The sequence below is a fragment of the Bufo gargarizans genome, chromosome 3, assembly GCF_014858855.1.
Source record: "Bufo gargarizans isolate SCDJY-AF-19 chromosome 3, ASM1485885v1, whole genome shotgun sequence".
Lineage (NCBI taxonomy): Eukaryota > Metazoa > Chordata > Amphibia > Anura > Bufonidae > Bufo > Bufo gargarizans.
The window spans coordinates 209,529,765-209,584,576 of NC_058082.1; the positions used below are offsets into that span (position 1 = coordinate 209,529,765).

Below are 54,812 nucleotides of genomic sequence, written 5' to 3' on the forward strand. Positions count from 1 at the left end.
TTGTGCAAATAATAGAGGAATGGCACAACATAGAGCCATAAGAATAGATGCTCCAGAATTGTTAGTACGTGGGGAATACATGTAGCTATTAAAATATGCATGTCAGGAGAGGTGAAACGTCCTCTTTAAGGAATTAAGATTGCAACTTAAATCTGAAACTTGCTGACATTTAAATTTTTATTTTACTTAAGGTAACCACTTGCATATGGAAAACTATTTTCCCATGTCAAAGGTTGCCTATAACTTTTAAAGTGGTTCTCCTCTCTGGACAAATGCCTCCATGGGATCAGCAACTAAAATGTAAATAACTCCGAAGGCAAAAAGAAAGTCTTCGAGTGCCTTTGGTTTATACAAGTTCTCATAAATTTTGAAATAAGATTTTGATCTTTACCAAGTGGATGATACACATCAACATGTAGGATTTAAAAAATTGTCTGGAAAAACCCATTGGGTGAGATTTTATGGCGATCTTTGAAATCTCCAGCATTATATATTAGGAGCATCACCCGTAGGCCATGCTCCATAATGAAATCTACGACAGCTCGGAGCTGCCTTCATTTGTGACTGAAAACAGGTGCAAATGAAGATAAATGTGTCGATTGCAGAAATGCCACTTGCAAAAAAATTGTTGCAAGTGAAATCTAAAAAGTCACAAACACTAGTTTTTTTGCATGGGGAGACAATAAATCTAACCCTATATTTTTAAACTTACATGTAGTTGGTACACGGAATCAGTCATCAATTGGACTTAGCTTATTCAACACAGGAATGTTTAGAAGGGCCGAACAAAAAAAATAAAAACTACTACCTAGTCTGTAGGAAATCATAGATGAAGGTTTTTCCAACTCAGTATTCCCACTTTGAGTCAAAGGAGAAAGCCGACAAGGAATATTGGTTCCATACACATTCAATAACGGTCAGGCAAACAGTCTTTCGGCTGAAAGCTAGCTATTCCGACTCCCCCATATACACCCATGTTCTGAATGTGAATGTGCATTCAATGAGAGGGAAAAAGCCACTGCCAGACACTTCTGGGGGTGGCATATCTCCCACCAGGTGAGCCAAAGGGCAAGGTGAAAGCATTCACTTCTCCCGATCCTTCTCACCCCTGACATCATCTGTTGGGGGAGGATCAGGAGCTCCACACACACAGATGGGTGGCCTTACTACATTTCGCCTACAGCGACCACTGTTAGGACAATGTCTGGCTACCACTGGCTTCTCCAAGGAAAACCAGCCAGAGATGCTGAACCTAGGATTATAAGCTGATCTCTGCAATGGCTCCATCTCTGATGAGACAGCCCTTCTAATGCCAGTGATTCTTCAATGACCTGTACCTGTAATGAGTTGTGGACTGCACTAGTTTTCCATGAGTAGCTTTTGGGGTCCTTTAAATTCTAGAAAATACTGGTGGTATCTCATAGGCAAAACAGTAAAAAAAAAAAAATATATAAAAAGTATAAATCAACCAATGCAGAACAATTTTATTTTTAAATAACAATATAAAAGCACCAACATGAATAGTAATCTCTTTACTGTACATGACGTCACATACTAATATACAGAATTACAACGCTATAACTGACAAATATTTAGTGGGATCTTTGTGCCATCATAAGCTTATAGAAACTAAAAATATTTCTAAGTACACAGTGTTAGGGTGCATTCACACGGCTGTATTATTCAGTCTGCTAAACGCGGATCCGCAAATAAATACAGATGACGTCCATGTTGCATCCTTTTTTTTTTTGAGGACGCATTGTAACAATAATTCACGGAAAGGTGATGGTGCTAAAAGAATAAACTTTATTGATACGTAATTAAAAACGGGGGAAATGTATCACGATTACAACTAAAGCCGGGTAGGTGGAATAACCCAATAGGTCTGAGAAGCCCGGTGGCCAGTAAACAGCCTAGGGAACTGACCACAAAACCACAACCCAGCAAAATAAAGGGCTCTCCAAAGACCTAACCAACTGCCCCAGCATTACTGAAGCTCCCACATACAGCATCTAAAACAAGCTTTTTTTAGACGCTGTATGTGGGAGTTTCAGTAATGCTGGGGCAGTTGGTTAGGTCTTTGGAGAGCCCTTTATTTGCTGGGTTGGTCATTAGTATCAATTGACCCATACACCCTGCATTTTGTTTTGTGGTCAGTTCCCTAGGCTGTTTATGCTCCAGCTACTGTGAGTTTACTTGCCACCAGGCTTCTGAGACCTATTGGTTTATTCCACCTACCCAGCTTTTTTTGTACATTTGCACCAATTATCCGATCTGGACAACCACTCCCAGTTGGTATGGCAGACAATACTGCTCAGGCTACTTTGACACTGACGTTTTGGCTTTCCGATTGTGAGATCCGCCATGGGTTCTCACAAGCAGTCCAAAACGGATCAGTTTTGCCCTAATGCATTCTGAATGGAAAAGGATCCGCTCAGAATGCATCAGTTTGCCCCCGTTCCATCTCCATTCCACTCAGGAGGCGGACACCAAAACGCTGCCTGCAGCGTTTTGCTGTCCGCTTGACGAAACTGAGCCAAACGGATCCGTCCTGGCACACAATGTAAGTCAATGGGGACGGATCCGTTTTCTCGGACACAATAGCAAATGGATCAGTCCTCCGTTGACTTTCAATAGAGTTCATGACGGATCCGTCTTGGCTAGGTTACAGATCCGTTCATGATGGATGCATGCGGTTGTATTATTGTAACGGATCCGTTTTTGCAGATCCATGACGGATCTGCCCAAAACGCGAGTGTCAAAGTAGCCTTAGTTGTGTGATGATTTTAACTTAATTTGTTAGTTATAATCGTGTTTTCTTTCCCCCCGTTTTTAATTACGTATCAATAAAGTTTATTCTTTTAGTGCCATCACCTTTCCGTGAATTATCTATAATTGAGACGTATACCTGTGATAAATTTTAAGTAGCAGTGAATTCCATTGTAACAATGCCTATTTTTGTCCGCAAAATGGACAAGAATAGGACATGTTCTATTTTTTTTTTTGCGACATATCGATACAGTGCTTTTTTTTTTTACGGACCCATAGAAATGAATGAGTCCGTGTGCAATCAGCAGAAAATGTGGATGCAGACCAAAAATACAGTCGTGTGAATGGAGCCCAACTACAAGGATACATCACTCCGTAAAGAGTAAGCACACTTTACACAGTCACGAGGATATACACACTCTTCCTGCAAAAACTCCTATTCAACATCAATGGTCAATGCTGGCGGTGGGTGACAGAGATTTTGTCTTTGCGTAGCCCAAGTGGAAGAGGATGGAATTTAAGTTAATGATAAGGAAGGCGTGATCTGAGTTTGCTGTCCTTTGCAACTCTTGGATCACTTGAGGAATGCTGTAAATTTCAAAAAGCTTCTTATTACTCCTGGGAAAGAGAAAGGAAAATCTATGAAATATGCAGAAGCTACATCGGGTTGTAACAGACCAGTGAGCTTCAGGTGATCCGATGGCAGATTAATACAGTATATTGAGGGTTAGGTTCTGCTCATAAGGTCAGAAGAAGCCTTTAATCGGAAGAACACAAGAAGCCACAGGAGGCTGAAAGGGACATTCTGAGGATGACCGTAGGGATCATTTATGGAAACCAGTGCAAGAAAGAGCAGTTGACCAGAGCAAACAAATAAATAAATCAGGTTGCATTTAATTTTTCAGAGGAATATGAAGGCAGCACCCTTATTGGTTTTTATGAGTATCTCTTTTCTTATGAGACATAAACAAGTGTTCTAATCTGTAATGCCAACCAACTTTGCACTCCACGAAATGCTGCCAAATGTCGCAAAATTACACCAAAAGTTGCAAGCTACATCGTTGGCCACAAAACTGGCATAGCAGATTTGATAAATGCCCCCCTCTGCATACAGATCAGGAAGCTAAAACGCTGATCATGTGATCGCTGGGGGCTGAGTAACTGCACCAGCTGCAGGGTCTAGCCCTGTCCCTGGTGAGCGCAAGCCATACATATATCCCCCTGCATGAAAACAACAATCATATTGTAAAAATAAGTATTATGGTTGCACTTTGTGCTATTATTAAAAAAAATATGCAAATATGTAAAAAAAAATACTATTTTTTCCCTACATTTTTACCAGATATAAAAAATAAAAACAAAAAAAATGTAAACATAAGGATAAGAATCAAGCCCGATGTATAAAAATTTTATTTATTTTTTTAAAAAGGCAAAAATGATTTATACAACCCCAATCCCTGCCCCGCACCCCCCCCCCCCCAATTTTTTTTAATGCTTATACTTTTAACACATTCTGCACAAATCAATAGTACAACGGAATATAAGAAACTTTGTAATATATCTTCTTCTTAGAAAGGCCTCTTTCTTCACTTATAAGCCACTTTTCTCCCCCCCCCCCCCCCCTCACTTCACAGAGAGTTCCCTGCTGATCACAGAAGTCTATGGAGAGCAATTTTACTTTGTTCTTATTTGGTCTGAAATCTTTACATATGCATCCCAGGAGTTTAGTCGTTTCACCTAACCGGCTGCACCCGGAGCTCCCCCCTCCACCTTCTTACCTCACTTTAGAGAGCTTCTGCAAAACGATGCTTAATTTTTCCAGTATTTGGACATCAGCTTTGGGATCTTTAAGCAACGTAGCACACGTACTAAAAAAAGATTCTGTGCTACACGACTCCAGGAACGGCTGCAAAAAACCTGCAACACACAAAAACATTAATAAAAGGAAATGGTAGGCAGTGGCCCACAGGTACCAACAAGTTACAGCTAGAATATTGCCAAAGGCTGAAACTCCATGGGGGAGATTTATCATCTCTATTGCGCCTGAAAAGTAGTGTTAAAAAGTCACAAACTGTGGGACACGTTATTAAGACCAGCGTCTTAGACGGGGGCATGGCCAGTCACCCTGACAAATTTATCTTCATTTACGCCGGTTTCCTGCCATAAATGGATCTAAATTCTGGTGCAAATAGTTAATAAATATGTTGCACGACGTGGTAAAAATATGCATAAATATGGCCAATGTCACTTATATGCCATGAAAATGTGATGGTTACTAGACAGAAGCTGTCCCATCAGCTCAGCAGTTATCACACACAAACCCTCCTTGTTATTTCTTTGGAGAAGATGAGCAGCTACTGGACATTTAGAAACAGAGAAGACTGAGGGCAGAAAAAGACCCCATGGTCCTTCTAGTCTGCCCTTGTATTATCACTTCTCTTAGGGCATACATGTGTTTATCCCAGGCATGTTTAAATTCACTTACTGTCCATTTCCCAACCACATCTGCTGGTAGCTTGTTCCCCATTTCTGGTGTTCTTCTTGGGGAAAATAACAAAAGTTTTTCTAGAGAAATCCAACGCTACCTACCCTTCCCCGGGGAACAAAACACCAATGAGGTCGGTTCACAAGCACCCACAGACTTTTGCAATATCCCGATGAAAAACACAGCATAAGCAGACAAAATCAATGTCAATAAGCAACCTAAAGAGGACCTGTCACCTCTCCTGACATATCCGTTTTAGTAACTACTCGCATTCCCCTTGTAATAACAACACGGGTATAGTGACCGGCTTGAGCACAGGTGATTCATAAAATTTTTTAGAATTAGAAGCTCTGTAAACCCCAGCATTGACTGCGGCAGAAGAAGTTTTCACCAGTACCGACTGTTATAGAAGGGGTCTGGCTGTCAGTAACAGAAAACCCCTGTACCGATCGGGCGGGCAGCCTAATCAGTGCCCCGTATATGTACAGCAGAATGCAGGGTTTAATATTGAAGATTTATCCTCTGGATAGGTCATAACTGTCATATCAGCAGGGGTCCAACTCCTGGCAGTCCTCAGCTGTTTGAAGAGGCCACAGTGCTCTGATGAACACCGTGGCCTCCTCACAGCATACCAAGTGCTGTCCATTGTAAAGCAGCTATGGTTGGTACCATAGCTTGGCTCTATTCCCTTTAACGAGACTGAGCTGCGTCTACGTCTTGTGACTAATGAACGTGACATTATAGGACAAAGAAGTGGACACAGAATTCACAAGTGCACCACAGCTTCTTCAAAGAGATGATCGGCAGGGGTGCAGGTACTCCCCAATGATTAGATATTGATCCTGAAAATAGACCATCAATATGAAAATCTCAGAGAATCCCTTTAAAACAACTATCCGGTCTAGGGTTTAAAATTTGATCTATGAAAGGGAACAATATCACTAAGTTCCCTCCTGCACCCCTTCTGCCATGGATGAGCCAATTTAGGATCCCCAATGTGTTGTCACAAAATGCCCATTTCTTAGCCTATCGGTTGGGAATTTGAGACACTCCCCCTCCTGCTCCTAGACAGATGAGCGCTGATGAACTCGGGTATGTGTCCATCCTTTTTATTCCCCTGCAACATCAAGTCAGCCTTGGTTCCAGGGCTTTTTCAGACTTTGCTGCTGCAGCTTCTGATGAAGCCCTGGAATCAAAGCCAAGGATCCTGCAGGAGAATACAAAGGATGGACACAGTGCTAAGTCATCAGCACATCCAGGAGCGCCTCAGACTATCAATGGGTAGTCTAAGAAGTCGGTGGCCATAATGTGACAACACAAAGAAGATCCGTGACAGAGGTGCGCAAATGGAAACACCAAGAGAGGCACTTTAAGTCAAGAAAACAGTCTATAACTGGTCTTCTAATACCGCAAGTGAACACCAAACACTGCATGACAGTAGAAAAGACACTTCTGCCTGCAAGAGAAAAAGATTTTTTTTTCCTCAAAACAGACACATGGGTCGGATGGCACATTGTGTCATTTTGTAACAGAAAACCAAGGGACTGATTTGTCCAGATGTGTGAAGAGATCAGGAACAAATGTAGCTGTAAGACCCCCAAGAAAAATGAAGGAAATCTTTCCTGAAGATATGTTGGAAATGCCACTATAAACAGAGTAGTCATGAGGTGTTCATAGTATGAGGTGATCTTTACATAAGCTCCATTACACTTAAAGACCATACGTTTTCTATATATGCATTGTAGTTTATATTCACTGGCAGCAGATCAAATGACAGGGAAAATAACGTAAAAAAAAAAAAGAAAAGATTTTGATTAAAAACTAATGTTGTGCAATTACAAAAGTCACGCCAAGTTCAGTTTTCCGATAATCATTAGCATATCCATTAATCTTAAGGGGATGAAAGATAACAAATAAGAGAGGGGGTATGGAGCAAGCTGGCATCTCAGCAGACTCCTGCCCTACACACTTCAAAGGAATCTTGTGTTTCATCTTAAAGGAGGATGTTTTTTCTAACAAAATTAAGACTCATGAAATATGTATTTATTAGGCTTCTTGCACACGGGCGTCCCGGAATTGCTCAGGATGCGTCGCGTGTGCATTGCGGGAAACTCGAGCAATCAGTTTTGATTGCAATTGTGTTGTTCAGTTTTTATCGCGCGGGTGCAATGCGTTTTGCACGCGAGTGATACAAATCTGAATGTCGTACCCAGACCCGAACCCGGACTTCTTCGGGTTTGGGTTAGGTGTTTTGTAGATTTTATTATTTTCCCTTATAACATGCTTATAAAAGGAAAATAATTGCATTCTTAATACAGAATGCTTACTAAAATGTGGCTTGAGGGGTTAAAAAAAAAATATTAACTCAACTCATCCTCTTGTTCGTGCAGCCGGCATAGTCTTCTTTCTTCTTCTTTCAGGACCTGCAAAAGGACCTTTGATGACGTAATCGCGCTCACCACGTGGTAAGAGCGGTGAAGTCAGCGCAGGTCCTGCTGAATGAAGATTGAAGATATCTTCATTCAGCAGGACCGGCGCTCACGTCGCCGCGCTCACCATGTGGTGAGCGCGATTACGTCAAAGGTCCTTTGACAAGTTCTGAAAGAAGAAGAAAGAAGACTATGCCGGCTGCGCGAACAAGAGGATGAGGTGAGTTAATTTATAATTTTTTTATCATCAGTTTTTATTTTTGAGGACCGCAAAACACATACAGTCATGTGCATGTAGCCTTAGTCTGCACCGAAGTACCCTGTTCATGAGAGACTGTCCAGCGACAGTCTTCTGGGTCCTTTTGGCTGGATGTGACTAGAAAAGTGTCTGCCCTCCTTCCAGAAACGGCTAAGACCCATGTACTTGAGTGGCATGGCCACTCCTGGTAGAACAATCCGATCCATTTGTAGTCTTCAATGAACCCTTTAAATATCTTCTTAATTATTTACTTACTTGTCTCCATTGATAGCTGAAGTAAAATATCAAGGATGCTGGAAATAAGTCCCCTGCTTGATACATGTAAAAGATCTACAACCACGGGTACTGCTTGATACTCCAAGAACAAAGATCTTCCCTCATCACTTTTCAGGTCCATGCAAAGCGAATCCAATGCCTGAGCAAGGTAGTCCACTAGAATATGAGTCGGGAAAAGTTAGGAAAGTTTAAGGAATGATGTCATACACAAACTGATTTGCATATTTATTAAAAAGGAATTAAGAAATAAAAACGATAAATAAACACTCGCGCTGCCGTCTGGATAAATTGGGGTGGAGGTGAGCTCACACAAACAAACTTATGTGTGAGCCCCGTCGCTGCAGGTTTCTGCTATGGGGTTAATTGACAAAAAACAGCCCACAAAATAGGAGGAGACCTAGTGTTGAAAAATAGAAAAAGAAGAACCCGCGCTGACTATGTTTCTACCTATAGAAATGCTGGTAATCTCAGACTCAATATGGTATACAGTACCTTATAGTCTTCAATATCTATTATAATAGATATTGAAGACTATAAGGTACTGTATACCATATTGAGTCTGAGATTACCAGCATTTCTATAGGTAGAAACATAGTCAGCGCGGGTTCTTCTTTTTCTATTTTTCAACACTAGGAATTAAGAAATGATTTTTGAATTTGATACTGTCATATTTCAGAGGGGCTGAGGCTTACTAATGAGCTTGGTGGCCTTGTACAGCTCATATAATATAACTGTGCTGAGCATGGCTTCTCCGCTTCTCTCTTCTACAATTGGGGTCTCATTAGCAAGAAAACTAAGCCTCATCAGTAGTTAACGTCCACACCAAAATGACAAATATTGCTCAATTTATATTTCAGCCACAAAAGGGGTCATTATGAGGTAAATTGGATCCTGCTGCAGACAGGGAGAGCCATGTGCAGCAGGAATGATCAGCATATGATCAAAACTGCCTTTTGCAGATTTGTCTCAAAAACAATATGGGGCACCTCGAAGTTTACGAAGCATAACTTAAAAGGTTGTCCCATCTGGACATTTATGGCATATCCAGAGGATATGTCATAAATGTCCAATTGCGCTGCCGCGAATGAAGAGCAGGTTGCACATCTCTCTACATTTACTGCTGTGGGATTTTTTTTAAACAGTAACGAAAATTTGAGCAAACATTTTCTTAAAGGGGTTCGGTCCGGATAGATCATCAGTATCTGATCGGTGGGGGTCCGACACCCGGGACCCCCGCCGATCAGCTGTTTGAGAAGGCAGCGGCGCTGGCCTTCTCACTGTTTACCGCCGGCCCAGTGGCGTCACGACTAGTATCACTGGCCTGGGTGCGGCTAAGCTCCGTTCCCTTGAATAGAGCTTAGACCCGCCCAGTTGATACAAGTCGTGATGTCACTCAGCCAGCGGTAAACATTGAAAAGGCTGCAGAGCTCCTGGAGCGCCGCTGCCTTCTCAAATAGCTGATCGGCGGGGGTCCCAGGTGTCGGACATCCGCCGATCAGAAGCTGATGATCTATCCAGAGGATAGATCATCAGTTTAAACAAAGTGCAGAACCCACTTCAAGTCTCATAAGGGAGAGAGGGAATGAAGAGAGTCGCACATTATCATCTTGTTTCCAAATTATTGCAATGGGGTCCAGTTCTTAAGATAGGAGTGGGTCCCAGAGATGCCATAAACGTCAAGGTGAGAATACCCCATGTGTAATAAACCTTACCTTGTGTAACTGTTTTAAGTATCACGAGAGTTGATATGAATCTCAGTGGAAAATTGTTGCTTTTAAAGAAGGCTACAGATCTTGGCTTATCTTCCAACACACTTTGCTCCCCAGGATGATAAACTATTCCTTTAAATGTCTCCTCACCAAGGCGCCTTATGGTTGAGATCAAAGTAGACTGTGGTCATAAAAAATAATAATAAATCAACTGTAATTGATGTGGGCAATTATTAATGGCTCCCAGCAATATAATGACAAACCATAATTTCTAACCTGTGTTCGGTTTTCAAGTTGCCTCAACGTCCAATATGCAAACCTCATAAAGGAAGCATGCAGTTTACTATTCACCAAAGGCATCCACTGAAATTGCTCAACAATAACAGGTAAAACCTGGAAAAAAAGCAAGAAACATCTGCGCTAAAAATGAACATAAATGAGCTTTCCGGCATATAGCTAAGATGTGCCATCAATTACTGAACAGAAGAGATCCTGCTGCTGCGGCGATCTTCAAAATAAAGGAGCAGCAGTGCCCGCAGATTGCTGCTTATCCTACACAGCGATGAGAACTAGGCCTGAGAACTAGGGGTGAAACGACTACTCGATTGAATAGAGTAATTAGACACAAAAAAATCCTTGATGCAAATTTTTTGTGTCATGTGACCACGGAGCGGGAGTGAAGCGCTTGCTATTACTCACCGCTCTGTGGTCACCCTCTGGCCCGTACCATGCTGCACTTTGCTCCTGACACATCGTCAGATCAAAGAGGAGTTTTATAAAGAAAAACGTTCTTTAATCACTGGATTAATCGACAGAATACTCGATTACAAAAGAAAGTTGATAGCTGCAGCCCTAGTTAGAACACCCACTTGAATGGGGCCAAGTTGCAGTTCCCTGCATAGCGGATGTCTGGTGGCACCACTGTGCAGAGAGCCAATAGGACTGGTGACATCAGTCTCATGGTCATTGTGGGTTCTTGAAATCAGCCCACTAAGGTTCCATGCACACAAATCAAATTTTTTTTCCCTGTGTCGGTTTCATTTTTCTTTTGCAGCCCATATGCAGAACCATTTACTTCAAATCACTCCGTGTGCATTCCTGTTTCTGCAAGTCCATTCCGCAAAAAAGACAGAACATGTCCTATTATTTTCTGTTTTGTGGACAAAGATAGGCATTGTTACAATGGATCCGCAAAAAATAAAAATGGATGCAACACACGTCACATGGACGTCATCCGTATTTTTTTGCAGATCCGTGTTTTGCGGACTGCAAAATACATACGGTCGTTTGCACGAGCCCTGATATGTTATAGCATAACTCAATCATAGGCGACAACATTATTAGATGTGAAAACCCCTTTAAAACCAAAGGTCACCTACCCCCAAGCCCTCCACTCACACAGTATGGGCATTTACAAAATGTGTACGAATATTGTCGAATATTGTTGCACAAATAGCATTTTGCTAAAAACTTAGAATTTTTGATCACTTTTTTATGAAAATTGGTGTAGCTTAGTTGAACCAGCACAGCCCAACACATTGATTATAAGGGCTTAAATTATAGCTACAATCTACACCACCTCAGATTTCAGTTTCTGGCACCCAGACAGAAAAGTTGCGACAAATTTACTAAGAGCTTTAGCCTCTTAATAATTAGTCTGCATTTTACTCGGGCAGAATTTTGGTGTGTGAAATGCCTGTCTTTAGTAAATGAACCCCAGTGTTCCTCAACTCCAGGAACACTGGTTTAGGAAGCTTACTGACAGTGATGTTAGGTTTCACAGTAAAGAGCTGTTGTAGCCGTCCTTCAGCCTGCAAAAGTGATCTAAAGTGGACTTTTAACCCTTTCTACCCCAGGCCAGTTTTCACCTTCCTGCCCAGGCCATGCTTTGCAAATCTGACATGTTTCACTTTGTGTGGTAATAACTTTAAAACGCTTTTACTTATACAGGACATTCTGAGATTGTTTTCTTGTCACATGGCAGTGGTAAAAATGAGTAAAAAAAAAAATATTTTTATTTATAAAAAAAAATAAAAAATTTACCAGAAATTGGGAAAAATTAGCAAATTTCAATTTCTCTACTTTTATAATAGATAGTAATATATCAAAAAATAGTAATTACTTTACATTTCCCATATGTCTACTTCATGTTTGGATCATTTTGAAAATGACATTAATTTTTTTTAAGACGTTAGAAAATCTTAACATTTTTAAGAACATTTCCAAAACCCAATATTTTCAGGACCAGTTCAGTTATGAAGTCACTTTCTGGGGCTTACATATTAGAAACCATCCATAAATCACTCCATGTTAGAAACTACACCCCTCAAGCTATTCAAAACTGATTTTAAAAACTTTGTAACCCTTTAGGTGCCCCACGAGAATTAAAGGAAAATGGGAAGGAAATTTCTAAATTTCACTTTTTTTTTAAGCACATTTTAAATTTTAAACTATTTTTTATGCAACACATCAAGGGTTAAAGGCCAAACAGGACTCAAAATCTATGACCCTGAATCTGGTGTTTACAGAAACACCCCATATGTGCTCAAAAACTGATGTATGAACGCACAGCAGGCTTCAGAGAGGAAAGAGCTTTAGGAGAGCGGATTTAGCTGGAATAGTAATTGGGAGCTATGTCGCATATGAAGACACCCTGAGGTGGCCCTATAATGGAAACCCCAAAAGTGACCCCATTCCGCAAACTACACCCCTCAAGGAATATTTCAAGGTGTGTAGTGAGCACTTTGACCCATCGGGCGTTTAACAGAATTAGGAAACGCTTGGCTGTAAAAATGAAAATTAAATTTTTTTCCAGAAAGAGTTGCTTTACACCCACATTTTTCACTTTCACAAGGGGTAGCAGGAAAAAAAAAAAGCACCCCACATTTTGTTCCTCATTTCCCCCCGAATACGCCAACAGCTCATATGTGCTAAAAAAATTATGTATGGGCGCATGGCAGGGCTCAAGAGTCAAACAGCAAAATATGGATTTTGCTGACCTGAATTGGCAGACATGGATTTTAGGTGCCACGTTGCATTAAATAAATTCCTGAGGTCCCCAGAAATGAAAAACCCTAAGTGACCACATTTCGGAAAAAGCACCCCAGTACGAATATTTTAAGTGGTAGAAAGGGTACTTTTTAACAGGTGTCTCACAGAAGATAGAAATACTTCTGAAAGCATTTCAAATTACACATTTGTAAAAAAAAAAAAAAAAAAAAAAAATTACTAGCAGACCCCAATTTTTTCCCCACAAGCAGTTAAAGGAGAAAATGCACCCCAGGTTGTGTTCCCCATTTCCTCCCCATTCAGGAAACACCCCATATGTGCTTGTAGCCTGCTGTATGCGCGTACAGCAGGCAAACGGCAAAATATGAATTTTGATGACAGGCCTGAATTGGCAGACATGGATTTTAGGTGCCATGTTGCATTAAATAAATTTCCTGAGGTCCCCAGAAATGAAAAACCCCAAGAAGTGACCCCATTTCGGAAAAAGCACCCCCATACAAACATTTTAAGTAAAACTGGTGTCTCACAGAAGACAGAAATGCTTGTGAAAGCATTTCAAATGGCACACTTGTGAAAGTGAAAAATTGGGGTCTGCTAGTAATTTCTCATTTTTACAAGGGGTTAACGGAGAAAATGCACCCCAGTATATGTTCGCCATTTTCTCCCCTTTTTCGCAAATACCCCATATGTGCTTGTAGCCTGCTGTATGGGCGCACAGCAGGGCTATAGAGGCAAAGTGCAAAATATGGTTTTTGCAGGCCTGAATAAACAGACATAGATTTTTGCTGCCATGTTGCATTAAATAAATTTCAATCAGGTCCCCAGAAAAAAAAAAAAAAAGTGACCCCATTTCGGAAAGAGCACCCCCGTACGAACATTTTTAGGGGTGGAAAGGGCACTTTTGACCTAACAGTTGTCTCAAATAAAAGAATATGTAGTGGTTGTTGGAAAGTGGATATGCAAGCAAGGTGGACTAAATCAGAGATATAAAGTGGAAATATTACAGGGAGCATAAAGGATTAAATTAAAAATCCATGGATGAGTGGTAGGTTCGGAAACAATACTTTATGCAGAGGCCAGGTTTATCTGGGCAGGTGTCGCACTGATAAGTGGTGTCTTTTCATATTCCCCTTTTATAACAACATCTTTTTGGGGTCTTTCCCCTCTTTGCTGTTTGTGCGACTTCACCAGGAAAATGTTGTCTTGGTACAACACAGGAACCATGACCTCCTGAAGTACTTGGGCCCTCCCCTTCCTGACTTTGGAAAATTAGGGCCTTGATGACCACCTCTTGGAACTGAAGGAAAGTTCCTGTGTGGCATGCAGCTCGATGCAAAATGTACGCATTGTACAGTGCCATCTCTACAATGTATACGGCCAGCTTTTTGTACCACACCTTAGATTTATGCATGGCACTGTAGGGCTTCAGAACTTGATCAAACAGATCAACCCCTCCCATGTGCCTGTTGTAATCAAGGATGAAGTATGGCTTGTTCACAGTGGTAGTGGTACCACTCAGACAGGAGAACTGGTGTGAGTCTGAATGGTGGTTAGTACTAGGACATCCCTCTTGTCCTTAACCGCCAGGATGCTCTCATGGCAGAGAGCCTTACTGTCGGCTTTTTAGAGTAGTTGCTGTAGTATGCTGGTATAATAGTTATCCACATAGAGGTGGTAACCCTTATCCAGCAGTGGGCGCAGTAAGTTCCACACGATCTTCCCAGTAACTCCTAGGACCGGGGGGATTCAGGGGGTTGTATCCGGGAATCTTTCCCCTCGTTAACCCAGAACCTGTAGGTGTACCCGGAGGTACTCTCGCACAGCTTGTACATTTTCATTCCGTACCGTGCCCGCTTGCTGGGAAGGTACTTACGGAATTTAACCCTTCCTTTTTAGAAAAAATCTATTTATCTGAAGCCCGTGCAGTCAGTGAATCTGAATTCCAGAGTTTACCACAAACTCTGGAATTTGAGGCTCATAATCCTCAGGCGGTGTGGTCAATAGGGGATCACTGGGGGGGGGGGGGGGGGGGCTACTTCATCTCTCCTGGGACATCTCCTTGAGGGTCCCTCATCACCGGATGACGATGATGATGGAGTAGAGGAATGTGGCATCCTCTTCCCCCTCACTTGCAGACTCTGTTTCAGAGGTAAGGATGGCGTATGCTTCCTCAACTGAGTACATTCTCTGGGATGAATGGGACATTTTTATTGGTGTGTGTAAAATGAAAACTGCCAGGGGGGTGTATGTAACGATTTAACATGTGAGAGGGCTTGTAATGAATTTTAAATCAAATTTATAATAAAGAAAAAAAAAAAAAAAGAGAAAGAAAGAAAAGAGAAAAAGATAAATGAAAGAATAAGAAAAAAAATGGAGAAAAAAAAAAAAAGGCTAAAAAAATTAATAAATTAATAAATTAAAAAAAGCACTGAACCTGAGCAAATGCTGTCAGTAATTGACAATACTGACCGGAGCTCAGCAGGTGCAGGACCCACGGATAAAAAAAAAAAATTGAACCTAAACTGATGTTTTATAACCTGATGTAATCGCTCTTCTTTCTGCCCAAGGGGCGCGTTTCAGCTTCACTTCTGCCCAGCCAGCCGCGCCCCAACTGCCGTTTTGAAGCGCCGCCCAGCTCATCAATATTCACTTCGCTGGGTGGCTTCTGCTGTCCCCGACCTTCCGAGATCCCGCGCATGCCCAGTAGAAAGCTATGGGATCTCGGAACGTCGGGGACAGCAGAAGCCGCCCAGCGAAGTGAATATTGATGAGCTGAAACGCCACCCCTTGGGCAGAAAGAAGAGCGATTACATCAGGTTATAAAACAATCAGTTTGCAGTGTTCATAAGGTGGACAGGAGTTAGACGTATATGTTTTTAATACACAATAGAAGACCTGTGTATGCATATATATCGATAAGTATGCTTATTGGGCCTGTCAGTGTCCCTTTAAAGTTTTGGAATGGCCCAGCCAGAGCCCACACCTAAATCCGATTGAAAATCTGTGGGATGATCTGAAGAGGGCTGTGCACAGGAGATGCCCTCACAATCTGACAGATTTGGAGTGTTTTTGCAAAGAAGAGTGGGCAAATCTTGCCAAGTCAAAATGTGCCATGCTGATAGACTCATACCCAAAAAGACTGAGTGCTGTAATAAAATCAAAAGGTGCTTCAACAAAGCATTAATTTAAGGAAGGGTGTGCACACTTATGCAACCATATTATTTTATTTTTATATATTTTTTTCCCCTATACCTAAAAGATTTCAGTTTGTTTTTCAATTGAGTTGTACAGTTTATAGGTCACATTAAAAGGTGGAAAAAGTTCTGAAATTATTTATCTTTGTCAAATTTTTTTACAGCACAGAAACCTGACATTGTAACAGGGGTGTGTAGACTTTTTATATCCACTGTATGTATATTTATGTATCTTCACAATTTACTGACGTGTGAAAGAGGCCTAACATGTACACTACCTGGCCAAAAAAAGGTCACCACCTGGATTTAAATAAGCAAATAGGTAAGAGCTACCCATTTTGTAGGGTCTACGTTCAGCAATGTTATGTGACCAAAGAATGAGGTCAGCAGACTACCTGAATATACTGAATGACCAGGTTATTCCATCAATGGATGCGGCACGGGCATATGCCAAGATGACAATGCCAGGATTCATCAGGCTCAAATTGTGAAAGAGCGGTTCAGGAAGAAAGAGACATAATTTTCACAGATGGATTGGCCACCACAGACCTGAACCCCATTGAGAATCTTTGGGATGTGCTGGTGAAGACTGTTCAGTCGTCCAAACCTCCCAATAAAAGATCTTGGGGAAACATTAATGCAACGCTGGACAGAAATAAATGTTGTGACATTGCAGAAGCTTGTGGAAACGATTCCACAGCGAATGCGTGCCGTAATCAAAGCTAAAGGCGGTCCAACAAAATATTAGCGTGTGACCTTTTTTTTGGGCTAGGCAGTGTTTATCTCAGCTGCATATTCCCATATGATGGCAAGATAAAGCAATGTTAAAATAAGCAACATAAACGATGGAATTGCTGAGGGAAAAGTGCAAGCCTTTGAAGGTATGCAACACAATTACTTAGCTAGTGCTTTATTGAAGTTCTGAAAGAGCGCCTTACGAAATGTTGTAACACACATACCTTGGCACACTGCTCCTGAAAATAGTTTGTGGGTAATTTATCCGTGGATAATGATTTGTATCGGCCTCCATTTCCTTCTGATGCAGAAAGCCAATCCATAAGAATAGTTACGAGCTTGTATGCTTGCATATTATTAAGAACCTGTCGGACAGCCAAATTGTTATCGGTTACATCTGTGCTCTTTGCACATCAAAAGAGTAAATTAGGCAAATTTATACAGACAACGTATGTAGCTTTTGCAGACAAGGATCGGAAGAGTTGAAAATTGTTTAAGGAGGTGAATTTCAACATGAACTGTTGCCAAGAGGTGTTTGTGCTGCACAAGATGGCAAAGTACGGAATTAAATCTTAAAGAAAACTGGTAATGGAAAGGGTTAATTACTTTTACCGGTAATAGTTTTTTTCAATAGCCTCCACAACGGCACTTACAGGATGGTGTCCCCGCCCCCAGGACAGGAAACAACGCAGAAGCACATGATTTTAAAGCCCCCCCCCCTTACCTATTCAGTCAATAAGAGAGGACACGGAAGTGATGCAAGAGAAAAAATATGTATTAACATCAACAAATTACATAATTTGAAGAAGGCAAAAGGAAAAAAAAGGGAGGGAAATCCCAGTACCGTTGTGGAGGCTATTGGAAAAACGTAATTACCGGTAAGAGTAATTAACCCTTTTCCCCGGCACCACCACAACGAGACTTACAGGAGGATTAACAAAGTAATTAGTACTAGGGAGGGACCACAGCAGAAAGGATTCTGCGGCCAAAGGACAAGTCCTGGTTCGTGAGAATGTCCAATTTATAATGATTGAAAAAAGTCATAGGGCTTGCCCACGTGGCTGCCCTGCAGATATGGTGTAGAGATACTGATGTAGATTCTGCCCATGAAGATGACACTGCTCTAGTAGAATTTATTCCAGAATTGGGCTGAAGATCTCTCTGGATATAAGCAGAGGCAATAACATATCTGATCCATCTTGCTATGGATGATTTGCTGGCCGCTTGTCCTTTATTTGGACCCTGATATTGGAGGAAGAGATTATATTAGTGGTTCGGAAGACAGCACACCAGAGTCAGCAAGTAGCTTTGTATTCAATCTTTATTTTACCAGTGGTATAATCTCATAACATTTATTGCTTATAGCAACGTTTCGGGCCCAGTTCGGTGGAGGAAGAGATGATCTGACTGCCTAAATTTACTGGTGGGGTGCAGGTAGGATAGCACGCTCCTTCTCACGTCCAAGTCGTGGAATTTTTTATCTCTTTCCGTAGTTGGAGATGGACAGAAGGAAGGTAACGAAACTTCTTGCTCCCAATGAAACTTGGAGATAATTTTGGGAAGAAAGGAAGGACAATGCCTGAGAATTATGCGGTCGTCCAGGACTGTAAGATATGAAGGCTTGTGAGAGAATGCCTGGATTTCTCCAATCCTTCTAGCAGTTGTTTAGCAGTTACAAGAAAAACTGTTTTGTAGTAAGCATCTTTAAAGAAGTCTGATCAATTGGTTAAAACGGAGGTTCCGTCAGGACTGAGAGGACCAAGTTTAGGTCCCGGGGGGAATAATGGAACGATAGGTAGGTAAACTTCTTGCCCCCTTTAAACCCCTTTATAAAACGCTTGATGAGCGGTGAGTCTGCCAGTTTCTCATCCAGAAAGGCACTTAACGCTGAGACTTGTACCTTCAGCGTTGCAGGTCGGAAACCTTTATCCAATCCCGCCTGCAAGAAACTTAGAACCTGAGGAATGTCTGGAGGAAGGCAATTATTTGAAAAGGCCAAAAAAGCGTTCCAGGTTCTAAAATAAAATTCTAGACATTATAGGCTTCCGGTTCAACAACATCGTAGAAATTACAGCATCCGTCAACCCCTTTTTAAAGGCGAGGCATTCAGCAGCCAGGCCGTCAAGCTGAGTTGATTTATCCTGGGATGAAACACTGGTCCTTGGTGAAAAAGGTCCGGGGTTGATGGAAAGGTCCAGAATATTCTTGCAGATAACCTGAGCAGCAGGGGGAACGAAGATCTCCTTGGCCAAAATGGAGCAATGAATATTACCTGAGCTGCTTTCTCCTCCACCTTCATAAGAGTTCTTGGAACAAATTGAAGGGAGGAAAAGCATAAAAAAGAGCTTTCGGCCATGGCTGGTATAGCACATCTACCCATAATGGCTGGTCCTTTCGGGAGAGGGAGCAAAATTTCTTGGTCTGCCTGTTGTCCCTTGTGGCAAACAGATCTAGATCCGGGACTCCCCATTTTTTTTTTTGCAGATGTGCTGAAAAATTTAGAGATTCAGGGACCATTCTCCTTCTTTCAAAGTCCAGCGGCTGAGGAAGTCGGCTATTACATTGTTTTGTCTGCCCAATAAAAAATGTCCCGAGACACTGCCCCTAGGGAACAGCTCCTGGTCCCTCCCTGCTTGTTCAGGTAGGCAACTGCCGTGGTGTTGTCTAATAACACTTTTATGTGATTTGGAAATGGAGTGTGAAGGGAGACGATGACTCTGTAGATGGCTGAGAGTTCTTTCAGACTGGAGAAAGCATGTAACATATCTTCTGCTCCATCTGCCCTAAACTACTTTTTCTTCTGAATGACCCCCCCATCCTGAACCGCTGGCGTCGGTTGTCACGATAATCTGTTTTTCCTGACGCCAATAGACCCCTGTCCGTAGGTTCTTCTCTACTCTCCACCACATTAAGGACTTCTTTACGGAATTTGGAATGACAACAAGCTTTTCTCGGCCTGAAGGATCCTTGTGTGACTCTGAGCCCATCTGACCTGACCTGATCTGAGGGTATTGTAGCCATCAGAAGGCCCAGGATGGTCATGATGTTTCTGATGGAGGAAGCTCTTTGGCTGCAGAACAGAGTTACTTTATGAAGTAGATTGCTCCGTTTTTCTAGGGGTAAAAAGGACATTAGAAGATGAGAATCTAAGAGTACTCCCAGGAAGAGCTTTCTTCGGTCTGGAGATAGTTCTGATTTTTAGAAGTTTATTATCCACCCCAAGGTGCAGAGAGTGGGATCATAGAATTTCCTGTGAGGGTGAAGCGATCAGGAAATCGTCTAGATATGGTATATTCAGAATCCCCTTCAGGTGTAAGCATTTTGTGACCTCTGACATGAGTTTTGAAAATATTCTTAGAGCCGAAGAGAGTCCGAATGGGAGAGCTCCGAACTGGAAATGGCGTAAATGATCCCCTAGAAAGACAGCGATTCTAAAATATTTCTGATGACTTTGACATAGCTGAACATGGTAGTAAGCATCCTGGAGGTCCAAAGTCACCATAAAAGAATCCTGAGGGAGTAAGTTGATGGTGGATTTTATTGTTTCCATCTTGAATTTTTTGTAGACGATGGATCTGTTCAGAGATTTTAAATTTATTATCAAACGGAAGGCTCCGCTTGGTTTTTGTACCAAAATACCGGAGAATAGAAACCTTTCCCGTATTGATCTACTGGGACGGGATGGAGCCCTTTTTTGTTTATGAGAGAAGAGATCTCTATTTCTAGACAAGACTGTCTTTCTTTTTGAGGTAGCTTCCCGTTTATGAAAAATTGATCCGGGGGAGGGAATAAAAACTCTATTTTTAGGCCTTCTCTTAGAGTAGCTCTCACCCATGGGGATGCCCCTATTTCTTCCCAGGTTGAGGTGAAAAAAGATAGCCTGCCCCCGACATAGCTTATGGCGTCATTGAGTGGGACGGGAGGAGTTTTTAGGACTGAATAGGAATCCCCTTCCTCTGCCTCTAGAAGGCTGCCACTTCCTAGAACCTTCTTTTTTATTTTGCTCCAGTCTCGTTTTTTTCTGATTCTGAAAGCATCATCTTTAATGAAAATAAAGATTCTCAAGGGGAAATCCTTTCTTCTTATCCAAGGCCTTTTCCAGGGTATCATCTAACCCTGAGCCAAATAATCTATTTCCTTCACAGGGGATCGCGCAAAGGTGGTGTTTTGATCTAGCGTCACCTTACCATTTACGCAGCTAGATTGCTCTATAAGCCGCATTAGACAAAGCAGCTGACCTAGCGGAGAATTTAACTCTGAGTCTGCAGATCCGTCTGCCAAAAAATTTTACGCCTTTTTTTAAAATAGGTAGGGAGGCAAGAATCTCCTCCCTCGGGGTACCAGCTGCTAAGTGCTGTTCCAATGGATTTTACCAAATGGAAAGAGTTATGGCTGTGCAGGTAGAAGCAATGCTGGGACGCAGCATATCCGTATTTGTCTACCAGGCCTTTTTTTAATAAACTTTCAGATTTCATGTCCATGTTCATAGTGGCCCTTATGGTCTTTCCTGAGCTGTCGTCTGAGGAATCAGAGTCCGGATCAGATATTAGCTCCCCTTCATCTAGATCAAATGCCACATCAGAGGTAAAGGATCTAGAAAACATGGTAAAAAAAATGCAGTAAATACGGCAAAGGACTCTGCATCACAATCCCCACGATTGTGATGCAGAGTCCACAGCCATATTTACCGCATTTCCCCCTCCCCCATTATGGAAGCGCTCATTAGTATCGGAGGAAGCAGTGAAGGATCTGTACTCACTGCTTCCTGGTCCTTAGCTGTGCAGTGGCTGCGCACAGCGTGAGGGCGCTCTGTGACCTCACGCTATGTGCGCCAGTTCACAGCAAAGCCGACAGCAGGAGGAAGAGGATCGCGATGGAGGAGAGGCGTGGTGGCATCCAGCGCGATCCTCCAGCGCAGGAGAGGTAAGTGGTTTATTTATTTTGTGATCTGAGACTGGGGGCTGCTGAATAATGGCTGGGGGCTGATGATACATATGGCTGGGGGCTGATGATACATATGGCTGGGGGCTGATGATACATATGGCTGGGGGCTGATGATACATATGGCTGGGGGCTGATATGAGGCATAGGGGCTGGCTGATATGAGGTCGTATTAACATTGGGGGTCTAATTGGGGCTGTCAACTAAGGTCTGATTAACATTGGGGGTCTGACCTGAGGTGTAATGAAAATGTATTTTTTCTTACTCTAAAACCTAGGTGCGTCTTATAGGGCGAAAAATACAGTACTTCTTCCTTTATTATAGCTCTTATGGAATCAAGGAAGGAAGGTGACTCTTCTGTGACCACCTTTTCGGTGCATTTTGGACATAAGGATTTCTTTGTTGTGGAGGAAAAAGACTTCCTACAGATGGTGCACTTTTTGCATCCCGTATCTCCACCAGCCGGCTTAGGTGTCATGGTCTCTGGGCCCTAAGAATTAAATTAAAAAAGAATTGTAGGGCCAGAAAAAAAATGTTTTGGACCATCACCTACACCAGGGACAAACACCACAGTTCCCATGTAAAAAATAAGCAAAACAAGACTGTTGTGCATAAATTTAAAAGGTACCCAGGAGTGAAACTTAGTCTAGGATACACAATAAGTCCCCACTGGGGAGGAGGCTTACCGGGCTGAGGGCAGAGGTAGCGGGATCTCCAGGTTTCCTTGTTGCATCCGTGTCCACCGGGGAAAGCATGACTGCTGGCGGTGAAGGGTAGCTTCTGACTGGGAAACTCTCACCCCGTTTAAATCTCTGTGTGTGCTGCGCCACCGGAAGCACATGAGCACGAGATTCTCTTGCCAAGGAGAATCTCGCCTGGTGACATTAAAACGCCAAGATCCCACGCGATCTCCCCTTACCTGGGAGTATTATGGCACTCCAGGAATGGTTTCCACGCATCCCGAGGACAGGAAACAATGAATGAATAGGTAAGGGGAGGAAGCCTTTTAAATCATGTCCTTCTGCTTTGTTTCCTGTCCTGGGGGAGGGGACACCCTCCTGTAAGTGCCGTTGTGGAGGCGCTGGGGAAAATAAGTATAGTACACTAATGCAGTCAAATTCAAAGGGGTTATTCCATGATTATCGTAAAAACTAAAAATCATTTAGGACATTACACTCTTTAACAAAGCTGCCCTGTACCTTACATGGATCAAGAGATCTCCCCATGTATTGCTCTGCCAGATGTATTTGAAGCTAGCAACTCAGCAGGCATGTTCTTTCTGCTGCAGCTCTCTCCCTATCACAGTTCAGGGGGAGTGTCCTTTCTGCTGCAGTTATTTTCCTGTCATTGTCACAGCTTCTAAAAGTAGATAGGGCTGGTGGCAGCTAAATGATGGAACTGAGCATTTGTGACCACCTCAGCAAGGTTACTGAGGTGGACAAAGAAATAAGAAAAGTAACAAACAACAGGTGGTGCTACACATTTTACTGACTGAGGGGATATAATACATTTTAATTACATGCAATTTCAAAAGTATTCAGATCCAGGTTCTAGTTTGAAATATGTAGAATATTTTTCATGGGACAACCCTTTTAAAAATTAAACTAAAAAACAGAAAAAAGTTTTGCCAAACTTAAAAATCTTGTTAAAAAGAAATTCTCCTGACGTGTCTGTGTTATTAAAGGCTATGTACACCATTGGCGGCAATTTCTTATTTTTTTTACTACAGCATTGTATTTATTTTGAGGCAAAAAAAAATAAAAAAAAATGTAATTGGTCTTAATTAGACATTTTGAGCCCTTTTCTCTGTACAGCCTTGAGATTCTCTAGTAGCTGTTCTGTATTTTTACTGTGTTCCGTCAGGCAGCTCAGCTGATGTGCTCCTTATCTCTAACCTCCTAAACACTCATTATAGCTCAATTCTTATCTTACTAACCTTTTAGTACTTTAGAGATAAGGTTTATTAGATGATGGCACACAGTATGATTCACACAGCTATACAAACAGCTAATACTTTGTTAAGGGTTAACGGCTGAATAGGATTAATAAAGACTAATTTTTAGCCCAAAAGGAGTACAATGCAATCATAAAAAACTGCCCCCAAAAGTCTTTAAGTACTTGTGTTTCTCTATTAAAACTGCAGCACGCTGTACTTCCCAGTCCCATAGATGTGAAAAAAGCGGTGGTCCATTCTCACAGAGGGCTCCAGGACCTCCATTTTTATGTGCTGGGGAGATTAGATGCTTATCCTCGATCAATGACTATAAAGTTATATACACGCAGACCTGTCACTAAAACATTGGCCTACATCATTTTCTAGTAAGCGTACCTTGGGTTTTACAGGAGCAGGTTTCTTCTCAACATTTTGGGGTTTTGGAAACTGCACAGTTTGGGAAATATCTTTGCTTTTCTGAACTGCATGGAATGAGTGCTTTCTCTAGAAAACAACGTATGATCCACATTACCAAATTACAATTTATTTAAATCGCCAATAATAGCACCAGGAAACAAAAATAACAACTCACCTGTAGGTTTTCTAGACGAGACTGAACCTTCTTAGCTTGACTCTCCAGTTTCTTATTTTGCTCACTAACTTCGTTCAGCTGAAAGGAACAATTAGAAAAATGAGTGAACTGAAAAACTAGACAATCACTAGGTCTATGACTTGCAGCGGTTTGCTGTGTTTCCAGTATGAGACCACAATGGCATGTCAGGAGTATGCAAGTAAAATCCTCTAATGATAAGATATGTCACTTTTTGTCTTGGAAATGCCACCTCTTCTTTGTCATGAAAAATGCCTAACTAAAAAAACAAATCTTAACACCGTTATGCAGAAGACTGGGGCCTTACAGAAAGAAATCACCCAATCACAGTACTTCAAGGTCATGGATACATGTTACAGTGCTACATAGGTGTCCAATGATTTCCATGACAGGTCTCATCACAAAATTTCTGTTATTGGTATTCTGGCTGCAGTTTATGCAAAGACATGTTAAGGTAGTGTGTCATCAGTTTTATGGTGTCCTAAGTAAGGACAGAATTAACCAGTGATAGATGCCCTGTTCTGCTAAAATCTGTATTGAACAGCTCCAGGACTGGAGTTGTTCAATACAGTGCCCAAGCCGATAAGTGCTGATCTTCATGATCCCCTGTCTCCATCCTCGCTGCTGTCTGCAGAAGACCTGACCACAGGCCTGATCTCCAAGTATCTAGAGTATCAGAGGATCATTTGACTGAGCATTTTCTGCCAGGCCCAACTATAGCTGCACACTACAGCCGGCGTGCTATTGAAGCAGGAACATGCTTGACAAAGGGCTACACAAGTACACTAACTTATTCAGCTCTGAACCCGGACAACCCCTTTAAGAAGTGGCAATATGCCCCAAAATTGAGGCAGAAATTTTTGCCAGAATTCTTGATCCAAAGTAACTTTGATACAGACAGATTTATCTTCCATCAACCACTGTGATAAATCTGGCACATTTTTTGGGTGTCCAGTCTGAGTTTACCCTAAACAGTATTAGTACTTCTGCCCCACTGTCTAAGACAATCTGTTACTCTGTAATGTCGGATTTTGTGTGCATACAGTTGATTGTAGAGTGCTGTAAAATGTGCTAGGACTACATAATTAAAGATATTAATATCATTATCTGGGGAGTCTGGTCTAAGTTTGCACTGTCTAAAGGTTTAGCCAAGTGTGTATGTGTTTCAAAGGGGAGAGAGAGGAGAAGACTGCAGCCAATCTCCTCCTGTGGAGGGTTATCTCCCAGGGGAACAAAAGGATTGGGCACTGCAATTCAACATGTCTGATCCTTCTCTGCCCTGACATTAACTGGGGAAGAGACGGGCTCTCCCCATACACATTCGATTGCCAGAGTCTCCTACACGGACAAGAATCTAGCGTGTAAATCTGCCCTTTTGTGTACATTTTTCTTCACAAATCTGAATGAGCAACTTATTGTTTAGTGGCTGAAAACAGAGTAAATGTTTGCATTCAGGAAAAATTAATTTTAAATAATCACATATTCCATGATGGTAACACGGATTCTGAAATAAATCATATGTGCAAAACATAGAATTAGGAAAATCAGTCTTGCCTGCTTTTTTAAGGTGTCATTCATCTCCTTTAAGGTATCAAAAGATGACTTCAATCTTTTGTTCTCCTTGATCTTTTCTTTGAGGGCATCTGACAGCTGTTTCACCTGTACATCGTGCTGCTGCAAAGAAACAACATATTGCATCATAAGTATTGTTAGTTATAGCGAATAGTGTTGAGCGAACTTGTGGTTTCAAGTTGGACTTACAAGGTTCGGGTTACCTAAGAATTCCGTTATGGATTTCGCTGTCATGGTCCGTGGTAGTGGAATCCAAAACGGAAAAGTTCACTCAACACTAATAACGAAGTAATGTTTGCTTACTAGAAAGACCTACGTCAAGGAGCACACACTTTACTGTAATACAGCCAACAACATTTTCTTACTCTCAACAACAATCCAAAAATATTAGAATATGAAAAAAAAAAAAACGTTTGGACCGGTACCTTCATTTTCCTAAGGACATGTCAAACACTATTAGATCAATCTAGGCAATCTAGATGGTTATTATGAGCAACTGCTCCCCATTTTGCTTGTATTTATTGACATCATTTTCATGGAGAGAACTGGATGCTGGATACTATATAGTGCTTGCTCAACTGGGTGCAGCATTTTTAGTTCCTCAACTGCCCATGCTCTGTGGACTGTACACTGCTTGCAGGACTTTGTGGCGGTCTGTAGTCCGCTTACAGACCCCTGACCATTCAAACTGCAATAGAAATGACTTAGATTCTGAAGCTGTGAGGTTAGTAGATTTGCATCGCCCCGGATCATTTACAATCGTACGTATATGAGGACTTAGCTCTAAAAATACTGTTCCTATTAGTGAAGAGTGTATTTCAATAGTTTAATTGAACGGTGTCTGCCAAAAGCAGAGGGTGACAATAATCAAGGCCAAACTGAGTCGGCCCAGTCGGTGCCGTGTATTGCACAAAATAAGCAGCTAATAATACACGTAGCCCGATGGACCAATGTGGAACAGTTTAAAGATCTGTACCGCTTGATTTATTCTTGAAATGGTTTCAATATGTTAGAACTGGAGAATGACATACCTTTTATTTTGGGACATATGGTATTAGAATGCTGTTTGATGTGCCCTGTATAAGATGTGTTACTCAACTTGTTAGTCACACTACGGAAACTATGCCATGTTCAAAGAAATCTATTACAAGGTTATGAAAATCTATGAACACATAAAAAACTAAGCGAGAAGCATAAGGGTTGTAATAAGAACGCTTAGACGAGGTCCTCTGCGTGTAAGCGTGGACTGCAGGCTACTTTAATAACTATACATAGAACCATTTTATTTCACTGTATTCATTTTAAAGCCTCTAAAAACAGCAATGTACTAAGAAATAAATGGCAACGTATTTAATACAACTGCTCATCTACAGTTTACAGGCTGCTGTTAGAAGGTATTGGTTCTCCTTGTGGAGATCCACCTGGTGTAGGCGACTTCTATGCAAGATGGCAAAAAGTGTTCAAATTAGCCGTCACTCCAAAAGGAAGAAAACTCTGTAGTGCCACCTACTGGTAGCTACTCCTGAACTGCGCTGCTTTTCATATGTGCCGCCCCCCCCCCCCCCCCCCCATCTGTTACACCCTCTGTATTGCAGTCTTTACTTTTACAAGATTTTGATTAACCAGCATTACAATTTAGGCCTTATGCACACAACCGTATCCGTTTGGTGGTCTGCAAGTCATGGATCCACAAAATATGGATGCAGTTCGTGTTGAATCGGCATTTATCTTTTATTTTTTTGTGGAACCGTTGAATTCAATAGGTCCACGGTCTGCATTTTGCGGTCAAGAACAGGACATGTTCTATCAATTTGCGGAACAGACATACGAATGCAGAAAGTATGCTAATGATCCGCATGTCCATTCCGTAAACAGATGTTGGCAAAATGCGGACCTAGTACCCATTGAAAACAATGGGTGCGCAAATAAAAAACAGATGGCGCAAGGACAACATCCGTATTTTGCTGATCCGTGATTTGCGGACTGCAAGATGGCTAAGGTCATGTGCATGGGGCCTTAGGCTGAGATAGATGCCACAGTAAAGGAGAAGATACGTAAAAATATAAATCAAGCAAGACCCAGATGAAAACCATGCTGCCAGATGACTGGAGAGTGCCATCATTACTGCCTGACAGTTGTGCCAATTAGTACAAACACACAAACTTACCGAAAAGTCAGACCATTGGCTCCTAGGTGGCTCTCTGTGTAGCAGACGTTATCAGCCCTGGAGCACAGTTATGTACATACGGTACGTGGAAAGACTAACAAGCACATACCAAAGCAAACCCAGCATGTAAGAGAAAGGCGAAACCGCAAAACAAAAGCTAGAAAAGAAAATGACCTCTTTCATTATTCGAAACTTCTCATGCACAGTGTCCTCCACATCTTTTATCTTGCTCAGTGTGGCCTGGTGCTTCAGAAGCATCGCCTCCTTTTCTGCTAAACGCTGCTCTCGCCTCTTCAACTGAAGGGAGTATTCCTGCTGCGATTTTCTTTCTTGCTATACAAAGCAGAAACGCGCACGTTACAATCAGTTTGCATGCACAAACCAAACAATGTTAGTAAGGAGATTTATCCCCAGTAATAGGGGATAAACTTCTCCAAATATGTGAGTAAAATGTTCTTAAATATGTGGGATAGCCTCTTTAAGGACTATTAACGGCAGTACTACACGAGTAGGAGTCCGGATGGGTACTTTTCATTTTCATATGGCCCATCTGTTCGCCCACTGTGCAAAGCTCCCTATAATAGACTGTTCGGACTGCTGACAATCAATGTATTTTGCATTGTCCCAGATTTAGGTCATCCCTGTGTGGTAAGGGTGTTTTTAAGTACTGATTGGTTCTGTCCCCTTTAATATTCTGTGTAATGATATTCCTTAGGGATAGTTAGATCATAACCATCCTCCATTGTGCTCAGGCCAGATTCCTGAATGGTTATCTTAGAGACATGCGTGCTGCACACTGGAGAAGGGGCTGAAAGCTATAACTCTCGTTTGCACTGACAGTTGGCAGTCCACTTTAACTTCATTCTAGGTAGGATGAATTGATCTATTCCTATCTCTTCACTGGGGTGTCGTCCATGTGCTACGGCATGGCGACCGGAGTCCCACCCCATATTGTAAGTGTTGGCCAGTGATTGTTATTTACTATTGTCTATTTGATTTGTCTGTTTTACCTTATATTTAATCGAACTTAGTAAATATATTTATTCACTTAGCCTGCATAAGCTTATTCATTCTCAAATATTTTGAATTCACATTAAAACATCCCTAAAGAAGTCCTACTTGCAGTTTACATACTATTAATGGTAGTACTACATCAGTAGGAGTCTGGATTGGTACTTTTCCTTATTATACTGCCCAATGTTCTCCCATTGTGTGCTGTCAAAGTTCCCCAAAAGCAGTAGATCAGACAATTTGCTAGTTCAGGCACTTACCTAGTTTTTATTCCAACCTCAAGAAGTCCTACCTGCAGTTTTAGATGAATTTTTGACAGCTCTTCATATATATCATGAATCTCACAAGGTAAAACATTTGGGCTCTTTAATACAGAGTTTTGAGGCTTCCTCATATTCTGTTTAGAACCAGCGGCATCACTCATTAGAAAGGATGGTTCAGTAAATGAGTTCGCTGTCAATTCGGATGGCAAAGTAACATCTACAAGAAAATAAATCACAGCCTCTATGATAAGTGGCACTACAGATACAAGACACTGCTGTCAAATGTGCATTACTTGTCCTGGTTACCTGTTTCTGTATACAAATGGGTAATCGAATCCTGAAGCGGGAACACCTCATCGTCAATGTGTTCATCTGTGATCTCTAGTTGGCTGTAATCATAAAATAATCAATCCAAAATACGTCATGTAGGGTCTTCATTTTATAAGACCAATGCAAGATTAAAATTGTAAAACACTAATCCACAATTTCTGCGAAGTGATAGAATGGAAATATGAAATAATACATCCAATACAAATATCATCAACCATATGTATATCCTTTTCTACTTTGGTGCAGATAGAGACATAAGTAAGAATCCCTTACTAGGGAGGAGGAGTGAGTTGCTGAAGGGAGACAGAGGCAGAGTCATACAGAGATGTTGCTGCTGAACGACCTAGGGCTGGATTCATAGCTATACCACCCAGTACTGCTGTACTATGTTATCCATGGTGTTACAGCTTCAAGGAGTGTGCTACAAGGAGACAGGGAAGCAGGATCTACTCTTCTCTGTGTGCGCTGTGTATGGGAGACATCACAGCAGCTAGCCTCCAACCCACTTACACAGGGACAATTGGCAATTAGAGACAGAGACTGCAGAGGGGAAACTGATGATAAATTCAGAATATTGATATGTACATACAAGGTGGATACACTGTGGAATTGCAAGCAGAAAATGCACAGTGTATTACCGTACCAGAAACGTTTTACCAAATCCCATCTACATACTGCCTAAATAATATACAGCACAAATTGATCTAGCTGTGGATTTTAAATCTGCAGCATGGCAATTCACAGTAAATCACCGTTTGAGAAGCATAGGGCAATATCCAGTGCAAATCTGCAGCTAAATCTTCTATGTGTGTTAGTCATCATGCACACACGGCTGCTCATTCTGAGATATCACCTCAAACAACAGGTACGTTATAGGGCAGGGATCAGCAAACTTCGGCACTCCAGCTGTGGTGAAACTACGACTCCCAGCATGCACACGTGGTTAGATGTTTTCAGAACTCCCATAGAAGTGAACGGAGCATGCTGGGAGATGTAGTTTCACCACATCTGGAGTGCCAAAGGATGCTGACCACTGCTATAGGGTATGTTTTAAGAGAATGTAAATTGCCGCTGAAAAATCCACTGTGGATTGTGCTACAAATACGCAGCAAAACTTGCAATGATTCATCAGTAAAATTGGCATTCGTTACATGCGGACTGATTTGTGGCTGATTTTGCTGCTGATCTCCTTTAGATATCACCCTATGCATTGCAAAAAATGGAAACCAGGTTGAAAACTGTGCAAATTTGGGCTGATTGCAATGGCAAAGCGCTAACTTAGAAAATGTGACCTGCCTTCAGCGTAAACCATTTCTGTGGTTTACCTATTGTAATCACGAATCCTCCTTAGCAAGTCCCGAAGAGCTTTATTATAATGCTTCTTCTCAAGGTGGGTCACAGAAGGAGACGCTGGCTGCAAAGACATCCTGGAGTCTGCCATCGGACTGTCCAGATGAACTGTACAAAAACATCAAGAATTATAAAGGAAAATATACATTGTGCATTTCAAGCAAACCGCACAAAAAACAGCAGGTAAGAGATATCGCTGCTGCCGAGAGACCACCAGTCTGACGGCACAGTGACGTGTATTCTTCAACAAGGCCTCCCTGCTGACCCATTCCTGGTTGCCTGCTCTTGTTCACTGACACCTTTTCAAGTTAAAGGGAACCTGTCACCGGGATATTGTGTATAGAGCTGAGGACATGGGTTGCTAGATGGCCGCTAGCACATCCGCAATACCCAGTCCCCATAGCTCTCTGTGTGCTCTTATGGAGTAAAAAAAAAAACAAATTTTATATTTATATGTAAATGCACCTTAGATGAGTCCTGTCTCCTCCATGCTTCAGAGATGAGCCCAACCACGCCCACTGTGAAGGAGCCCAGCACTGCCCCGCATCCTCCGAATCTCCTCCTTGCTCCCCGAAGTCACAAAGCTAGAGTGCCGTAATCTTGTGATGCGCAAGCTAGCTCGCACATTGTGAGATTATGGCGCTCTAACTTTGTGACAGCGGGGAGCAAGGAGAAGATTCGGAGTATGCGGGGCAGTGCTGGGCTCCTTCACAGTGGGCGTGGTTGGGCTCCGGAAACGTCAGTCACAGCTCCTTGGGCTTCTTTACATATCTATAAACTCGTTTTTTACACAATAAAAGTACACAGAGCTATGGGGACTGGGTATTGCGGATGTGCTAGCGGCCATCTAGCAACCCATGTCCTCAGCTCTATACCCAAAATCCAGGTGACAGGTTCCCTTTAAATGCAACTGAAAAGCCACAGCACTTTGACCTCCAAAAAATGAAGCTTGCTGCATCCTGACGAGGAATCATAAATATTCTGGAGTCTAATACATATGCAACCCTTTCCCTGCAGTTTTTCCATTGCTTGAGAATACAATATGAAAGCCTGGTTACCGCCAAAGATCTTTCCAGCAATAAAAGCAGCGCATACATGCACACGGGTTAATATTGCTACATATGAATGCACCCTACACACATGTGTCTCAGGACTTATAACCTGGAAGAGTTAAAAGGCTTTTCTAAGATTTAAAAACTGATGAACTAGTCTCTGTGTAGGTCATCAGCATCCAATCGGTGGGGGTACGACAACAGGGACCCCCGCCGATCAGCTGTTATAGAAGGCACTGGCGGTCCTGTGAGTGTTGTTGCCTTCCTCAGCTCACCATGTACATCGCTGTGCTTGGTATCGTCCTCAGCACCATTCACTGCATATAGTCCATGAGACCAATGAACGTGTTGTTACTGGCCTAGGGAAAGCTAAGAGCAGGCCGCGACGCTCACAGGAGCGCCTTTTTACACAGCTGGACCCCCACCAATCAGTTACTGATGACCTATCCAGAGGAAAACCCCTTTAGATTTCTCCTTGTAGAGATCACCAAGTTGGCACAGGTAATGCTCCCTGCCGGGAACTAAGTAACCCAGCTCTTATCTGAGAAGACAAAAACTGGCTGGAAGGCTACCCTATGAGGAAACATCTAGTCCTTCAAACAGGCCTTAAAACAAAAATTTGGGATTATAAACCCAAACCAAACTCTTTTCCACAAGAAAAAGACATTCATCTGCAGACAGCGGTTATGTTTTTTTTTTAACCCTCGCCAGTGCAGAGCAGAGAACTGGTTTGGCTGGATTAGATACCTTTGACGTGGGACTGGGAGAATGAAGTTTCTCCTTGTGGACACTGCCAAGCTGGCATTATGGTGCCTTCACACAAAGAGGATTTTGCTGCAGGATGTTCAGTGACTGAAAATCATTTCCATTGACCTGAGTGGGGCTTGCAAAAATCCACGTGTCTCATTCAAGTGAATGGAACTGATTTTCAGTCGCGGAAAATTCTGCAACAAAATCGGCACTGTGTAAAGGCTCTTTCAGTGTTTTAAGGTCCATTTTTTACTGATCTGTTGTTCCGTTTTTTGTTTCTGTTGTACTTCCCTTTGCGTATGCCATATACAGTAATTACATAGAAAAAATTGGGCTGGGAATAACATTTTCAATAGATGGTTCCTCAAAAACGGAAGGATACATTTCCGTATGTGTTCCGTTTTTTTGCAGACCCATTGACTTGAATGGGGCCAAGCACTGATTTGCGGACAAGAATAGGACATGTTCTATCGTTTCACCATACGGAAATACTGAAACAGAATGCACATGGAGACACTTCAGTTTTTTTTTTTTGCTGAACCAGTGAAATGAATGGTTCAGTATATGTACCGCATACTGAACTAAAAAAACGGCCAGTATACTGAATGCAAAATACTGTCGTGTGCATGAGCCCTTATAGGCTAAGCAAGGCTCCCTAGGGGGAAAAAGGAAATGTACATAAGCACTAGGGCTGCACGATATTGGAATTTTGTGCGATTGCGATTAGGGCCCTAAAAATTGCGATAACGGTATGCGATGCGATATTTTAAGGGAATTGTGCTAGAGGTCTATTTGCTTGGATTTTCAAGGCAAAAGCACACACAAATTACTTATAATGCAGAAATGTAGTTATGCTTAACTCAAGAACTGAAATGCACAGTGTTTTTCAAAATAAAACATCTTTTACTAAATTAACCCCTTCCCGACCGCAATCTGTATATATACGTGAAAGCTGCACATACCCCGTGCAGCTACCACGTATATATACACATTCTGGCAGCTCTTTAATCCAAGCGCTGCAAAGCGCTTGGATTAAAGCTTCTGACCCTGCCCTGTATGCAGTAATGCCGGCAAGGGACCAATCAGAGTGGCCCCTTGCCGGCAATCGATCCGACTAACCAATCGGATCGCGGCAGTGTTAAAATGCCGGTTTCAGGCTCTGATCTGCGCTCTGCAGATCAGAGCCTGAAAGCCGATAGTGTTCCTCATGCCCACTCCCCCACCCCCGATCTGTGCCGCTCCAAGCCCTTGGTGCCCCTCTGATCTGTGCCCCTCTCCTGCGCTCATCTCCTTCCTGCCCTGATGGCATGAGATCCGCCCCCTCCCCGCCCCATGCATTAATTTTCTAGCCGCCCCTCCTGCCCCGTTGTAGTCTGTACCCCCCGACCCCGCCCCCTTCCAGCGCTGCCCCCGATTCCCCATTCTGTGTGTGATGGCGGCTCCATTCCTGAGCCGCCGCCATCAGCTGAGAGTGTCAGCTCTATGCTGACACTCTCCTGTAACCCCATAGATGCTGCGGTTGCAGCATCCATGGGGTTAACAGAGGGAGGGAGCTCCCTCTCTCCACCATCGGGGCTGCAGCGCTGTGATTGCAGCACCCGATGGTTGCCATGGCAACCGGACGCTTTCCATGGCAAAGGCGTCCAGTACTGCCACCTACAGGCAATCTGGAGGTATTATACTTTGCAATGCAAGAGCATTGCAAAGTATAGTACAACTATCAGCCCCACTGGATCTTCAAGATCCAAGAGGGAACTGATAAAAAAATGTGAAAATAATAAAAGTAAAAATAAATCAATAAATAAATAAAAAAAACGACATTGCCTTTTCCTATAAAAAAATTAAAATATAAATTAAAATACACATATTAGGTGTCACCGCGTCCGTAACGACCGTCTCTATAAATATATCACATGATGGACCCCGTCCGATAAACACCATAAAAATAAAATAAAAAAACAGTGCCAAAAAAGCTATTTTTGTCACCTTACATCACAAAAAGTGCAACAGCAAGCGATCAAAAAGGCTTATGACCCCCAAAATAGTACCAATTAAACCGTCACCTCGTCCCGCAAAAAATGATACCCTATTTAAGACAATCGTCTAAAAAATAAAAAAGCTATGGCTCTCAGACTGTAGAGACACTAAAGGATCATTTTTTTGGTTTCAGAAATGCTATTATTGTGTAAAACTTAAATAAATAAGAAAAAGTATACATATTAGGTATTGCCACGTTCGTAACGATCTCAATAAAACTATCACATGACCTAACTCCTCAGATGAACGCTGTAAAAATAAATAAATGAAAACTGTTCCAAAACAGCCAATTTTTGGGTCACCTTGCCCCATAAAGTGTAATAATGAATGATCAAAAAATCCTATGTACCAATAAATACCTCAACACTTTCTGCAAAAAACGAGCCCCTGCACAAGACGATCGGCAGAAAAATAAAAAAACATATGGCGTTCAGAAAACCAATCCAGCACAATCTACCTTCCAAAAACCGTATGGCATTCCTTTCCTTCTGCGCCCTGCCGTGTGCCCGTACAGCAGTTTACGACCACATGTGGGGTGTTTCTGTAAACCGCGGAATCAGGGTAATAAATATTGAGTTTTGTTTGGCCGTTAACCCTCAATGTGTTAAAGAAAAAAATATATATAAAATGGAAAATCTGCCAAAAAAGTGAAATTTTTAAATTTCATCTCCATTTTCCTTTAATTCTTGTGGAACGCCTAAAGGGTTAACAAAGTTTGTAAAATCAGTTTTGAGTAACTTGAGGGGTGTAGTTTCTACAATGGGGTCATTTATGGGGGTTTCCACTATGTAAGCCCCACAAAGGGACTTCAGACCTGAACTGGTCCTTAAAAAGTGGGTTTTGGAAATTTTCTTCATGAAGTACAATGTGTCACGAGAAAACAATCTCAGAATGGTGTGGATAAGTAAAGTGTTCCAAAGCTATTACCACATAAAGTGACATGTCAGATTTGTTAATTTTGACCTGGACACTGGGGCTTCAATGACCCTTGGTCATGAAAGGTTTAAATAACATATTTGCATTACTGCAAAAGTACAAAATACAAAACTTGCCATTTTCTTAATAGCACCGCACAGAACAGATAAATAAAAGAACATTTGTTCATTAAAATAACGACTTGCCTCCAGCCCCTCCTCCCTCCCCGCACTGTAACTGATGTATCGCCGGCCGCGCTGTGCAGCATAGCGGCCGGCGATACATCCGTGTCAACCATCGCTTTATAAGGCGCACTGCCATTTTCCCCCCACTTTTGGGGGGGAAAAAGTTTGTCTTATGAAGCGAAAAATATGGTAATATAATTGCTGCATTTTTGGGTCGGCCAATTGGCGATTGCGATATGGCGATTAATTGCGATTGCTTTGGCGATATATTGTGCAGGCCTAATAAGCACTTATCCCAGAGGACAGCGCCAGGCTCTCTAGCGCCACCTACCTTCAGTGCAGGGAAGGTATTGTTTGGTGCTCTGCATTCACTGTGAGAAAAGACAAACACAAAAAGATTAGAAATCACTAACTAGGCTCACATCCAGGGGATCAAAAGATGATGCTATCAAATTAACATAAATTTTGATGGCCAAAATTAGCATATTAGCCGTTTCCACTGTCAGGTCTGCCAGGGAGTTTCCCACATCCCCACGTATTATTATCTAGTCTTAAAAATAAAAGAAAAGCAATTCTGCTAATCACATGACACTGAATGCAATTACCTGTTATCTGCACATTGTCTCCAAGCACTGGTCATGTTTATACTTGGATAGAAGAAAGTTGATCTGCGCTCTAGATTATATTTCAATCACAGCGTTCCAGGCACTATATACACGGCTGTTGTGCAGCCGTTCCGTGCATTAGGCACCGCAATTGCGGTCCTCAATGCACAGGCAACATCCGTGCAGCAGGCCGGACCCATTCAACTTGATTGGGTCCATGGTCAGTCCGCACCGCTAAAATATAATGACATGTCATATTTTTTTGCAGTGCGGAACAATGGAAAGAAACACCACTGAAGCACTCCGTAGTGGTTCCGGTCCGTGACTCCGTTCCGCATCTCCGGAATTGCGGACGCGATGCGGGGTGCACACGGCCGGCAGCCGTGGATTGCCGACCAGCCATTTGCGGGCCGCCCAACGGCCGTGTGCATGAGGCCTAATGAATAGACTGGGCTGTGCTATAATGTAGCATATAATGTCATATAGCTCCCATTCATTTCTAAGGGAGTTATGGAGACCACATAGTACAGCCTGCTTGGCCGTTTCCACAAGGTCAGACTCAGACGAGCGAGTTCAATGCTGAAACATGCCGGTGTGTAAGCGTCATTTCCCGTTCTGACCTCTGACAGGATAGCACGGCATTATAATGATTTATAATGCTGTGTGTCCCTGCCAGATCACAGATCTACTGAACTGTTCTGACATAATGTCGTGAGTGGAATTCAGTAGATTCACGGTCTGGCAGGGACACACAGCATTATAAATCATTATAATGCCGTGCTATCCTGTCAGAGGTCAGAACGGGAAATCACACTGCCACACGCAGAGAGTTTCTCACATTGATCCCGCTTGTCTGAAACTAGCCTAAGGGTGCATTCACGCAAATGCAAAACGCGGATCTGCAAAAACATACGGATGACAGATCCGTCTGATGTCCGTGTTGCATCTGTTTTGTTTTTTTTTGCAAACCCATTGTAACAATGACTATTCTTGTCCGCAAAACGGACAATAGGACATGTTCTATCTTTTTTGTGGGGCTGCGGCATGGACATGGGATGCGGACAGCACACCGTGAGCTGTTGCCATTTTTTGCAGCTCCATTGAAATGAACATGTCTGCATCTGATCTGCAAAAAATGCGGATTGGATGCGGACAAAAAAATGCAGTTGTGTGAATGGGGCCTAAGGACAAGTTCATATCACTGTTTAGCTTTCTGTTCGGATTCATCAGAAGAACCAGGAAAAAAAAAAACACAGATCCATTATTTTGAGCGTAAGGCTTAGGTCTACACGACATTTGTCGCACAACTATTTTTATAATGGTAGTCTATGGTGTCGCATTTAAGATGGATTTTTCTGCGACTGTCGCGTCACAGTATGTCGCAGTGCGACACCATAGACTACCGCATGCGCAGTGAATGTCCGACCACTTCCCTGCTCAGACATCTCCACTGCGCCTGCGCCGATGACGTCATAGTGCTCCGAGGAACAGGCGCAGTGGAGATGTCTGAGCAGGGAAGTGGTCGGACATTCACTGCGCATGCGCCGAATACAGACGCGCACGACGCATGCGCGAGAATTTGTCCGCTTGATCGCATCCGGGGGAGATGGGCGGGCTGGAGGGACGCGCTGGGCGGCGGCATTTTGTGAAGGTAGACCGATCCTCTAGGTGCTAATGACGCCCCCATAGCACCTAGGGGGTCATTAGCATATCAATATAAGTTCTTTTTTTTAGCGAAACGGCTGCCCCAAAAGCTATTATATTAGGATTGTTTGGCAGAGCAGACACTAGCGGATCGCTGAAAGCTAATTATGTGGAAACTAAGTGGTAGAAACCCCTTAATGACCAGGCCACTTTTTACACTTCTGCACTATACTACTTTCACCGTTTATTGCTCGGTCATGCAACTTACCACCCAAATGAATTTTACCTCCTTTTCTTCTCACTAATAGAGCTTTCATTTGGTGGTATTTCATTGCTGCTGACATTTTTACTTTTTTTTTGTTATTAATCGAAATTTTTGCAAAAAAATTAAATTTTTCACTTTCTATTGTACATTTTTTCAAATAAAACTACATTTCTTTATACATTTTTCTCTAAATTTATTGTTCTATATGTCTTTGATAAAAATAAAAAAAATGCAATAAGTGTATATTTATTGGTTTGGGTAAAAGTTATAGCATTTTACAAACTATGGTGCAAAAAAAAAAAATTTACGCACTTTGACTTTCTGAGCACCTGTAATGTTTCCTGAGGTTCTACAATGCCCACAGTAGAAACACCCCACAAATGACCCCATTCCGGAAAGTAGACACCCTAAGGTATTCGCTGATGGGCATGGTGAGTTCATGGAAGTTTTTTTTTTTTTGTCACAAGTTAGCGGAAATTGAATTATTTTATTTTTCTTACAAAGTCTCATATTCCACTAACTTGTGACAAAAAATTTAATTTTACATTAACTCACTATACCCCTCACGGAATACCTTGGGGTGTCGTCTTTCTAAAATGGGGTCACTTGTGGGGTATTTATACTGCCCTTGCATTTTAGGGGCCCTAAAGCGTGAGAACTAGTTTAGAATCCAAATGCGTAAAAATGCCCTGTGAAATCCTAAAGGTAGTCATTGGAATTTGGGCCCTTTTGCGCATCTTGGCTGCAAAAAAGTGTCACACATGTGGTATCGCCGTACTCAGGAGAAGTAGGGCAATGTGTTTTGGGGTGTATTTTTACATATACCCATGCTGGGTGAGAGAAATATCTCTGTAAAAGAAAACTTTTCTCTTTTTTTATACAAAGTTGTCAATTTACAGAGATGGATCCGCAAAACACATACAGACGTTCGCTGCTGGCAGGCTGTAGATCAACTTCTTAGCTGCACGTCGTTGTGAAATCTCGGCTCTCGCGAGATGACGCATCGATGCGTCAATGAAGAATAACCCGACCGGCCGCCTGCAGGACGCATCCCTGCATTAGGCGGTCAGGATGAGGTTAAAGGGGTATTCCGGTAAAGTAACTTAATTTTTGAAAACCTGCATTAAGGCTGCAAGCTGTGACCCAACCAGAACCCACTCCTATACATATAGCCAGAGTTTCCATGTACCTTGCGCTCTATTTGTCTAGCTCCTGCGTGAGCCTGCAACACACAGAGTATCATGGCGCCTATAAACTACAATCCCCACAATCCCTAGTTTTCCTGCTGTGAGTGTTGGTGTTTACCGATTGGCTGCCTGATATGCAGTGCAGTCACGCCCCCTCTACTCAGTAATCACCAGCACACTGAGGCTGGTTTCACAAGGGCGTTGCAGGAAAAGATGCGGGTGCGTTGTGGGAACATGCGTGAGTGCAAAACATTGCAATGCAACGCGTGAGAAAAATCTGCATGTTTGGTACCCAGACCCGAACTTCTTCACAGAAGTTCGGGTTTGGGGTTGTGTAGATTGTATTATTTTCCCTTATAACATAAAATAATTGCATTTTTAATACAGAATGCATAGTACAATAGGGCTGGAGGGGTTAAAAAAAAAAATATATATATTATTTAACTCACCTCATCCACTTGTTCGCGCAGCCGGCATCTCTTCTGTCTTCTTCTGTGAGGAATAGGACCTTTGAAGACGTCACTCCGGTCATCACATGATCTTTTACCATGGTGCTGGATCATGTGATGGACCATGTGATGAGCGCAGTGACGTCATCAAAGGTCCTATTCCTCACAGATCATCAAAGAAGACAGAAGAGAAGCCGGGCTGCGCAAACAAGTGGATGAGGTGAGTTAAATTATTATTTATTTATTTTTTAACCCCTCCAGCGCTATTTTACTATGCATTCTGTATAAAGAATGCTATTATTTTCCCTTATAACCATGTTATAAGGGAAAATAATAAACATTGGATCCCCATCCCTAGCAACCGTGCGTGAAAATCGCACCGCATCCGCACTAGCTTGCGATTTTCACACAGCCCCATTCACTTCTATGGGGCATGGGCTGCAAGAAAAACGCACAAAATAGAGCATGCTTTGATTTTCACTCAACGCACAAGTGATGCGTGAAAATCACCGCTCATGTGCACAGCCCCATAGAAATGAATGGGTCCGGATTCCGTGCGGGTGCAATGCGTTCAACTCACGCATTGCACCCGCGCTGAAATCTCGCCCGTGTGAAAGGGGCCTTAGGGTACTTTCTCACTAGCCGGCACTCACTTTCCGGCGCTGAGTTCCATCCTAGCGGCTCTATACCAGAAAAGAACTGATCAGGTATATCCCCATGCATTCTGAATGCAGAGCAATCCGTTCAGTTTGCATCAGGATGTCTTCAGTTCAGTCTTTTCAACTGTTCAGGACGGAGATAATATTGCAGCATGCTATGGTTTTATCTCCGTGCAAAAAAAACTGAAGATTTGCCTGAATGCCTGAAAGGCATTTTTTTTTCATGAGAATGTATTCGTGCCGGATCCGTTCTTGCAATGCATTTGTGAGACGGATCCGCATCTGTTCCTGCTTGCCGGATCACTGTGCCGCAAGTGTGAAAGTAGCCTAACACTCCCTTTGTTTCACAGGACATTTAGCTAGAGAACTGATAGCAACACACTGAGCATGCTCGACCTAACAAAGGCTCGGAACTACAGGTCGATGCCATGGTAATTTATGAGGAAACACAGTGGGTATCAGAGGAAAAAAACTACTTTAATAACTACTAAACGGTAAATATGTGGACATTATTTTAGGTAATTACTGAATTAGTCTAAAACATAAGTTATATTTAAGGTAACCTGAATACCCCTTTAAGTACAGGGGGGGGGGGGGGAGAAAATGTAGGACTTTTTGGTCCACTCTTTTTGGAGGAGCGCCTATCATGGAGCCCTTATTTATGAGGCCGCTATGACATTTTGTATACTGCAAAGAAGATGAGGATTCTCTATGCACTAAGGCTCTGTTCACACTACTGGAGCCATGATCAGTATGACAGAGCTGACAATAAATGAACATATATGAAGTTATGTCACTGGAGCTTCCCAGACAGCTCTAGGAACACAAGAGACCATATGTGGACAGTGAAGAGAAGCTTCTAGGGACACAAGAAACCACATGTGGACAGCGTAGAGAAGCTTCTAGGAACATGAGACCATATGTGGACAGTGTACAGAAGCTTCTAGGAACATGAGACCACATGTGGACAGCGTAAAGAAGCTTCTAGGAACACGAGACCACATGTGGACAGCGTAAAGAAGCTTCTAGGAACACAAGAGACGACATGTGGACAGCGTAAAGAAGCTTCTAGGAACACAAGAGACCATATGTGGACAGTGAAGAGAAGCTTCTAGGGACACAAGAGACGACATGTGGACAGCGTACAGAAGCTTCTAGGAACACGAGACCACATGTGGACAGCGTAGAGAAGTATCTAGGGACACAAGAGACCACATGTGGACAGCATAGAGAAGTATCTAGGGACACAAGAGACCACATGTGGACAGCATAGAGAAGTATCTAGGGACACAAGAGACCACATGTGGACAGCGTACAGAAGCTTCTAGGAACACGAGACCACATGTGGACAGCGTAGAGAAGTATCTAGGGACACAAGAGACCACTTGTGGACAGCGTAGAGAAGCTTCTAGGGACACAAGAGACCACTTGTGGACAGCGTAGAGAAGCTTCTAGGGACACAAGAGACCCCATACGTGGACAGCGTAGAGAAGCTTCTAGGGACACAAGAGACCCCATACGTGGACAGCGTAGAGAAGCTTCTAGGGACACAAGAGACCCCATACGTGGACAGCGTAGAGAAGCTTCTAGAGACACAAGAGACCCCATATGTGGACAGCGTACAGAAGCTTCTAGGGACACAAGAGACCACACGTGGACAGCGTACAGAAGCTTCTAGGGACATGAAAAGACGCTTCCCCAGGCAGTTCTAGGGACACAAGAGACCACAGCGGCACATGCATGGATCTCCCCCACTGCCGCCCCCCAACCTCCCCTCTTCCTGATATGCTACAAACGATGCTGCGGTCCCGGGAGAAGCCTGGTAGATGCCAGGCCTGGGTCATGGCACTGTCCTCTGCCTCTTGTGACTACTGTCCATGGTGTTACTGGAGCTTCCAGTGCACATGTTCAGCAGGAGCCAGTTATGGACACCTGGGCACAGCGCTATGACGTCATACTTTACTACACCTTTCTATCGGTGGAATCCTGATATACTCCGGTCGGACATAGGACAGATGTCACCCTCTGGCCGCCGGAGTGTACGTCAGGATGATAAACGTACAGAAGGACACAGTATGAATCCTGACCTGCACTACATTTCCCAGCATACATGTCCATAATGGCTCCTCTGATGAGGAGCCAGGGTCACTACGCTGCTCAGTGCAGCATGGAGTAAGTGACATACTAGAAGGACATGGCCACCATGACAGGAGCCCATACATCCAGTCAGGAGGCCTCGGCCGTGTATTGCTGCACTGTCTCACTCCTCCGCCTCCCGCTGTGCCTTACTTTACCAGGCTCTGTATCCCGCTCATCCGCTCCGGTATAACACCATAGACACGTGACGTCATCAGCGGGCCCACCAGCGACAGGAAGTGCTGCGGTTAGCTCCGCCCCGACGCTCGGTGGCCATGGCAACTAACTGCCCGCTGCACAGGGCTGAGACATGGCGGCTCAGCCTGGATAGTAGGGCAGACAGCCGCAAGCTGCAGCCTGTATGGGATTGAGCTCTGTTCACATTGATAAGGCCCGCCTCATGCACACGACGTATTTTACAAGCCACAAATTGCGGATCTGCAAAATACAGATACTGTCCGTGTTGCAGCCACATATTTTGCGGACCCGTTGAACTCAATAGGTCCGTGGTCTGCATTTTGGAGCCAAATTTAGAACACATTCTGTGCATTTGCAGAATGGACATACGGGTGTGGAAAGCACCTGGATCATCCGTATTACACTGTTGTGTGATGTAGAGCTCATGCGCATGACCGTATGTTCAGTCTGCGTCCAATCCACATTTTTATTTTTTTTTGCGGATCGGATGTGGGTCTTTTCATTCATGGGGCCGCAAAAGATGTGGCCATCACACTGTGCGCTGTCTTCATCCTTCATGCCCGTTTTGCAGACAAGGATAAGATATTTCTGCAGGAGTAAAAACTAAATTGGCATGGACACAACACGGCCTGGATCTGCGGTTCACAGATCTGCAATTCGCGGACCGCAAAATAGATACAGTCATGTAGGGATGAGCAAGGCGAGCTTTGGATCCTAGATCCGAAATCTCTGCTCAAAACTACGGTTTAAGGGCTCGTTCACACAAACGTTTTTTGTGTTCCGTATACGGGCCGTTTTTTGCTTTCCGTATACTGAGCCATTCATTTCAATGGTTCCACAAACAAAAATGGAATGTACTCAGTATGCATTCCGTTTTTCCGTTCCATTCAAAGATAGAACATGTCCTATTATTGCCCGCAAATCACGTTCCGCGGCTCCATTCAAGTCAATGGGTCCGCAAAAAAAAAAAAACGGAACACATACGGAATGTACTCTGTATGTCTTCTGTATCCGCTCCGTTTTTCCAGAACCATCTATTGGAAATTTTATGCCCATCCCAATTTTTTCTATGTAATTACTGTATACTGGATATGCTATACGGAAAAACAGAACCAGAAAAACTACTGAAACAAAAAACGGATCCGTTAAAAACGGTCCGCAAAACACTCAAAAAGCCATACGGTCGTGTGAACGAGCCCTAATGCTGTACAGAGATCAGTCTCCGTACAGCATCAGGGCTCATTCACACGACCATTTTTCAGGTGCGGAGCTATTCACTTCAATGGGGCCGCAAAAGATGCGTACAGCACTCCGTTCAGTGGCTCCGCAGAAAGTCATGTCCTATTCTTGTCCATTTTTGCGGACAAGAATCAGCATTTCTATAATGGGCCGTCCTTTCCGTTCTGCAAATTGCGGAAGGCACACGGGCGGCATCTGTGTTTTGCGGTCCGTAAAACAAGGCACGTTCGTGTGCAAGAGGCCTTAAAGTCAGTTATTCCCAAAGTCTCGCAAGACTTCATTGAATAACTTCAGTATTTGATTTTTAAACTTAAAATCCATTTTAAAACTTGGATCGGAACTCGGCTTTGGTTCCGACTGGTATCTCAGTACCAGCGCCGTACATGTATGGTGCTGGTGTGGGCTTTAAACATGGTGCCTGCTCACGCAGGCGCCATAGCCGGCAGGTCTCTGCTGGCCGTGACTGCCAATAATACCGAATGCGGCTGTTACAGCCTGCAGGGTGAAAAGCCCAGAAGAGCCATTCCAGGTTATGGGCTCATTCACACAAACGTGTGTTGCCGTATTGCGGACCACATTTGCAGATCCGCAATACACGGGCACCTTTCCGTGTGAATTCCGCATCTCGGATGCAGACCCATTCACTTCAATGGGTCCGCAAATCCGGAGATGCAGAACGGAATACTATAGAAAGCACTAGGGAGTGCTTTGTGGGGTTCCATGCCTCCGCACCGCAAAAAGCTAGAACGGTCGTGTGAACAAGGCCTAAGGCCCCTTTCACACGAGCGTGACGGATTAGGTCCGGATGCGTTCAGGGTGCGTTCAGTGAAACTCGCACTATTTTGCAAGCAAGTTCAGTCAGTTTTGTCTGCGATTGCGTTCGGATGTTCAGTTTTTTCTGCGCGGGTGCAATGCGTTTTGATGCGTTTTTCACGCGCGTGATACAAAACTGAAGGTTTACAAACAACATCTCTTAGCAACCATAAGGCTGGGTTCACACCTGAGCGTTTTACAGCGCGTTCCTACGCGCTGTAAAACGCACAACAGGCAAGAACCAATGATTCCCTATGGGAATGGTTCTCACCTGGGCGTTTTACAGCGCGTACGATCGCGCTGTAAAACGCCCGACGCTCAAACAAGTGCTTGAGCTTTTTTTTGGGCTTTGTCGCGCGTTCCCGCACATAGAAATTCGGGAACGCGCGACAATGTGTGAACGCCAGTCTCTGTATGCGCGATTGTAAACGCCCGTACAATCGCGCATACAGAGCGCTCGTTTCCGAACGCTCAGGTCTGAACCCAGCGTAAGTGAAAAACGCATCGCACCCGCACTTGCTTGCGGATGCAATGTGATTTTCACGCAGCCCCATTCACTTCTATGGGGCTTGCGTTGCGTGAAAAACGCAGAATATAGAAAATGCTGCGATTTTCACGCAACGCAGAACTGATGCGTGAAAAACATCGCTCATGTACACAGCCCCATTGAAATGAATGGGTCAGGATTCAGTGCGGGTGCTATGCGTTCACGTCACGCATTGCACCCGCGCGGAAAACTTGCTCGTGTGAAAGGGACCTAATACTGGCAGACCCAGCGTATTAGAGATGCAATTCCTATGTTGTCCAGCAAGTGGCAGATCAACATAGGAAATCAGCAATATATGTATTTTTATATTTCCTATGGCAGCGGTGGCCAACCTTACAGACACAAATAGCCCAAAAAAAACAACCTATGACTACCAGGAGCCACAAGCTATACATTTACACACGAGTCACCGTATTTTTCGCCCTACAAGATGCACCTAGGTTTTACCAAAGAAAAATAAAATAAAATAAATATTTTTCATCTGATAAAAATTTTTTTTTTTTTTTTTCATTAGCAGAGTAAAAAAGAAAAAATATATTTTTCATAAGACCTCAGATCAGACTCCTAAATCAGATCCCCAATCTGACCTACAATAAGATTCCCAAACCTCATCAGGCCTCCAAATCAGACCCCCAAAATAAGACCCCCAATGCTCGGATCAGACAACACAAATCAGACTCCCAGTGTCAGACCCTCAGTGCTCAGACCAGACCAACCCATGCTCAAACAGGACCCCCATGCTCAAATCTGAACCATTATGCTCAGATCTTCCCCTCATGCTCAGATCAGACCCCCATTGCTCAGATCAGGACCCCCCCCCCATGCTCAGATCAGACCCCCATGCTCAGATCTGACCCCCCCCCCCCATGCTTAGATCAGGCCCCCATTGCTCAGATCAGGACCCCCCCCATGCTCAGATCAGACCCCCATGCTCAGATCTGACCCCCCCCCCCCATGCTTAGATCAGGCCCCCATTGCTCAGATCAGGACCCCCCCCCCATGCTCAGATCTGACCCCCCCCCCCCCCCCCCATGCTCAGATCAGGCACCCATTGCCCAGATCAGGACCCCCCGATGCTCAGATCTGCCCCCCCCCCCATGCTCAGATCAGACCTCCATGCTCAGATCTGACCCCCCCCCCCCCCCCATGCTCAGATCAGGCACCCATTGCCCAGATCAGGACCCCCCGATGCGATGCTCAGATCTGCCCCCCCCCCCCCCCCCCCCATGCTCAGATCAGGCCCCCATTGCCCAGATCAGGACCCCTTCCTGCATGCTCAGATCGGAACCTCCCATGCTCAGTTCAATAATTAAAAAAATATCTCTTCCCTCTCCTGATCAGGCACTGGGCTCCTGCTCGGGCACCTGCTACTCTGCAGGTCTGACACGCTCTCCACTGTGACCTGATGAGCACAACGTCAGGTCATAGTGTGTGTCTCCACGTACTACGTTATCACACTGTGTGCTTTAGGACATAGTGAAGAGTGAGCTGGAGATGCAAAGTAGCAGGAAAAGAGATCTGAGCATGGGGTGGAGAGTGAGCCGCCTGACTGCTTCCCGGCTCCACAGCTAGAGCATCACTTGAAGAAGCAAAGAGCCGCATGTGGCCCAAGAGAAAATATTCAAAAAGAAACAGTCATTGACATTGTAGCCTCCTAAAAGGGCTACAATTTTTTTTTTAAATAATATAAATCATTAAATCACCCTCTCTCCTTAGAATCAAAAAATACATACATAATAAACAATATAAGCATCATGGGCAATAGTGTTGAGCGCGAATATTCGAAAAGCGAATTTCGCGAATATTTCGAATATAGTGCTATATATTCGTAAAAACGAATATTCAGTTTTTTTGTTTTTTTTTTCCACAAAATTACAGTACACATATAATTGATTGTTTCCCAAAGGTCCAAAAGCTCAGATCTTACATTGCCAAGAAAGTGATTGAGGCGCGAATCTTCGTAAGGCGATTATATTAGCGCACATGCGAATATCGGCACTTGTCCCAGAACAGAGGCAAAGGGCTTTGCATTCATACATTAGTGAATTGAGTTGCGAATCTTCGTAAGGCGATTATATTAGCGCGCATGCGAATATCTACACTTGTCCCCAGAACAGAGAAGGCAAAGGCCTGTGCATTCATATAGTATAGCACCATATTCGCGAATACTTAGAACTTCGTAAAATTCGATTTACGAATATTCGTATTTTTTATTTTAGTTTCCACCTTACAGATGACATTGATCTGTACTCTGTCAACTACTGTCATCACCCCCCACTGTATCTCGATTGATTCCCAAAAGCTCAGATCTTACTCACATTGCCTAGAAAGTGATTGAGGCGCGAATCTTCGTAAGGCGATTATATTAGCGCACAGGCGAATATCGGCACTTGTCCCAGAACAGAGGCAAAGGGCTTTGCATTCATACATTAGTGAATTGAGTTGCGAATCTTCGTACGGCGATTTTATTAGCGCACAAGCGAATATCGGCGCGAACAATCTCATCACACTTATTATTTTAGGTGGTTATGTAGCGAATAAACGAATATAGCGAATAGGCGAATTATCTAACAGCCAGCTAATAGGCGAATTTTTGAAAAATGCTATTAACCCTAGTTAGTTAAAATATACCATCGGAACTGAGTTTTCACGAACGTACGGAAAACTTAGATCCGATGGTATATTCTAACAACACAGTGAAGTGACGCTTGTCGGGTTAGAGTGTTAAATGTATCGCATAATATGTATTATGCGATGCGAAAATTCGAATTATCGCATATGCGAAATAATAACGAATTTGAATATTTGCGAATATTTTACGAATATTCTTTCGAATATTCGTGAAATTTCGCGAATTCGAATATGGGACATGCCGCTCAACACTAATGGGCAACACCGCATCCGACAATGCCCGTACTATTAACCCCTTCAGGACCCTGCCATATTTCACCTTAAGGACCAGGCCATTTTTTGCAAATCTGACATGTGTCACTTTATGTGTGAATAACTTTAAAATGCTTTTACTTATCTAGGCCATTCTGAGATTGTTTTCTCGTCACATATTGTACTTCATGACAGTGGTAAAATTGAGTCAAATTTTTATTTAAAAAAATGCAAAATTTACAAAAGAAAATTGAAAAATCTGCAAATTTACAAATTAGAATTTCTCTACTTTTATAATAGATAGTAATAACTCCAAAAATAGTTATTACTTTACATTTCCGATATGTCTACTTTTGATATGTCAAACCTATGTTTGGATCATTTTGTGAATGCCATTTTATTTTTTGGGGACGTTACAAGGCTTAGAAGTTTAGAAGCAAAACTTGACATTTTTCTGAAAATTTCCAAAACCCACTTTTTAAGAACCAGTTCAGGTCTGAAGTCACTTTGTGAGGCTTAAATTATAGAAACCACCCAAAAATGACTATTTAGAAACTATTTTAGAAACTACACCCCTCAAGGTATTCAAAACTGATTTTAGAAACTACACCCCTCAAGGTATTCAAAACTGATTTTATAAACTTTGTTAACCCTTTAGGTGTTCCACAAGAATTAATTGAAAATGGAGATGAAATTTCTGAATTTCTCTTTTTTGGCAGATTTTCAATTTTGATAATTTTTTTTACACTAACAAAACAAGGGTTAACAGCCAAACAAAACTCAATATTTATTGCTCGGATTCTGTAGTTTACAGAAACACCCCATATGTGGCCGTAAATTGCTGTACGGGCACACGGTATTGTGCAGAAGGAAAGGAACGCCATATGGTTTATGGAAAGCAGATTTCACTGGGATAATTTTAAGCTGCCATGTCACATTTGAAGACCCCCTGATGCACCCCTAGAGTAGAAACTCCAAAAAAGTGATCCCATTTTAAAAACTACACCCCTCAAGGTATACAAAACTGATTTTACAAACTTTGTTAACCCTTTAGGTGTTCCACAAGAATTTATGGAAAATAGAGATAACATTTCAAAATTCCACTTTTTGGACAGATTTTCCATTTTAATCTATTTTTTTCCAGTTACAAAGCAAGGATTAACAGCCAAACAAAACTCAATATTTATTGCCCTGATTCTGTAGTTTATAGAAACACCCCATATGTGGTCGTAAACTGCTGTACGGGCACACAGCATTGCGCAGAAGGAAAGGAATGCCATATGGTTTTTGGGAGGCAGATTTTGCTGCACTGGTTTTTTGACCCCATGCCCCCCTGATGCACTCCTAGAGTAGAAACTCCAAAAAAGTGACCCCATTTTGGAAACTACGGGATAAGGTGGCAGTTTTGTTGGTACTATTTTAGGGTACATATGATTTTTGGTTGCTCTATATTACACTTTTTGTGAGGCATTGTAACATAAAATAGCTGTTTTAGCACTGTTTTATTTATTTTTCATTTACAACATTCATCTGACAGGTTAGATCATGTGGTATTTTTATAGAGCAGGTTGTTACGGACGCAACAATACCAAATTTTTGGGGTCTTCACATCCTGAAAGCCATAGTTTTTTTTCTTTTTGGGCGACTGTCTTGTTTAGGGGCTCATTTCTTTTGGGATGAAATGAAGGTTTGATTGGTACTATTTTAGGGTGTATATTACTTTTTGATTGCTTGCTATTACACTTTTTGTGATGTAGGGTGACAAAAAATGGCTTTTTAGACACAGTTTTTTTTGTTTTATAGAGCAGGTTCTTACGGAAGCGGCGATACCTAGGTAATATGTCTACTTTTTTTTATTTATGTAAGTTTAACACAATGATATCATTTTTGAAACAAAAAAAAAATGTTTTAGTGTCTCCATAGTCTGAGAGACATATTTTTTTTTTATAGAGCAGGTTCTTACGGACGCGGAGATACCTAATATGTCTACTTTTTTTTATTTATGTAAGTTTTACACAATAATATTTTTGAAGCAAAAAGAAATGATGTATGAGTGTCTCCATATTCTGAGAGCCATCGTTTTTTCAGTTTTTGGGTGATTGTCTTAGGTAGAGTATCATTTTTGCGGGATGAGATGACAGTTTTATCTGCACTATTTTGGAGTGCATATGACTTTTTGATCGCTTGATATTACACTTTTTGTGATGTAAGGTGACAAAAAATGGCTTTTTTTACACCGTTTTTATTTTTTATTTTACGGTGTTCACCTGAGAGGTTAGGTCATGTGGTATTTTTATAGAGCAGGTTGTTACGGATGCAGCGATACCTAATATGTATATATAGTTTTTATATACTTAAGTTTTACACAATAACAGCATTTTTTAAACCAACAAAAATCATGTTTTAGTGTCTACATAGTTTGAGAGCCATATTTTTTTTTATTTTTTTTTGGGCGATTGTCTTAATTATTGCAGGACGAGGTGACGGTTAGATTAGTACTATTTTGGGGGGCATACACCTTTTTGATAGCTTGGTGTTGCACTTTTAGTGATGTATAGTTTTTTTTAGCACTGTTTTTATTTTTATTTTTTTGACGGTGTTCATTTGAGGGGTTAGGTTATGTGATATTTTGAAGGTTTTTTTGCACAATTTTTTGTCCCATTCTGGGACTTTAACTTTTGGGGTTTGATCCCTTTTACAATGCATCACAATACACAAGACCATCACATGGGCCGCAGTCAGCACTGACCGCGGCACATCAAGGCGCATGCAGCAGGGTCCGGCTATCAGTGACTGCCGGAGTTTGCTGGAATTTCATTGAATCCATTCTTTCCTCTACCCTTGAAATGTTCCCCATGCCTTTGGCTGCAACACAATTCCAAAGCATGATTGATCCACTCCCATGCTTAATGGTTGGAGAGGTGTTATTTTAATTTCAAATTGTGTGCCCTTTTTTCTCCAGACATACCATGGCTCATTGTGTCCAAAGAGTTCTATTTTAACCTCGTTGGTCCACAGGACTTGTTTCCAAAATGTATCACGCTTGTTTAGATGTTCTTTTGCACACTTCTGAGGCTTTCTTCCAGGGTGGATACAAATCTATGATTTTTAAAAAAAAAACATTTTTTTTTAATTTAAATCGGATTTAATGAATATAAAATGCTTTTTGAGGAAAATATATTACCATCCAAAGGTTATTCTATCATGAAATAAAGATTAGTTTTTTAATTATGTAGAATAAGGCTGTATATGTTTAATTTTTTTGGTAAATAAATTCCATTAATCCATTCACAATGTCATGCTCTTCCAGAGGTTTTTGTAAGTTTCTCTGCCTACAAGATATTATCACAGATGCTTGGTTTACTTTTGTAGTTCTCAAAACTGAATTTGACTCAGCAGAGATCACATGCCTCTTCTTCACAGCAAAAATGTTATAACATAAACAGAGTTGAGAAAAATACCTTAATCCTAACTACTACAAACCTATGAATACAGAATCAACCTAATCAAACTAATATGAAAAGTTGTTATTCTAGAAATCTTCATCTACTTGCATATTATAAGTTATACCAGCAAGAATTTGTTTTTATGTAGAAAACTATAATTTAAATCAAGCCTTACTGACTAGTGATTTAAATCGTGATTTAAATCAGTTTGATTTAAATCAAATCCACCCAGCTTTCTTCTGATGACTCTTCCATTAATGCCATATGGTCAGGTGTTGATGAACAGTACAACAATGTACCACAACCCCAGAGTCTGCAAAATCTTCCTGAAGGTGTTTTGCAGTCAAGCAGAGGTTCTGATTTGCCTTTCTAGCAATCCTATGAACAACTGTCTCTAAAATTTTTCTTCCAGTCCTTCTCTTGACCTCCACTGTTCCTAAATTACATTTATTAATTACATTCAAAACAAGGCAAACGCTTTGCTATCTTCTTTTAGCCTTCTTCTGCTTTGTGGGCCATTTTCATTCTCAGAGTGTTAGGCAGCTGCTTTGAAGAACTAATGGCTGCTGTTTTTAGGACAAGGTTAAAGCTTTGAAATTTGCATCACCTAGCCTTTCCTAATGATGATTGTGAACAAGTCTTAAGGTTAGGGCTGCTCGACATATAGTGCACAACTACACTGCAACTTGTGTCACGCAACATTGATGTCGCACCAATGTCGCGCAACAATTTTTATAATAATAGTCTATGGTGTCGCACTGCGACATGCAGCGACCGCGACGCAACAGTTGCATAAAAATCCATCTTTTTTCGCTACTGTCATGTCACAGTCGCAGAGCGACACCATAGACTATCATTATAAAAATTGTCGCGCCACATTGGTGCGACACACGTAGTCGTGTAGCCATAGCCTAACTCTGACAGGCTATTTAAGGTCTGAGACCTCGGTCAAAGTTATCTGAAAGCTAAAATCCCCTTGGGTTACCATACTTTTGCAAGGTACTCCATTCCTTTTTTCACTATAAAATTGTACAAAACCAAAATTGCTTAAAATGTTGAAAAGTGCTTTTCATCTTTAACTTTATGCGTTTTGGAGATCATTTCATCTTCAACTTGCTGAACTGTTCACAGTAACAGTAATTTTGACCAGGAGTGCCCACATTTTTGCATGCTACTTTATAAATATGGTGTTCATTCAGAGTATCATTTCACAGTGTACTTATACCAACTAGCAAAAATACTTTGACAAATCTTCTGCTTCCCTCCACACAGTGAATTATGAGATAGGATTTTTTTGTACTCACCTGTAAAAGTTTCCCGCTACATTCATTGGGGAGACACAGAAGACTGTGGGTATAGCTGCTGCCACTAGGAGGTGACACTAAGTGAAAAAAGTGTTACTGCCTCCTGTCCCATCTGTGCTTCTGCAGCGAGTCCGGTTGCACTATGGCAGTGTTTCTCTGTTGCGACACCAATCAGTGGGGCTGCTTGACCCATCAGGGATCAGGGACGCCAGACCAATCAGGCTAAGGCCGGAGTCACATGCGAGCTATTTAAACAGGCAGCTGCTGGGTACAGTTGTCTGTACGTGGTATTCCTGCCACACTAGCCAGTTCTGTGTTATTCTGGATCACTGACCTTTTTCCTGTTTCTCTCACATTGCCTGTGAATTATGATTTTGACTCTGACATGACCTCATGGTATTTGAGGGATATTGGACACTGGTAGAGGATGCTACTTTGTGACCTTGGTTTAACCTGATGATTTAGTCTCTGACGTTTTCTCCTGGTTTTATTCGGCTGTGTCATTATCCTTTGGTTTTGACCTGACCTGCCTGACATCCCCACTAGGTTTAGTCCAATGCACTTATTCAGGTTAGGGACACCAAGTTGAGGGCCATCATTTTGGGCGAATTGTACAAGAAGGTAGGGACAGGTGTGCAGGTGGAGTACCTGGCCGCACTGTTCCCTACCGAATGTTACATAACCTATACACTCCTCCTACAAACACTTTTGGCCGTGACTTCCCCTTCTGCCAAATGGTCATGTGATCAGTACAGTGTGTTGTCTGCCAATCAAGTGATGTCCTCCCTGGTTTGGACGGAGTGCACCAGTCGTTTTGACACACTGACATCACACTAAATCCACCAGTAAAAAAACCTGGTCAGCCGTCATTCCTAACTGGACTGGTCCTCCCACTGGCCACAAGAGAAATGCTATATCTCATAAAAATGTCCCCTGAGGGGTCATCTAAGCTGGCAAGTTCAGAGACATCCATCTGGGCCACTTTATCTTGGCTTTTTATTTTTGTTTGTTCAAGTTGGAATAAAGGTTGAGGGAAAAAAGCCACTACTGCCAACTATAAAACATGATATACACTCTATATTCGCGGAGAATTCATCAGGAAATGATTTTTTTTAATGACAAAGATCCCTTACACTGAATGGGTTGTGCCAGACAGCAATTTCCTATGAAATTTAATAAAGGGATTTTCCGTCTAATAAAGTGATGGCATGTTGCTAAACTATTGCCCTAACATCATGATTCAGCAAGGCGTAGAAAACTTGTAAACACCCTCAGAAGAAAATCAGGACTCAAACTCTGGCCCAAGATAATCCAGAAATAGTCTTTTATTAAAGGGGCTGTCTGGTTTTATCACATTGATGACTTATCCTCAGGATAGGTCATCAATATTAGATTGGTGGGGGTCCGACTCCCGGCATCCCCGCGATTAGCTGTTTAAAGAGCACTGCGTTCTCTT

The 54,812-nt window shown here is 42.4% G+C and overlaps 1 protein-coding gene across 4 annotated transcripts; it reads right to left on the reverse strand.

Annotated features, from left to right (window-relative positions):
- Positions 1 to 2,653: 2,653 nt before the first annotated feature.
- CCDC138 (coiled-coil domain containing 138) lies at positions 2,654 to 43,153 on the reverse strand. Of its 4 annotated transcripts, none has more exons than XM_044285271.1 (15): positions 43,080 to 43,153; positions 36,313 to 36,352; positions 31,018 to 31,150; positions 29,669 to 29,751; positions 29,392 to 29,579; positions 28,263 to 28,421; positions 25,904 to 26,020; positions 24,332 to 24,409; positions 24,136 to 24,243; positions 17,090 to 17,230; positions 10,204 to 10,320; positions 9,931 to 10,108; positions 8,198 to 8,374; positions 4,548 to 4,686; positions 2,654 to 3,387 (listed from the first exon to the last, which is right to left on the reverse strand). In XM_044285271.1, the coding sequence occupies exons 2-15, from the start codon at positions 36,347 to 36,349 to the stop codon at positions 3,216 to 3,218; spliced, it is 1,827 nt and encodes a 608-aa protein (XP_044141206.1). In that variant the 5' UTR covers positions 36,350 to 36,352; positions 43,080 to 43,153; the 3' UTR covers positions 2,654 to 3,215. The 4 variants fall into 4 exon arrangements, with proteins under 4 accessions (XP_044141206.1, XP_044141204.1, XP_044141205.1 ...); XM_044285269.1 differs by having other exon boundaries at positions 25,904 to 26,023; XM_044285270.1 differs by having other exon boundaries at positions 25,904 to 26,023; positions 43,085 to 43,152.
- Between the last annotated feature and the right edge of the window lie 11,659 nt (positions 43,154 to 54,812).

Bases quoted from the DNA above. Each gene is read 5' to 3' on its own strand.
- CCDC138 (XM_044285269.1), bottom strand. From the start codon at position 36,349: ATGCAGAGCACCAAACAATACCTTCCCTGCACTGAAG. The intron at 8,375-9,930 runs GTAAGGTTTATT...CTCATATTCTAG, and splicing joins ACTTAAAACAGTTACACAAG to TGGACTACCTTGCTCAGGCA. The intron at 3,388-4,547 runs GTAAGAAGGTGG...TCTCTTTCCCAG, and splicing joins CAGAAGCTCTCTAAAGTGAG to GAGTAATAAGAAGCTTTTTG.